Source organism: Nicotiana tomentosiformis, chromosome 8 (genome assembly GCF_000390325.3).
Source record: "Nicotiana tomentosiformis chromosome 8, ASM39032v3, whole genome shotgun sequence".
NCBI classification, from domain to species: Eukaryota; Viridiplantae; Streptophyta; class Magnoliopsida; order Solanales; family Solanaceae; genus Nicotiana; species Nicotiana tomentosiformis.
The window spans coordinates 13,361,953-13,434,041 of NC_090819.1; the positions used below are offsets into that span (position 1 = coordinate 13,361,953).

Consider the following 72,089-nt stretch of genomic DNA (forward strand, 5'->3'; position numbering starts at 1 on the left):
AAAGGCCCGTGAGCCGGAGTCAACAACCAAAAAGGGTCTTCTGGCCCGACCTGATGCTACCGACTCGTCTGGTTCCGGTTTCGAGTTCTCGGGAACTAAAGAAGAATCGGAAGGTGATGATGATAAAGGCCAAAATAATGATGGCCAAGGTATTGAGTCGGCGATGGATCCTCCCACTTCCCCTAGGGGTGCAGATGCTTCTCTTCCTCCAGGTTCAAGAGATTCAGTAGCTTAGTTTTTGTTTTGTTTTCTTTTGCAGTAGCTTAGTTTTTGTTTTCTTTTCTTTCTCATATTTTTGTACTTCTGCTGTTTGGCACGCTTATTGTGAATAGAAGCACTTTTTCGTTTAAGTATTTGCGCAAGTTTTGCTCCTTGTGTCCTTTTCATTTAAGTATTCTCGTAAGTTTTCTGTACCGAGATATGCGAGGCTTCAGGTGTATTTTTCCCCGATAATATTTGGATTCCGGGCATAGGTTCTTCCGAAATCAGCCATTTAATATGAGGGTTTCATAAGAGAGGGCCCTCTTATATTTACGGTGCTCTTGAAGAGGACGTCTCCTGTTCGTTACGGCACTAGCATTTGAAATACTTGTTTAACTTTCAAATGATAAAATCAATTCATCATTCAGACAAGAAACAAGATAGAAATAAAATGACCTTACTTTATTCCTTCCATTTTCAAAAGTTAATAAGCATTCATTGTGCTAAAACGAAATTGTCATTTCTTGTGGATAACTTATACAACTTGTTTCTACGGGGCTAGCAGCGCAGTCCCCGGTCCCGATGATACAACTATGTTTTCAGGTTTCATATTCCAGTCGATGTGGTAGTCATTGTTGTCGTATCCTCATATTATCCCCCCCAGTGATTGAATGCGAAGAATGCGAATTTAAACACTGGAAGTTTTACACCTTCGAGGATTCCACTAGTGAATTGCTAGATAATCTTCAGCTCGATAGAAAACTTCACTTCCCCTTAGGAATTTATGCTATCTAGCCAAAGATTATCTAACAGTCCCCCAGTGGCTTGTACTTGCGAATGGTCGGGTAATATTTGCTCGACAGCAAACTTTACTTCCCGGTGGGAACTTCGCTACCGAGCAAAAGACTATCTAACCGCTCCATAGTGATTCTTTGCTTGCGTGGCTTGTCATTTAAAGGTCTTATTTCTGCTGCTGAAGCTTCCTTCGTAGTATGCTTTCCGTTGATGCCTCGTTAAAAACCTTGCTAGAAAAACCTAATTGGGACACAAACTGGACGAAGGGAAAAAAAGTGCAGCACATACTTTCAGTATATGCGAGGTTCATCAGCAATAGTATCTCCTGAGGTATGCCACATTCCAGTTGCTCGACAATTTTTCTCCGTCTTGATTTTCCAAGTTGTATGACCCTTTCCCGGTGACAGTTAAAACCCAGTAGGGCCTTCCCAAGTCGGACCTAGCTTCCCTGCATTGAGCTCCCGGGTGTTCTGAATTACTTTCCTTAAAACCAATTCTCCTACATTGAAATAATGGAGGTTGGCTTTTCAATTATAATATCTTTCTATTCTCTGCTTTTAGGCTACCATCCTTATATGCGCCAAGTCCTTGCGTTCATCGAGCAGCTCCAAATTGACCAACATTGCTTCATTGTTCGCCCGAAAATATCTCAGGGTAGGCTCTCCTACTTTCACCGGGATCAGGGCTTCTACTCTGTACATAAGAGAGAAAGGAGTCTCCCCCGTGCTCGATTTGGCCGTTGTTCGGTACGACTATAGTACTTCTGGCAGCTCTTCAGGCCATTTACCTTTAGCTGCTTCCAATCTCTTTTTTGAGATTTTATATAAGCACCTTATTTGTTGATTCTGCTTGACCGTTTGCGCTCGGCTGATAAGGTGATGATGTGATCCTTTTGATTTTTAAGTCTTCAAGTAACTTTGTGATCTTTGCGCCTACAAATTGAGGCTCGTTGTCGCAGGCTATATCTTTTGGTATCCCAAATCTGCAAATTATATTCTCCCGTAATAAATCTACTACTTCACGTTCACCGATCTTCTGGTAAGGACCTGCTTCAACACACTTAGAAACATAGTCAATTAAAATAAAAACAAATCTTACCTTTCCGGGGACCGGTGGCAACAGTCCGACGATATCCATTCCTCGCTTCATGAACGGCCATGGTGACATAACTGAGTGTAGTGGCTCTGCCGATTGATGTACCAACGGTGCGTAGCATTGACATTTATCACATTTTTTAACATAAGCTTTGGCATCTTATTCCATCCGGGCCAGTAGAATCGTGCCCTAATTAATGTTAACACTAAGGAATCAGCGCCTCAGTGATTTTCGCAGATCCCTTGGTGGACTTCTCGCATAATATAATTAGCTTTGGAGGCCCCCAAACATCGGGCCAATGGGACTTGGAAAGATCTTCTGTATAATTGGCCTCCCTTGAAGCTGTATCGAGCTGCTTTAGTGCGCCCCGAGATGCCTTAAAATCTCCAGGCAATTTTCCATGCTCGAGATAGTTAATGACGTGTTTACCTTGTAATAGCTATCCGCGTCCAATACCGAATGCATAAGTTGTACAACCGTACCGGAGTCCAATCCCTTCATCTCTATGGATGATCCAAGATTGGCTAATGCATCTGCTTCCGCATTCTCTTCCCTCGGGATATGCGTAATTGACCATTCATGTAATCGAGCAAGCAGAGCCTGGACTTTCATTACGTATTGTTGTATGCATTCCTCTTTGGCTTCGAATATCCCGTAGACCTGATTTACTACCAATTGGGAGACACATTTGATTTCTATGACCTTGGAGTCCAGTCCCCGGGAGAATTCGAGCCCTACAATCAAAGCTTCATACTTTGCTTCATTGTTAGTCAGAGGAACAATTCTTATGGTCTGCCTTAGGGTTTCTTCCGAGGGCGTGGTTAACACTATGCCGAACTCGGACCCCTTCACATTGGAAGCTCTGTATGTGAACAAGGTCCAGACTTCTAATGTCGATTTTGACACCATTACTACTTCTTTAGTAGCCAAAGGTAAATGTCCCAGACTGAAATCGACCATAAAGTCGGCCAAAACTTGTGACTTAATAGCAGTCCTTGCTTTATATTCTATGTCAATTTCATTTATTTAGACGGCCCACTTGGCCAGCCTACCCGAGAGTTCAGGTTTATGAAGAATATTCCCCCATGGAAAAAGTGGTCACCACATCTATCGGGTGATATTGGAAATAAGGCCTTAGCTTTCGAACGGCGACTACGAGGGCTAAGGCCAATTTTTCTAGATGTGGGTAGCAAGTTTCTTCTCCCATAAAAATTTTACTTATATAATAAATAGAAGATTGCATACTTTTATCCTCGCAGACTAAAATAACACTTACTGCTACCTCCAAGACCGCTAAGTTGATCAGTAGTTGTTCACCTTTCTCACGTTTTGACAGTAACGGAGGACTTGACAAATACCTTTTCAAATTCTTCAAAGTTTGCTAACATTCCGGTGTCCATTCAAATTTATTCTTCTTTTTGAGAAGTGCAAAGAAATGATGGCATTTTTTCGAATATCGAAAAATGAATCTGCTCAAAGCGGTAAGTCTCCCCATCAGCCTTTGAACCTTTTTTACGCTTGATAGCTGGTCTGGGATGTCTTTGATGGCTTTAATTTAATCGGGGTTAATCTCGATCCCCCTTTACGACAAAAGGAATCCCAAGAACTTACCGGAGCTGAGCCAAATGCACACTTCTCGGGGTTAAGCTTCATAGTATGTTTCCTTAAGATGTGAAAGGTCTTTTGCATGTGTTTCAGATGGTCACCTACGTTCAAAGACTTAACCAGCATATCATGTATGTAAACTTTCATAGTTTTACCTATTTGTTTCTTAAATATTTTGTTTACGAGCCATTGATAAATGGCTCCGACGTTCTTTAGCCCGAAAGGCATCACATTGTAACAATATGTGCCAAAGTTCGTTATGAAAGAGGTATTTTCCCGATCCTCCGGGTTCATCTTGATTTTGTGGTACCCGGAATAAGCATCGAGAAAACTCATTAACTCGTGCTCGGCCGTTGCATCAATCATTTGATCAATGTTTGGCAATGGGAATGGGTCTTTTGGGCACGTCTTATTTAAATCCTTATAATCTACGCACATGCGAAACTTATTATTCCTCTTTGGAACTACTACTAAGTTAGCTAGCCAGTCATGATACTTTACCTCTCGGATTGAGCCAATATCAAACAAGCGAGTTACCTCTTCTTTGACGAATTTATTCCTAACCTCGACAATATGACGTTTTTCTGTCTAAATATGACGTTTTTCTGTCTTACGGGAGGGATGTTGGGATCCAGGCTTAGTTTGTGCACGGCCACTTCAGGGAGGGATACCTGTCCTATCCGCATGCGACCACGCAAAACAATCGACAATAAGTTTACGAAATTTAATAAATCCAAACCTGAGCTCAGGTTGTAGTCATGTCCCCAATTGGAACTATCTCTCCAAGAATATTTCAAACAATGCGATTTGTTCAAGTTCTTCAACCGTGAATTTTGTTGCGTTCGTTTCTTATGGTACCTGAAAATATCTTAGTACCTGATAGGACTCCGATGACTCCTTCCCCTGGTTGACTTCGCTCGGCTCGGGAGCAGGCGCATATTTCTGTAATTGTTGTGTCGTATTCTCCTTTCCTTTGCTACTAGAAACTGATATTGCATTCATCTCCCTTGTTGTCGGTTGGTCACCTCTTATTTGTTTAATTCCCTCGGGAGTTAGGAGTTTCAGCAACTGGTGATATATTGATGGCACAACCTCCATCTCGTGCAATCACAGTCTCCCAAGGATAATATTATAGCCCATATCTCCATCCACCACCTCAAAAAGGGTCATCTTCATCAACCCCTCGCATTCGTGGGCAGCAGGATCTCTCCTCGGGTTGTCACACTTGCTAGGTTGAACACGGCGAGGAGTTTTGTGGACGGAATAATGCTTCTAGTGAGCATGGCTTGCTCCAACATTCTCTATTGGATGATATTGGCCGAACTTCCTGGGTCCACCAGAACACGTTTAATTTTGAAATCTAAGACATTTAAATAGATTACCAACGCATCATTGTGCGACAACAGCAAGTCCATCTATGTCTTCCTCCGTGAAAGTAATGTCGTCCTCAGCGATATTTCGGAGTCTCTTGCTGGGGGTCACTTGCACCTTCATTTTTTTTGTCGCGGAGAATGTCACCCCATTAATCTTGTTCCCTGATGTTTGGCTATAATTTTGTATTTTTAGTGCATTACTTACATTGTATTTTGGGGCTTTAATGCTAAACTATACTATATTTGTACTTAATTGAGTCTATTTTATGTGTAGGTACGTTGAAGACGAAATTGGGAGCAAAGTAGATATTTTGTGTGTATTTTACACACTACAAGAATGGACCATGAACATTTATTGATTAGAAGCATTATGATGCTAGTTGGAGCAATGATTGGAGAGACAAGAATTGAAAGTGAAACGAAAGAAGAAAGAAAGAATTGAAAAGAAAGAAAGAAGAATTGAAAGTGGGACGAAACAATGAAAGTCGTGTCTTATATCCAAATGCTTCTAATCAAAGACAAAGCAAGAAAATGAAAAATGAAAAAAGCAGGCGACGCGAAATGTAATGCTCGCGATAGAGCATGCGACGCAAGCTTTCTAGATCGTGTTTGACAGTGCGACACGAGGCCTGTAGCGAAAGTGTTCCGGATTTTTAAAGCCTATTTTGTCTCCTATTTGGTTTTGCACTTGGTTATTTCGTTTAGGTCTCTTCCCTACACATATAAATAGTCATTAAAACATTATTTTTGGAGTTAGTTTGGAGACCGGAGGCAAGAACACCATGCTTGGAGGAGGCTTTCAACTAATGTTTCTTCTCTTCTTTTCCTTTAATCTCATAGTTTATTAGTTCTAGAGTTTTGGGTGCTACATGACCGTTGTAGTTTGAAGCTTGAAGTGTTCTTATTAGTTTATTTATTCAATCTTGTGCTTAATTATTTGATTGTTTGATCACCAATTGAATACTATCTATGAATCTAGGATTGAACTCGGGAGAGGGAATTTTAGATTACATATAAGATTGAGTAGAGCAAGATCTTAACTCTGAGGGGGGCGGATTTGTACAGTGTGCATTGAGGACATTGCACAATTTTAAGTATGGGGTGATGAGATTATCTGGGTGTTTTTCTGTGCTATCTTAGCTTAGTTGTAGTACTCGTTCTTAGTGTAAAAAACAAATCAAAATATTTTGGACTTCTCCCAACGATGGATCGCATTCGACAGGTGTCTTGAGGGATTTAAGTTGAAACAAAAAGGCAAAAAGATTTTCTTTTGTTAGGTAGTGTAGTAATTTCAGATTGGTTTTTCTTTGTGTCGCGGTTCTTTTCCAAGGGTTTTGTTTGAACCAGGTGTAGTTAGTTTTATTTTTTAGGAGTAGGAGCCATTGTGAGATGAATTGAATTGAAGTAATATCTCTTGATTTGCTTATGCCTTGAGAATAGTGAGTACTTTGGTTGTGACGCTTAGGCTCAGGTTTTTACTCTTGTATAAGTACCTTAAATCGTATGATCTTAACTTTGCTTAACTGCTTTGACTAGAGTATCTTGATGAGTCCAATCCTGAGTGAGTTATGTGCCATGTGTGTGTGAGATTTGTGTGTTATTCTGTGCATTGCATTTGATGTCTAGAACTTACCTCATGTGTTTGCAAAATGAAATAGTAGCGTTGTTCAGTTTGGAAGTGATATATGTATTTCTTTGTTGAGCCAGATATATATAGTTTACCTACCTAATTGTTATGTAATGTAGTTAACCCCTTTGAGCGTGTAATCCTGTTTCTTTGGCAATCACATTACAATCCTTACTCATTTGTTTGAATTAACCATCTATTTAAACTTTTTCACCTCTCATGAGCACTTGAATTGTTATGAACTTTGTAAAAGTTAAAGCGTGGGGTGGTTGGTTTGGCTTTTGAGTGGAACTAATGAAATAAAGAGAAAGGTGCACTTTTTTGAAAAAAATAATAAAAGCCACTTGAATTGAAAAAGAAAGAAAGAAAAAAAAATATGGTTGTATTGCTGTGAAAAATATTCCTTAATAGTGGTGACTCTTGATGTAATTATGCTTAAAGAAGTATGGAGTTAATATACATTGCTGTGAAGGTGGAGTTATAGTTCGATATAAGTGTGGGGTTTTAAATGTTAAAGTGTATGTATTAAAGTGCTTAGGGAGGTGTAGTCACTCTTATATCCAAATGTATCCTACCCGACCCACAACCTACATTACAACCAATTAAAGTCCTACTTGATCCTAGACTGAATGAGCTCGATTAGTAGAGTAGTATACTACGGGCAAGCCTATGGCGCATCTTTTGTGGCATATGAATGTTATTTCTGAGAGTGAGTGAATTCTTTCTATCTTGAGTTTTTAATTGTTCTTAAATTTTATTGTCTGTGGAACTAAACTCTTTTGTTGTGTGAGGGCACTTGATTCATGAAGGAAAGGTAATGTCATTGACCTCTATGTTAGAGTAAGTGAGTGAGTTGTGAATAATACATGGTACTTGCGAGTTAAATCTTTAGGTGAAGATGTTACACCCTTGTGCTTAGTCTATTTTAAAGATTCTTGGTATGATGAGTTAGGAGAATGGTTTAAAAAGGCAGTGTCTATATAAAGTGTAGTTTGATTTGCTCGAGGACGAGCAACTTTTAAGTGTGGGGTAGTGATGCTGGCTATAATTCCATATTTTTAGTGCATTACTTACCTTGCATTTTGGGGCTTTAATACTAAACTATACTATATTTGTGCTTAATTGAGTCTATTTTATGTGTAGGTACGTTGGAGACGAAATTGGTAGCAAAGTAGAAATTTTATGTATATTTTATACACTACAAGAATGGACCATGATCATTTATTGATTATAAGCATTATGATGCTATATGGAGCAATGATTGAAGAGACTAAAAAAAAAAAGAAACAAAGCAAGAATTGAAAGTGGAACGAAAGAAGAAAGAAAGAATTGAAAAGAAAGAAAGAAGAATTGAAAGTGGGACGAAGCAGTGAAAGTCGTGTCTTATATCCAAATGCTTCTAATCAAAGACAAAGCAACAGAATGGAAAATGAAAAAAGCAGGTGACGCGAGATGTAATGCTCGTGATAGAGCATGCAACGCCAGCTTTCTAGCTCGCGTTTGACGGTGCGACGCGAGACCTGTAATCAGGGTGTTTCGGATCTTTAAAGCCTATTTTGTCTGCTATTTGATTTTAAACTTGGTTATTTCGTTTAGATCTCTTCCGTACACATATAAATAGTCATTAAAATACCATTTTTGGAGTTAGTTTGGCGACCGGAGGCAAGAATACCACGCTTGGAGGAGGCTTTCAACTAGTTTTTCTTTTCTTATTTTCCTTTAATCTCATAGTTTATTACTTCTAGAGTTTTGGGTACTACATGAACGTTATAGTTTGAAGCTTGAATTGTTCTTATTAGTTTATCATATTGGTTTATTTATTCAATCTTGCGCTTAATTATTTGATTGTTTGATCACCAATTGAATACTATCTACGAATCTAGGATTTAACTCGGGAGAGAGAATTCTAGATTGCATATAAGGTTGAGTATAACAAGATCTTAACTCTGAGAGGGGGATTTGCGATTAGGATAGGAATATACCTAATCGCCTTGCTTGATTACTACACAGGAATTAGTAATGTGTTCTTTTTAATTCTAATTCCATAAGAATATAGGCGTTAGATTAGCTTGAATAGGCGAGTTATACTCCGGGAGAAGGCTGCGAGCAATATTAACCCTGTCAACCAATAAACTAGATAAATTAATTAAATAATTTAAGTGAAAAACTCAACGGGATTGTTAGCTAACCCACAGTTCTAGAATATTCACTCACATTGAATTCGTCTTTAAGCTTGTCGTTGTTTTCTTTAATCTCTTAATTTGTTACTCTAGATTAAATTTTAGTTAAATATTCATACTTTACGATTCGCTTGAATAGATTAATTGCTTGGTTTAATTTAGTTGATAGTTAATCACAAGTCCCCATGGGTACGATATCTGGACTTACAATCCTATATTACTTGTCAACCACGTTTACTTGCGTGTGCGTTTGGGAGCAACATTCCCCCCGGAAATCATGTTGATCGTCAAGCGCAGGGGATAATCTCCTGCTTTTGAAGGTTCTACATTATCACTATTGTGGCCGTAGTTATTTTAGCCCGGTCGCTTAAATATTCTGTTAGATGATCATATTTTGAGCAATGTCGTCACCTCCTCACGCAGACGCCGACAGTCCCTTGTCCGGTGACGGTTTGTCCCATAATATTCGCACCACAAATTAGGATCCCTTTGGCTGGGTCGGATCTCATTGGCTTCGGGACTCATGCCTCTTTGATGTTCCTTATAACCTACACCAGCTCCACCACGCTGACATTAAAGTTGTACTCAAAAAGCCTGGGATAGAAGGAATCTCGAGAACCCGATGTCTCTTTATCCTACAATGACCTATTAGTCCGGTCGCGATCGATTCTCTTATCGGTAGCGAATCTATCCGCCGACCGAAAACCTTTGTCGCATCATTTGGCCCATTCATAGGGAAAAAACCGACACCTTGAAGACTATCGATCTAAGTCGAAATCATCTCTTGACTTCTTTTTATTCTTCTCCCAGTCTCGAACCTTAGTTAATGTCGGAAAACCGAGCTGATCATCCTTAATTCTTATCATTGATTACCGGTTGTAAATATCTGCCTATGTTGTTGCCTGGAACTTGAGCAGACTTTCCTTCAATTTTCGGAAAGCATCGGAACTCCTCGGATTCAGGCCTTTAGTGAATGCTTCAGCTGCCCATTCTTCTAGTACAGCCGATAGCAACATCCTTTCCTTCTGGAATCTGGTTATGAACTCCCGCAATAATTCAGACTCTCTTTGTGAAACCCTGAATATGTCGACCTTTTAGGCTTATACCTTCTTGGCCATGGCATAGTCCTTAATGAAAGAATCGGTGAGCATCTCGAAGAAATCTTTGGAATGCTCAAGCAAGAGTGAATACCATATTAGGTCCCCCTTTGTGAGGGTCTCTCCGAATTTCTTCAATAAGACTAACTCAATCTCATGCTTAGCCAAATCATTCCCCTTCACTACCATTGTATATGTGGTGATATGCTCTCGAGGATCTGAAGTCCCATCATACTTCGGCATATCTGGCATTTTGAACCGTTTTGGGATCAACTCTGTTTTCGTGCTTGGTTTGAACGGCAGTTGGATGTACTTCTTCGAGCCTAGTCCTTTCAATACTGGTGGTGCACCCGGAATTTGACCCATTCTGGCGTTTATTTCTCTCATAAACCGCATGAGTTCGGTTTTAAAGGGATCATTTTTATTATTGTTGCCGGAACCACTACCGTTCCCCCCAGCCCTGTCAAAGCCGACTTCGCCCCTCGGGGTGTTGTTATCGACCCTTTGCGTTATTTGATTTGCGTGAACACCGGGAAAAATTGGACCTCGTCCATTCGCGTTGTTGGAAGCACCCAACAATGCCTGCTTTAATTCCATCATGACCCGATCGTATCGCGAGAGATGGCACATAATGGCCTTTTGTTGCTCCCTCAAGATCCATACTATTTCAACGACGTGCTCGTCTTCGGCATCATTAGGGGTTGCCTCTCGAACGTGTCATGGATATTGCCCGCCGTGAATCGGCGTGGCCTCGTTCCCCTCGTTTCGGATATTACTAATGGAATCTTTGTGTTGAGGCTGATTTCCTTGGGCCTCAATGTTGTGTGTGATGTTGACATTGTTATCTGCCATTTTTAATGATTTTTGCTAAGAACAAAGAATCAAACAAGTTAGTAATAGATGTAGGGATCAATTCAATTACACAACTGTCTAAGTCCCACGGTGGGCACCAAACTGTTTGCCCGTAAAATGGTACAGTTGAATTTATATATGGTTTATAAACAAGTTAATCGATTTGATCCTAAAATGACAACTGAATTAGACAAAAATGTACGACTTAGTGTTAAAATCGCTATAAGACTATAGAGATCTTGAGCCCGGGAACAGAGCTTCTGAAGGCAGTAAGAACTATATAAATAAGCAAGAAAGTAAAATGTTATTGAGCTTTGAACAAAGTGTAGTGTATGCTTGTCGGAAAATTCGTCTCCTTTACAATGATGGTAGAGCTCACGATTTATAGTTGCACCTAGGGAACAAGATCCTAGGATCAAACCCCTCTTTAATGACAATTATGAGGGCTATTGAAAAATGCATAACGGTAGGCAGTGAATGCCATATTTTTCGTAATGGAACATGCACTTAATGATATAGAATATTCTTCATTAAATGCTACCGGGTGGCAGGCATATATTTTGTCTTTATGAATATCATTTTCTCCGATAACAAGCGAGATCATTGCCTCCGAGCCGACTATCTTCTGTCTTCGGCTCCACGTGTCACTTTTCATGCGATCATTAAATATGAACATATTTTACCCTATACACTATTATTTCCTACCAACTCTCGAGACGGATCACCCTATTTCTTATTATTCCATTAGTAAAATATAAGCTGAGAAAGAAAAAGGAAAAAAGGTAAAATCAAAAGACAACTAAATATAGACCCTTGATGAGAATAAGCTCCAACGGGGGACCAAGCGACGAGTTGACCAAAAATCCACCTCTAATATATTTTTTGTAACTTTGAATATAACAGCCCTTAATTTATAAAATATCTTTATGATGATAGAAATTAATTTTAACCTGACAAATAATGATAACTAACTTGTTATAATAGGTCAAGCTACAATAATATAATATAAATAATTTACGTTTTGAAGATTTACATTTTAGATTGTAGATTTGCTTAAAAATTCAAAACTCAAACTCAAGTGCCGCTTAGTTGTTTGTCGTTTCACCTTCTCATTTCAATCAATGATTTGTTTAGGAACGTCCAAAAAGAAGAAGAAAAACTAGGACACGTCAAATGTTGAGAAAAAGAGAAAAATGTAAATTACTCATCTACTTTTGATCAAGAAAGAACAAATTATTTCTTGAAACCTAGTAGCTTACATATAGCCTTTGCCTTGCGTAAAGAAGCAGTTCACGGCTAATTACTAAAATTTTAAAGATATATTCTTTAAAATTTGATAGTCCTAAAAAGTGTACTTTTGTCTTTGCATACACTTTCTTCTCATAATTAGAATCATGTGATAGAGAAGAAAAGAACAATGGCTGAGTTTTATGGTTCAAATTCTAACAGCATTTTTTTGGGGAGAAAATTCGCAATTCTTGACTCATTTTCAAAGAAACTAGAGCCATACATTAAAACCTCTGTATGATGTGATTTTAATGGACTCAAATACAATGATTAACAAGTGATATGATGAGATCTCTTTGGTAATTTTCTAATAACGGTACAGCTATTACATCGAGTATATATTATTTCCTATTAGCATATATATCAAATATGTTTTTGTCTTATACTAAAATTTAAACACAAACCAAATATTGTAATCATAGTCGACTACCACATACAGAACTAGCACTTGTACAAGATAAGATGATTGCTAGATGTTATTATCAAGCAAAAATTGAGGAAACTAAATTAATTTTGAAGATTAATACAGAAAGTGCACATTAAAAAGTGGAGACAACATTTTCTTTTTCTTGACCATATATGTCAGTATGTCATTTTCTTATTTCTTTTAGGGGTGGGGTGGGGGTGGTGGAGGGACTAATGGTAGGCCGTAGGCAAAGTCATCGCAATTACACTGCTTGCTTTTCACATTATATATTCTATGTTCTTATCTTAATTACACTGCTTGCTTTTTTGTTGACAAAAGAGTAAACATCATTTCTTTCCAAGGTGGCGAGTTTCATTTTCTATTTTCAGAATTCAATTAAAAAAATTCTATATTTCCATTCTATCCTAGGCAAAGTCATCGCAATTACACTGCTTGCTTTTCACATTATATATTCTATGTTCTTATCTTAATTAGCATGTTTATCTTATATTCTTGTCGGGTAAGGGATAGAGCTAGAGTATTAGGCTTAGATTCAGACGAACTCAATAACTTTTGCTTAGATTTTATGTTTATATTAGCAATTTTATTAAATAAGTTAAATATTAAATTATGAACCTAGTAATTAAAACGAGCTAAGAATTTTATGACAGGTTCATAATATATAAACATAAAATTCTATCTTACAAATCATGATCACATCTTTGACATCAGTGGCGGAGCCACCTTATACGAAGGGGTGTCAAATGACACTCCTTCGCGGGAAAAATATACGGTGTAGCTAGGTAAAAAAATAAATTATATGTAAATATACTATGTATTGACTCCCTTTAATTTCCTGGTATATTTACTTTTATATATTTTGACACCCATCAACGAAAATTCTGGCTCCGTCACTATTTCACATTGCATTGCGACATCTCTTATATAGAAAACTTGTGATTTGCTTAGCTCAACGCAAGATTACTTCTTTCCTAGTAGTTTCTGTGCGCTTTAAATTACATCTTGAAGTCCAAAAGATTAGGAAAAAGAATTAATAGATCCTTTGATTTCGAAACATTGTGCTTAGTTTGATATGTTACAGCTTTTGCACCAGCCCCTTCCCTTTACACAGAAAAATTACAATCAGTATTTGGAAGTTAAATTCAAAAAGAAGATTTAATTCATATAAATAATTTCTAAACTATCAATGTATTTTAACTTGTTGTATTAGACAATCTGCTTTATTTTCTAGGTTACTAATGTCACTATTTATGATAATACTAGTGCATAGCAGTTAAACTCAAACATAAATTATATAAAAAGATTTTTTGTGCTGCAATTATTTTAACCCAAGAAAATGTCGGGAAGAAAATTCTAAATTAAACGCGCTCAAGTCTTACGTTATTGAAGCAAATTTAGCACGTATGTCATGCTTATAACTATTTTTTGCAACAACTTGCATTTTATATATTTATAATTATATGTGCAAAAATAATATAAGGTTTATGTGATAATACAGAAGACGGTAAAATTCGATGAATCAACTATGAAAGGAGGGTTGTGACGTATTGGCCGAAATTGGAGTGAAATTTTTCTACAGCATCGCATCATCGATCTAGAAATAATGACTCATATATATCCTTGGAGTCTTTTTTTTGGTTTGCACTCCGTGAATGGTACTAGCATTAGGGCCGGACTAAATTCGGATTCGTGCCAGAAAGTTCTACATTGTTGGGTAAATTACTCTCTAACAAAGATAACTTCATACTCAGATCAGTTTAAATTTAAGACCTCTGATTAAGAACGAAAGAGTACTTACCACTTTATCACGACCTTGTTGGTATATCCTTTGGTTTTTACAAGGCGTGTGGAAACACAATACGTCACTTTCTCTCTCAATTCCCATAAAATTTCTCTTAATATCATTTGGGAAATAGGAAAAAAAAGAGGAAAGCCCGTCATTGTCTTTTCCTTTTTTCTTTCAATTTTCTCTTCCTTTCAATTTTTCTTTTGGGTGGGTTTTTTTTTTTTTTTTTTGGGGGGGGGGGGAGGTACTTGGTCTTATGCTGTTTTATGCCTTGGTCGACATAAAACTAGTTTATGAAAGTTGGATGGTTTTGAGAACCATGTCTCATAAAAAATCTTCAGAAACTAGTCACTAATGGTAGTAGTAAATGAATTCAACGTATACACAGGATAAATGTTAGACCAAAGTCTAAATTTTTTTAAGTTATTGTAAATATTACATCACAATCTAATATTGTAATAATAAATTGAAAATTATATGAGCAAACATTAGACGCGAGTCTAACATTGTGGAAGGCATAATTTTCCAATGACAATATTTGCACAACTTTTAAAATGGAGAAAAAATCTAAACAATAGCCTAAAAAGGTAAAAATTTCACGTGGTGCGTTATTTGGTCGCCTCCATTTAACGTGAAAATAGCACGGGCTAGCCAGTTTTCGGACTGATAATTAAAAAATAACTAGCATTTATAAAGTCATTAAAAAATAACCAATATTTTGCTGCAACACGGAAAGTTCCAGCATAACATACTGGAGATTGGTGCACCTGTGTATGAACTTCCAGCATATTATGCTGGAACTCCAGCACACGAAAAGTTCCAGTATAATATACTAGAGATTGGAGCACATGTGTATGAACTTCCAGCATATTATGCTGGACCAATATATTACGCTGGAACTCTAGTATATTATGCTGGAACTCCAGTATATTATGTTGAAAGTTCACATGTAAAAAATTCGAACTCCAGTATATTATGCTGGAATATTTTTCGGATTTTGAACAGTGTTTTTGTTCAGATTTATCTTTACAGGAAAAGTGGCTAAAATTCGATTACTTTTGAAACTGTTGCTATTTTTCAATTACCACTCGAAAATCTGGCAATTTTTGAATTTCACCCCATTTAATTTATATCCATTTTTTTAAGAAAGGTTTAACTAGTACCCAAAGTATAGATAACTTCAGACATTTTTCTCCTCCTCTTTCTTCTTCTTCGTTGTTGTGAAAACAAATGTGACAGTGAATTTATATGGTGTTTGTGAGCAAGTTTTAAGGTGGTCTATGATGTTTTATAATTTTTTTTTCTTCTTCTTCTTCTTTGCCGTAAAAACAAAGGTAACAGTGAATTTACATGGTGTTTGCATTGTGAGAAAGTTTCAAGGTAGTTTATGATATTTTAGGGTTTCTTTTTCTTTTTTCTCTTAGTTGTAAAATGAGTTTGTTAGATTATTGTTATTTTGACAAATTGATGATTGGGGTTTGTTCTTTATGATATTTGAAAGTTATATTTCAAATTTGAGCTTATTTTGGAGTAGATTTGGGTGTTGAATCGTGTGTTTGATTGTTAAAATTCGAAAAATAATTTTTTATTTTTGGGTAATTTGCACTTCAGAAAAAAAAAATCTTAAGTGCATGCAAAAATTAACTGCACTTCAGACCAATTAAGTCTTAAATGCATGCAAATATTACCCGCACTTTAGACTAAAACAGTCTTAAGTGCATCTTAAATTTTCAACTTCAGACGCAAATTTTTCCAACTTCATGCCCGCTAAGTCTGAATTTGATCCTAAAGCGAGTAAACTTATAAAGTTTTGTGCAATATGGATATAACTTCAATGGTGACGCTAAAACTAGGTATATATGTAAATCCTCCCCCTAAAAAGGACATTTGCGTAAATTAACCGACAAAAAAAAAACTTAGGGCCCATTTTAAAGTCTATAAATACAAAACCAGAAAAATCAAACCGAACAAAATTATTCAAGCTCAACGTTTGGATTACATTCTTACAAATGGTAAATTCTTACACACTTTTTATAACATGAATGGCTAATCTAAAAGAATATTTTATTTTTGCTGGTATTATATTTTAAAGGTTTCTTTTGGGCTTTCTAAATTTTTGGAAACTTGGGCCTCACTAATATCAAAAGGACAAAAACTATTAATAGGAGGATTAGTGAATGGGCCTTCCAATAAACTTTTTGTCATCCATTTATAAGCAGCCTCTGTCAAGTGATAACCATCCCAATTAATATACTGGTTAGGATCCTCACAACTTGTGGCTGGATAATTGCCACATTGAGCAAACGGATTAAAATTATATGGACCTCCAGCTCCACAACATGTTACAAGTCCACCCTTCAAAAATCCTGCAATATACGCGTTAAAACTTAGTCGCTTTAGGTATTTACATCAAACAAATAGATATTTGACATACATTTGGACATAGTCTCTTACTTAATTATGGTGCAACATGAAGGTAGTATGTTAGCAATGTACCCATTTTGTCTTTTCTTTAAATACTATGATGTTTCCGACTAGTTCTACGACCGATTAGAATGCAATGATCGTGTAAGCAATTATTTGTATTAAAGGGCAGCCCAGTGCACGAACCATCCCGTATTCACGCAAAGTACAGGGAAGGGTCGCACTCTAAGGGGTGTGATGTAGGCAGCCTACCTTGATTCAAGTATCAGTCACTGATTCCACGGCTCGAATTCGTGACCTATAGGTCACACGGAGACAACTTTATCGTTTGCTCCGAGACTCCCCTTCTAAGAAAATATTTGTATTAAAGGGCAGTTCAGTGCACGAAACATCCCGTAATTCATGCAGAGTTCGGGGAAGGGCCGCATCCCAATGGGTGTGATGTAGGCAGCTTACCCTGTTGCAAGCATCAGTGGCTGATTTCACGACTCGAACACGTGACCTATAGGTCACACAGAGATAACTTTATCGTTGCTCCAAGACTCCCCTTCTAAGCAACTATTTGTATTAAAGGGCAGTCCAGTGCACGAAATATCCCGCAATTAATGTAGGGTTCAGGGAAACGCCGAACCCCGAGGGGTGTGATGTAGGCAGTCTTCCCTGATACAAGCATCAGTGACTGATTCCACGGCTCGAACCTGTGACATATAGGTCACACAGAGACAACTTTATCGTTGCTCCAAGACTCCCCTTCTAAGCAAATATATATAATGTCACCGAATATAAGTTAAATCCAAGTAAAATTACCGTATTTGCTAGGAGCGCGATAGAGTTGCATTGCAGCATTGTAATAATCAGCATAGATAATATTAACATGGGGATTGATCTCTCTAAGACGATGTAATTCCCTTTGAAGAAGTTGATTATGATGGGTAGCAAAGTGATTAGGCCAAATGAGACAACCCAATTCATCATAATCTTCTTCATTCCAGCTCTGGTAATATGTCAAATAAGATGAGGTACATCCAAGAGGTAACACACTTGGCACCATTATTGTTTTTGCCCCAAGCTCCACTAGTTCCTGCATTCAATATAATACGGGATTATTACACAGATAGCCAGCCAGTTAATTTCCTAACTGGAATAATATAAGACACTTGTTATATACACATATTAATTTTGTTATAAAGAATGAAGGCGATGGGAGATTGAGGTTGTTTTTTTTTTTGGGGAGAGAGGGGATGGATTTGAAATTGAATTCTTTAAGTAGGCACTTTCATCAAAGATAGAAGTTGATTGCTTTTTTGGCAGTAGTATGATTGCTTTAATAGTTGAAGTACTTTAAACATAAGTAATACTCCCTCTCCCTCTGTTTCAATTTTTACAGAGGTATTTTGAATCGGACGAAATTTAAGAAAAAGAAGAAGTCTTTTAAAATTTGTGGTTTTAAAAGTTTAAGAGTTAAAAACTTTGTGGGGTTATGATATTTGTGTGGTTATAAAAAATTTTCATTAAAGGTAAAATAGGTAAAATGAAGAGTTTAAAGTTGAATTATTTTCAAATTTAGAAATATGTCATTTATTTTGGAACAGACAAAAAAGGAAAGTACTTCATCTAATTTGAAACGGAGGGAGTACTTTGAAGTGAATTATAAGTAAATTTGAATAAAAGTTAATAGTAGTATATACCTATGAAATAAACTAAATCTACATATAAATTCTTTTTTCAAGAATCTGTACTTAAATGATAACTTTCTAATTTAAGAAGGCCTTAATGAATTAGAATAATTTCAAGGTCAAAATATTTGATTTTAACCATTAATATGTATTTGGTATGATTAAAAACATTTTGTGTAATGCCATTGCCAAAACTCATTCGGAAACACATAAACAGAACAAGCTATGGATCAAATGGATCCATACATATTATATAGGCTGTTGACTGTGGACAGGCTTACTAAATAGGGATATAAAAGAACTATGGGACAGAATTATGCTTTGGACGAGAAGACAGGTAGGCACACTACTAACTGGAACCAGCACATGGAATGGATAATCAAGAATGCCAAAGGAAAGACTCAAGCAGCTCAAATGTTTAAAATGGTCTATGTAATCGATGGTGAAGCAAAATTTTCATTAAGGAAATTTAAAAAATAAAAAAAAAGTAAACATACGATAAATCAAGAGAATTCAACAGCTACAAAGAATTGCAGGTTGTAAGTTTTGTATCCAAAAAAATGAATTATTTTCTCGAAATACATATTTCGGTGCTTTGTTTAAGAGTGAAAAGTATTTATGAAAGAATATTTATTCAAGATTGATTATAGTTTTAGCAAATTGGACAGAGTTGTAATGAAAACTTTGAATATTAAAGATTGATAAGAACATCTAAGTATTCAATATTGGAAAAGTAATATAAACTTAAAAGTTGACATATTAAAGAAAACGGTTATATACTGCCAATAATTGAATCTTTTTCCCTTGTTTGAGGAAAATATTTTCCTTAAAAAGTATTTTTTAATATCATACATCAGAAAAAAAAATTATCGTTTAAAAATATTTTTAGGAAAAATATATTTGTCAAGAGGATGAAGGAGCTAGACACTTACATGAGCACCAGAGACAATTGTGTGGACGACTGAAGGGATGATGGGTAGAATTTCATTTATATTTTTGCCTGAAAGAAGTGCATGTGTATAATCATTGCCTCCAAATTCCCCTAGAAGAAATAATGACCTCTCCAAAAATTTACTGCAACCTGTCCAAGAGAACCCAAAGTAGGTAAATTTTTGCAATTTCTTCAAATATAATCGGATAGTTTATCCACAACTCACTCCAAATTTTTCAACAGACTTGAAAATATTCTATTGGGTAGAAGTGAAAATGATTATAATGTGTCCAAAATGTCCCATATAAGAAGTTTTACGTATAAATAAAAAGAAAGAAAAACGAACTTTATGGTCCTGTCACGGCTCAAGGCAACTGTCTGCTTTAACTTGATTATCTGGTTGAAATTCAAAAATAGCCAGACTTATAAGCTAATTGAAAAATAATCATAATTTCAAAGGTAATCGAAATTTAGCCACTTTTCATGTAAAGATAAATTTGAACAAAAACACTGTTCAAAATCCGAAAAATATTCCAGCATAATATACTGGAGTTCGATTTTTTACATGTGAACTTCCAGCATAATATACTGGATTCCAGTATAATATACTGGAATTCCATTATAATATGCGGGAAGTTCATACACACCTCCAATCTCCAGTATATTATGCTGGAACTTTCCGTGTGCTGGAATTCTAGCATAATATGCTGGAAGTTCATACACAGGTGCATCAATCTCCAGTAAATTATGCTGGAACATTCCGTGTTGCAACAAAATAGCAGCTATAATTCAATAACTTTACAAACGCTGGCTATTTTTCAATTACCAGTCCAAAAACTGACTAGCCCGTGCTATTTTTACATTATTTTCGGTCACTTGGCTTTTGGATTTTACCGTTTGTTTTGGTGGGTTTTAATCTAAACGCCCCTCAACCTTATATGGTCACTATCTATCCTCGCCATTTTAATGTAAGTTTTGCCTTATCAAACTTTACAAGGAATTTCTTTTCGAGTTCAATCGTCTGTTAGTAGAATAAGTCAAAGATTATGTTAGTTGTTTTGATTTGTTTACCTAATATCTAGGAGATTTGGTTTCTGTTACCTAGAGTTTAGTAAGTAGTTCCAATCTTTATGCTTTTCTAGTTGCTGTAATTGCCTATAAAAAGGCTGATGGTGTTGGATAAATAAACCAAGCGAGCAGTAGCTCATTAGACATAATATAGCTTTTCTTGTTCTATGAAATTCTGTTTTTACTTTGTTCCAGCATCACCTCACTTATTTATTCCATTTTCTAACATCGTCAGCGATCTATAAATTATTAGGCTCACCTTTAAAAAAGCGAATAATAACTTCTTAGACCCCAATTAGTCCATAATAGGTCCAAAGAAAAACTCCAATGGAATCTTCCAGTTGTTTGTCTCTTTCCTACCAGGTTTGTCCCCACCCCAAACCCCACAATTATTATTGATAAAATATACTCCTCCGTTTCAAATTATATAAGATATTTTCTTTTTTAGTACGTTCCAAAATAAATAATATATTTTTATAATTGGAAATAATTTAACTTTAAACTCTTCATTTTATTCATTTTATTCTTAATGAGAAGCTTTTATAACCACACAAATGTCATGGTCCCACCAAACTTTTACCTCTCACGCTTTTAAGACCACAAGTTTCAAAAGTCTTTTTTTTTTCTTCTTAAACTCTGTGGCGAGTCAAACTATCTCATCTAAATTGAAACGTAAGGAGTACCTTTTCTTTAACTTGTTTACTATATTAAAAATACATTTTTATTTTTACTTGTCCATTGTGGACAGTTAAAGTGAACGAAGGACCAATAAAGGTTGTGGTGGAGTGACAAGTACTCCTTTAATCTTAACCAAAGGTTTCGGGTTCGAGCCCTGGTATGAAGTCGCCTTTGTTAGAGAGCGTTTTACCCAATGTGAGAATTTCCGACACGAATCCGAATTTAATAGGACCCAAATATAGATACCGTATACGGGATGAAAAACCCAAAAAAAAAGAAATTAACGAAGGGAGTAGGAAACAAGATAACGGAATGACATTCACCTGAAGGATTATGACATAAGTATGGAAGCATTTGTTTGAACCAATCCAATTGATCCCACATAGAAACATTAGTTACTTTGTCATAAATTCCTCTTTTTTCATAGAATTTTGCATCCATAGCTCGAGATCCAACCACTGCAAAGTTTATTCCAGATTGCATATTTCCTCCATCTCTAGCCTCCTTTGAAGGTGGTGGAAGTGGAAGTCCATAGTATTGTGCTGTTATATTAATTATCACAATATAAAGATTAAATAAATTGATATGACAAAATATTGTTCTGCATCGAGCGGAGCTAGAGGGGCGGAAGGGGCTTTATTCGAACCCGCTTCCCCGAAAACTATATAAGGCGAAAATTTATTTTACTTTTACCGTATATAAAGACACGCAATACTATTTCGCATATAAAGACATGCAATACTATTTCGAACCCGAGACTAACATATGCACAACACGTGTGTATGTTATGATGAAATTTTAGAGTGCAAAAGATGAATAATAGTGCTAAGTAGTAGTTGGACTTTCATCCATATATAACGAAAGAAGTTATTTTTACTCGGAAAACGTTTTTCTTTAAAAAGCATTTTCTGATAATCAAACACCAGTATATAATTTCTTACGAAAATGACTTATTCACTTACAAATCAAACATTACAAAATATTTTATTAATAAAAATAGAAGAATTAACCCAAATAGCCGCGCACTCAATTGCTTAAACTAAAAATAGTCGGTGGATGTATAATATATGCATAATTTATGTATTATATGTATATAATCAATGTATAATCTATACATATGGCTAGATTATACATATGTTTTAAATAGTTCGACCAACATAGTACCTAATTAATTAAGAAAGTTTTATACTCACCAATGAGATCAATGAGAAGACGGCCATCAGAGCAACGACCAGTGGGACGATTGAAGTAGGTTTTTCCATAGGGAGGAAAATACATGTGAGGTTTTCTACCAGGTGGATAGAGGTGAACTAAGTTTCCAGCATCAGTAAGAGAATCACCAAATCCAAAAATGGATTTGTAACAATTACTTGTAGCAATTTTAGCAGAAGCAAAGAAAATACATGTAAAAAAGTAAATAATTATCAGTTGAGAAGAAGAAGAAGACGACGAAGAAGCCATTGGAACTTTTGGAAAAGCCAAAGGGACACAGCCAATATTCTCAAATTGCATGTGTTTAAATACTCGTAGACTTTGATGCTCAAAACATTATTAAATTTACCAACTTTGGTCCCATTGTTTTTTTAAAAGGTTTTTTAATCATTGATCTATGGTGTTTTCTTTTTTTCTTTTTTTACTTTATTTCTGGTTAAAAGTTTTCTTGGAAGTATATTACGTACATATCTAGAAAGAGTATTCTAAAGTTAAATTTCTCCTAAATACATGAACGTGACATTTACTATTTTTGGAACAAACAAAAAAGAAAAATATAACACGTAAATAGGGAAAGAGGGAGCATACGTCTTAATAAGAGTATTTTGGAGATCACAAAAGATATTAGGAATAAAATTATAAAAGACATAGTCAAATGAAAAGTAATTATAAGCTGTAACACATAAGTTTTGAATCCCCTTATATAAATTTCTAACTCTGCTTCGGACTGTTTGTACACATAATGAGTACAAAATGTTTATTTTATAGCTTCTAAAGTTTCAGAATATTAATTCAGACAGATCAAACTGGTCTTATATAGGAGAATAAATGTCCTTTTTCAACTTTCAAGAGAGGTTAGCCACCTGTGGTTATAAAAGATAATAAATTCTAGAGATGACAATTGGGAGGGGCGGGACACGGAAAGATCTAAATAGGGTGGCAGAGGCGGATCCAAGATTTCAAGAAAATGAGTGCACTATTATGAAGATACAAATTTAGAATTTATATTTGACGAGTTTTACTTTAGTATCTACCATGTACCCACTACACTTTTGAAATTATAGGTTCAAAATTATATTCTTTTTAAATTTTTAGTGATTTTCACGTATATATTTATAATCCGTACCGAAAACAAGACCGTACAGAGTGGGATTGGAACCACCAATTTTACTCGTAGAGGTGCACTCAATAATTATTGCACCATAGGAGTCTTTGAGCATGGGTTCACGCACATATAATTAAGTAATTTTTAAAAAATATAACATTATTATACCTGGTTCAGGGAGAGGAGTATGGATTCACGTGAACCCATACCCTAAGACTTAGATACGCCCCTGTAGGGCGGGGCAGGACAGGGCGGGAAAAAATATTTTTTTTGAAAAACATTAATGGGTTAGAGCAGGGCAGGGCAAGGTATGGAGCAAATAGGTTTTCTCCTTCATTCTCTTTATACATTTCAGATTTGTAAAAGATTTATAAATTTATAACAGAAGCGGTGAATGTTGAAATTGTATACGGTCAAAATAGATTTCGGCCTTCCTACGTTCGATCGAGTTCGAGTGGCAAAAAACCGGAGTAGGATTTTGGGAGTGAACTCCGAAGACAGTGCAAATGAGCCTCGAGTCCGAAGACTGCTCGGGGAGTCGGCTCGATAATCTTATCGAGCCCGTGACCAAATCGATCCGCAAGGCATTGCTTCGAGGTCGGAAATGCGCCACGCCCATCCCGAAGGTCGAACTCAAGCCAAGACCGAAGGGCCGACCCAGTAACGAGTTCGAGCCAGCATCAAGCTCACAGACAAGAGCCGTTACAACCGCACCAAGAGAGAGAATCTTGGCGGGAATCGAGAAAGAGACAAATTATCATGGGTCCTCCACTATATGCTTTATTTTATTATTTTATTATAAATAAAGTAATGACCCTCTATTATAAAAGGGGGGATCCTTGTAATCTATGAAGACACTGAATAGATTGGAACAAAAGATCTTTTCTCATATACATAGATATCTCCCTGTGCTTGTTTTTCTTCATCTTACTCATTATTTCTGTTCATCATTACCATTCTTATAGTCAAAATACTCGTATTGCTATCTTTGTATTAAAGGGTATCCCGTATCCTTAGAACCATATATAAATTTAACGTTATCTGATTTTTTGGGTAAACAGTTTGGCGCCCACCGTGGGGCTAAGGATAACAGTGATTGTTTGATATAAATCTGCAGTGCACACTAGTTTACAACTTCAAATCAGCAATGGCTTTACCTATCGACCACGAAGTCGTCCTTCAAGATGAAACCAACAACTTGGCACCCAGGGCCGGAAGGCCACTTGACGATGGCACTGAGGCTCGAATCGAAGTACCCGAAATTTGAGCCGAAATACCATTGAATGTCAATTCACAAATAGCTCTGGAGGCGAATCAGCGTTCCGAACACGGAAAAAAGCATTCAGGACGGTACTCGATCCGTAGCCCGAGACACCCATAATGCGGGAGAAATCAAAGCCAAATCATATACAAAGCAGGTCGGATTCCAATCCGCTTCGAGAAATCACCCCCAGAACGGAGCCCGTCATAGTGAAATCAAACGAGCAAGAATCGGGGACCACTCCCGAAATTACTAAATTGCTCGAGGAACTCATAAAACGAGTCGAAGCCAACGACAAGAGAGTGAAAACATACAATGACAGGGTTTATCAAATCCCGGGGGATCCACCAATGATAAAAGGGCTTGATTCAAAAAAATTCATACAAAAAACTTTTCCCTCGAGTGCGGCCCCAAAATCAATCCCCAAAAAATTTCGTATGCCCGAAATTCCCAAATATAACGGTACGATAGATCCTAGCGAACATGTCACCTCTTATACATGTGCCATCAAAGGTAATGATTTGGAGAACGATGAGATCGAATCCGTGTTGTTGAAAAAGTTCGGGGAGACCCTCTCGAAGGGAGCAATAATCTAGTATCACAATTTACTACCAAATTCCATCGATTCTTTTGCCATGTTAGCATATTCGTTCGTAAAGGCACATGCTGGTGCCATAAAGGTTGCAACAAGGAAATCAGACCTCTTCAAAGTAAAGCAAAAGGGTAATGAAATGCTGAGGGAATTCGTATTCCGATTTCAAATGGAACGCATGGAATTGCCACCAGTCACAGAAGATTGGGTCGTACAAGCTTTCACCTAAGGGTTGAACGAGCTAAGTTCGACAGCATCACGTCGGCTGAAACAAAATTTGATCGAGTATCCAGCAATAACTTGGGCAGATATACACAACCGATATCAATCGAAAATTAGGGTCGAGGATGACGAGTTGGGAGCTCTGTATGGACCCGTGCATCAGAACAGGACAGCTACTAAAAACCAAAGGGAGATCGATAGAGAACAATGGTCGAACAGAAACTGATATCAATCGTACGTCGCAGATCGGTTGAATAACGGTTCAGCACGCAATACAGTTCGGAACCATCGAAGGATTGATCGAGGGCAAAATTCTCGGGGACTTATGAGCAAGGGCGGCTTTGATAAATATGTTGATCCTATAGAAGCACCTCGGTTATCAGAGTATAACTTCAGCGTTGGTGCATCCGCCATCTTGTCGGCTATCGAACGCATCAAAGACACTAAATGGCCTCGACCCATGCAGACCGATTCTGCCCATAGGAATCCCAATCAAATGTGCGAATATCATGGCACCCATGGCCACAGAACGGAAGATTGCATGCAACTAAGAGAGGAAGTAGCCCGCTTATTTAACAAAGGGCACCTACATGAATTTCTGAGTGATAGAGCGAAGAACCATTTTAAAAAAAGGTATTTCGGCAAGCAAAACGAGCAAGAAGAATCCCAGCACATCATTCACATGATCATCAGCGGCGTCGATACCTCTCACGGACCAGTGCTTAAACGCACTAAAACATCGATTGTGAGGGAAAAGCGATCTCGGACTCAAGATTACGCACCCATAGGGATTTTTTCCTTCGATGATGAAGATGCAGAAGGAGTCATCCAACCTCATAACGATGCACTGGTAATATTCGTACTCATGAATAAAACTAAAATTAAGCGTGTGTTAATTGATCCAGGTAGCTCGGCCAACATCATCAGATTGAAGGTCGTAGAATAGCTCGTCATGCAGGACCAGATCGTACCCGCAACTCTGGTTCTAAACGGATTCAATATGGCATGTGAAACCACCAAAGGCGAGATAATCCTACCAATAAACGTGGTCGGAACCATCCAAGAAACAAAATTTCACGTGATCAAAGGTGATATGAGATATAACGCCCTTTTCGGAAGGCCATGGATCCACAACATGAGAGTTGTACCTTCGACCCTGCACCAGGTCCTCAAATTCCCAACATCGAGAGGTGTCAAAATAGTGTACGGAGAACAACCGGCCGCAAAAGAAATGTTAGTCATCGAGGAAGCGAAATCAATGTCCTCGTCTTCGCCGATAAAAGGATCGGGCTCAGAAGGAGAATGGAACACCAAATAGCAATCACAGATATCGGCTTGGACCCAACCAGATAACTAGAAGATTGAAGAAGATGATGATCAAAGGGTCCCTCGATCTTTTATGATTTTCGATGACTCCGACGCCACCAAATCAACAATTGAGGAACTAGAGCAAGTCACACTAATCGAGCACTGGCCCGAGCGAAAGATATACTTGTGAATGGGGTTGAGCCCCGAACTCAGGAAGAAACTTGTTCAATTTCTTATCGATAACATTGATTGTTTTGCCTGGTCCCATTTAGATATAACAGGGATCCCACCGGACATAACGATGCATCGGCTAAGCTTGGACCCTAGGTTTAGACTGGTGAAGCAAAAGAGAAGAGCCAAGTCCGAGGGAAAGCACGCATTCATAAAGGACGAGGTAACCAAACTTCTCAAGATAGGGTCCATTCGGGAGGTGAAATATCCCGAATGGTTATCCAATGTAGTTGTAGTGCCTAAAAAAGGAAACAAACTTAGAATGTGTGTGGACTATAAGGATTTGAACAAAGCATGCCTCAAAGATTCCTTTCCGCTGCCCAATATCGATCACATAATCGATGCCACGGCCGGCCATGAGATCCTCACTTTTCTTGATGCTTATTTCGGGTATAATCAAATCCAGATGAACCCGGAGGACCAGGAAAAAACTTCATTTGTCACCAAATATGGAACATATTGTTATAATGTGATGCCCTTCGGGCTAAAAAATGCAGGAGTTACTTACCAATACCTAGTAAATAAAATATTCGAAGAACAAATAGGTAAATCAATGGAAGTTTATATTAATGACATGTTAGTTAAGTCCCTACGCGCAGAGGACCATTTGACCCATTTGCAGGAAACGTTCGAGATTTTGAGGAAATACAACATGAAGCTCAACCCAGAAAAAAATGATTTCGGGGTCGATTCGGGCAAGTTCCTCGGCTTCATGGTGTCGAATCGGGGAATCGAGATTAACCCCGATAAAATCAAGGCCATCGAAGACATCATCATCATGGACAATGTGAAAGCTGTACAAAGGCTAACGGGACGGACAACCTTAGGCTGATTCATTTCGAGATCATCATATCGAGGTCACAAATTTTTCTCTCTACTCAAAAAGAAGAACGATTTCGCTTGGACCCCGGAATGCCAACAAGCATTAGAGGAACTAGAACGATATCTATCGAGCCCACTACTACTTCACACTCCAAAAACAGACAAAAAACTTTGCTTGTACTTGGCAGTATCGAAAATCGTCGTAAGTGGCGTCCTAGTTCGAGAAGAGCAAGGTGCGCAATTTCCCATTTATTATATAAGTCGGGCCTTAGGAGAAGCGAAAAATAGAAATCCGTGCCTAGAAAAATTGGCACTTGCACTAATAAGCGCTTCTAGAAAGTTAAGACCATACTTTTAATGTCATCCTATATGCCTATTAACCACTTACCCACTTTGTAATATTTTGCACAAGCCCGAGCTATCAGACTGATTGACCAAATGGGCCTTCGAACTCAGTGGGTACGATATCGAATATCAACCCCGTACGGCCATCAAGTCTCATAATTTAGCAGACTTCGTGGCCGATTTCACTCCAACCCTCGTACCCGAAGTCGAAAAAGAACTTCTATTGAAATCGGGTACATCATCGGGGGTATGGATCCTTTTTACGGGTGGGGCTTCGAACGTGAAGGGGTCCGGGCTAGGCATAGTTTTGAAACCACCCACGGGTAACACTATTAGGGAATCTATTAAAACTACCAGGTTGACTACCAATGAGGCCGAGTATGAAGCCATGATTGCAGGTCTCGAGCTAGCTAAAAACTTGGGAGCAGAAGTTATTGAAGCCAATTGTGACTCTTTGTTGGTGGTGAGTCAAGTTAACAAAACCTTCAAAGTTCGAAAAGGTAGAATGCAAAGGTATTTAGACAAACTGCTTGTCACTTTGCACCATTTCAACAATGGACTTTATGGCATGTTCCACGAGAACAAAATAATGAGGCCAATGCACTTGCAAATTTGGGATCGTCGGTCGAGGTAGATGACTTGAGCTCGGGGACTGTCGTTCAACTTTCAAGATCGGTAATCGAAGAAGGTCACGCCGAGATAAATTCTACAAGCTTAACCTGGGATTGGAGAAATAAGTATATTGAATACTTAAAGAGCGGAAAACTCCCATCGTACCCTAAAGATTCTAGGTCCTTATGGACTAAAGCTGCTCGATTCACGTTGGCTTCGAATGGAACGCTATATCGAAGGACATTCAATGGACCGTTGGCAGTATGCTTGGGTCTGGGAGATACCGATTACATCCTATGGGAAGTGCACGAGGGCATTTGTGGGAATCACTCCGGTGCCGATACATTAGTTCGAAAAATAATCAGAGCATGGTATTATTGGATCGATATGGGCAAAGATGCGAAGGAATTTGTTCGTAAATGTCACAAATGTCAAAGGTTTGTGCCAATGATCCATCAACCCGGAGAGCAACATCACTCAGTCCTATCCCCGTGGCCGTTCAGGAAATGGGGAATGGATATCGTCGGCCCTATGCCATCGACCCCAGGTAAAGCCAAATTCATTTTATTTATGACTGACTATTTTTCTAAATGGGTTCAAGCGCAGGCGTTCGAGAAAATAAGAGAGAAAGAAGTTATAGACTTTATTTGGGATCATATCGTATGCCGATTCGGGATACCCGCCGAAATAGTATGTGACAATGGGAAACAATTTGTTGGCAGCAAAGTAACAAAATTCTTCGAAGATCACAAAATAAGAAGGATACTATCAACACCATACTACCCCAGTGGGAACGGACATGCCGACTCAACGAACAAAACTATCATTCAAAACCTAAAGAAGAGGTTGAACGACACTAAAGGAAAATGGAGAGAAATCATGCCCGAAGTCCTTTGGGCATATCGGACAACGTCAAAATCCAATACGGGGGCCACCCTATTCCCCCTAGTATATGGGTCTGAAGAATTGATACCAGTCGAAGTCGATGAACCTAGTACCAGATTTCGATTCACGATGGAAGAATCAAATAACGAGGCTATGAATACCAACCTTGAATTATCGGACGAAATACGAGAAGCTGCTCTCGTCCAATTGGCCGCCCAAAAGTAGCGAATCGAAAGACATTATAATCGAAGAACCAAGCTCTACCATTACACCATCAATACCCAAAATCCGAACGAAGGAAAACTAGGACCAAATTGGGAAGGACCATATCAGGTTCTCGAGAATGTCAGAAAGGGATCGTATAGGCTCGGCATTATAAACGGCAAACAGCTATCAAGCAGTTGGAATGTGTCACATCAAAAACGATACTACTGCTAAGGTACGACCCTTCCATATTTATTTACATTTCAAAACTGACTCCTGTAGAAGTCCAAACAAGAGCTAAGATGGATCATTCGCTTGAAAGCATTCGTTGCACTCTTTTTCCCTTAGACCGGTTTTATCCCAAATGGGTTTTTCGGTAAGGTTTTTAATGAGGCAACCAACGATCGTGGTGCACTTACAACAGTATCTGAGGCCTTTATACAATCGACCTCGAATACTGGGGGGCATTAGCCCTCAAATATATCAAGTTCTGATGCAAGAAAGTTATTTCGAAACAACGGGGTTCCAGTAGGAAAAGTTGTAAGAGCCAAAATGGTCAAAACGAACCATGCTCATGTAGTTGGCCCGAACCCAGACGCGAAATATCAACACATGTATAATGACTTGCAAAGAAAGTCCTCTTCTTTACCGATATCTTATATCTAAGAAAAATTCCTCTATTTGGAAATTTATTATGCAATCAGAATTAAGATAAACTCGATCACTAAGCTTACGGGCTACTTTTATTACGAGTTCGAGCAAGTACTCACTCGACCATTATGCCTACGGGCTAAATTACTTCGAGTTCGAATCAATAACTCGACAACAAAGCCTACGGTCTACCTTTATTTCGAGTTCGAGTAGGCACTCACTCGACCATTATGCCTACGGGCTATATTACTTCGAGTTCGAATCATTCACTCGACGACAAAGCCTACGAGCTACTTTTATTTCGAGTTCGAGCAAGAACTCACTCTACCATTACGCCTACGGCCTACATTACTTCGAGTTCAAATCATTCACTCGACGACTAAGCCTACTGGCTACTTTTATTTCGAGTTCGAGCAAGCACTCACCCGACCATTATGCCTACGGGCTATATTATTTCGAGTTAGAATCATTCACTCAAAGACCAAGCCTACAGGCTACTTTTATTTCGAGTTCGAGCAAGCACTCCCTCGACCATTATGCCTACAGGATACATTACTTCGAGTTCGAATCATTCACTCGACGACTAAGCCTACAGGCTACTTTTTCGAGTTCGAGCAAGCACTCACTCGATCATTACGCCTATGGGCTATATTACTTCGAGTTCGAATCATTCACTCGACAACTAAGCCTATGGGCTACTTTTATTTCGCGTTCGAGCAAGCACTCACTCGACCATTACGCCTACGGGCTATATTACTTCGAGTTCGAATCATTCACTAAACGAATAATAAGCCTACAGGCTACTTTCATTTCGAATTCGAGCGAGCACTCACTCGACCATTACTCCTACGGGCTATATTTTTTCGAGTTCGAATCATTGACTCAACTAGTAAGCCTAAAGGCTACGTCACTGCAAGTCTGAAAAAACAATCAACTATGGAGACTACGAAGTCCAAATTTGATTAAATTATTAAGATCCTTGTGAAAATATTTGCAAGGCACGTATAAAGTCTTCACGAAATAGAAGCAAGTCGGCCAAGTTGTCTATATACAAAATTATCTACATGATTGATTACAAACATAAAAAATTAAGAACTAAGCTTCCTGGTCATCCTCATGGGCGTTTGCTTCTCTGTTAGGCTCTTCCCCATCCTCGGATCCGCTCTTGCTACCGTCATCATCATTATCATCATCGTTATCAGAAGCCAAGGCTTCAGCTTCAGCTTCGAGCTATTTAGCCTTTTTTATCTCTTCAGTAAGGTCGAAACCTCGAGCGTGTATATCCTCGAGGGTCTCCCTCCGAGACCTACATTTAGCAAGTTCGGCAACCTAATGTGCTCGAGTGTCGGTAGTATCCGCTGCCTCTCATGCCTCCATCTGAGAAGCCTCGGCATCAGCCCGATACACGCCAATGGACTTATTCTCCATGACTTTAGACGACTCAATCTCCGCCTTAGCCTCAGCGAGTCGTGCTTCAAGCTCCTTGATCCTCTTAGCCTGAGTCGAACCCTTTTTCTTGACGTTTCGAAGCTGAACATCGGTCGATAATAATTTGGTCAAAATGGTTTCTTTTTCCACAGCCAGGCGGTCGATAGTCTCCTTCCACCGATTACATTCAGCTTTGATTTGATCAACTTCTTCCTGAAGTAACCCGATCTTTTCAACCTTTTACTGCAGCTGAGACAACGAAGGGTTAACTTTCACAGTTGAGTCAAACCCATACTTTAACAGAACGAGGCTCACCTGCTTATCGAGTTCGGCCTCTTCTTCACGAACCTTAGCTAAATCCGCTTGGAGGTCCTTTATAGCCTCGTCCTTTTGGATGCAAAGAAGCCTCAGGGCGTCTCTCTCCCCCGAGACCTTCTGAAGCTCGACCTCACACCGGCTAAGGTCGACTCGAAACCTACTAATGGCCTGCACAGTAGGGAAAGAACACAAGTCAAGTTTGGAAAAGAACAAAGAAACCAAGTATAGTAAAATCATTACCCGAGTAATGAAATGTTGGGCCTCTTCTAGTAGAAGAGAAGAGTCACCAATATCGGAAGCATCATCGACTCCAGTAAAGCAATTCCGAAAAGGGTCCCCTACACCAGAGCCTCCGCCCATATCGGGGGTCTTTAATTTCTGAGCTTCCTTTAACGCCTCCTCAGAAAAGGTTGGAAAGGAAGGCGAATAACCCACTGTCATAGCCCCGAGTGAATCACTCGGGGCGCTCTGATCAAGACTCGGGATTCCAGGACCGACCCCGACCGGTACAGCCGCCATCGGCTCAGGAGCTCTGGTGACCTCTATAGCTTTCGCAGATCGGATTACCAAAGCCGAGGCATCGTCTTCTTCTTCTTCTTCTTCTTCTTCATCTCTCAGTCGTTGGACCGAGTCAATTGGAAGAGCAATTGCCTTTATCCTCACCCTTCGAGTTTTGGTCTTGGGATCCTCTGACCGAGAGGCAGCTTTCCGCTTCTTATCTTTCCCCGCTTTCGGGACCGGGGACTTGGTTCCTTCTTCACTGCTCGAAGGCCTCAAAGCGGAATCCTTGGTTACACCTGGATGAAAGGAAATCGGTAACGGATCGTGCACAAAGTACACTTCGAAGGAAACGAGAAGTAAAACCTTACCATGATTCTTGGCCTCCCATCTACCTTTTGTGAAATCACGCCAAGCGTGTTCGGCATAAGAAGAAGTCGAGGCTAACTTCCGAACCCAATCCTCAAGGTCGGATACCGTTTGTGGAATCCAAGGGGCAGCTGTATATTGGAGAAAGACATCAGAAAAAATTGGGAAAAGATACGAAAAGCAACGTCTTATGAGAACCACTTACGGTCGAAATTCCATTCCTCGGGGAACGACATATTCTCTTCCGGAATAAGGTCACGGGTCCTCACCCGAATATAACGGCTCATCCAACCCCGATCCTTGTATTCGTCGATGCTCGACATCAAAGCCATCGATGCCCGATGATGAAGTCTGATTAGTGCTAAGATTTGAGGCCGATACAATCGTATGAGGTGATTCAGGAAAAAATCCAACCCCCCGGCTTTGATGGAGAAGAAGCGAAGTAGGATTACTATACGCCATAGAGAGGGATGAATTTGACCAAGGGTGACCTGATATCTTTTGCAAAAATAAATGATCACCGGGTCGACGGGACCCAACATGAAGGGATAAGTGTAAACACTTAAAAACCCCTCCACATGGGTGATGACACTCTCTTCAGGGGATGGAATTTGCAACATAACCTCGGAACCCCAGTTGCAGTCTTTCCTAACGACCTCGAGATGACCCTCCATTATAGAGCACATGTACATCGACACGTGCTCGCATCGACCCGGAACAGATGAAGGATTCTAAACCTTAAAACCGATCTTCAGAGTAGACGGGCCGGGAACATAGTCATGGATGGACAGCTCCACCGGCGCCTTGTCGCCGGACGACCGTGAAGAAGAAGCTTTCTCCTTCTGAGGTACAGTTTTCGAAGTTTTGGCCATTGATATGAGAGAAAAAAAGGCAAAGGAAGGTGAAAAATTGACGGCACCAAAACTCTGGTGTAGATGGCTCTGCAAGCAACGAAATGGAGAGAAACGATAAGAGAATTTGGAAGAGTGAAGGCTTAAAGGTGGTAAATGTTAAATGGAAGGGTTATTTATAGGCTCGCATCATAACGGTTCAATATCAGAAGTGGCTGACCACCATCTGACAAGCATTAAATGCCTTGAAAGACTAAATCGATGGGACAGCTATCACATACGTCATAATCGATCCCTATTAAAAAGTTAACTTATAACCCGATCGAACCGTCTAAAATCATATCGATTCTTACCGCATCCTTCATGAGAATTGAGGGGACTATCTGTATATGGTCAAAATAGATTTCAGCCTTCCTATGCTCAATCGAGTTCGAGTGGCAAGAAATCGAAGTAGAATTTTGGGAGTGAGATCTGAAGACAGTACAAATGAGCCTCGAGTCCGAAAACTGCTCGAGGAGTCGGCTCGATAATCTTATCGAGCCCGTGACCAAATCGATCCGCAAGGCATTGCTTCGAGGCCGAAAATGCGCTACGCCCATCCCGAAGGTCGAACTCAAGCCAAGACCGAAGGGCCGACCCAGTAACGAGTTCGAGCCAGCATCGAGCTCATAGACAAGAGCCGTTAAAACCGCACCAAAAGAGAAAATCTTGGCGGGAATCGAGGAATAGACAAATCATCATGGGTCCTCCACTATATAATTTATTTTATTATTTTATTATAAATAAAGTAATGACCCTCTATTATAAAAGGAGGGGATCCTTGTAAGCTATGAAGACACTATATAGATTGGAACAAAAGATCTTTTCTCATATACAAAGATATCTCCTTGTGCTTGTTTTACTTCATCTTACTCATTCTTTCTGTTCATCATTCCCATTTTTATAGTCAAAATACTTGTATTACTATTTTTGTATTAAAGGGTATCACATATTCTTAGAACCATACATAAATTTAATGTTATCTGATTTTTTGGGTAAACAGAAATATAATAGAAGGAGATGCAATCTCAATCCGAATCTTAATCAGCAAAAGCAATGTGTAGTATTTTTTAGTGCAGTTTGTGAAAAAGATAAGATAATTAAAAAACTACGTCCAGTTGCAACCACTAAAAATATCATAGTTTCCTAAACTAGAATTATTTTTTGCAGGTGCTAATATGGGTAGTAGATCGGGTTGGATTGGGTCATTCCTATTTTAAGGGAAAAAAAATATAAAAATGACCGGTCGGCCGAAACTAATTATATTCTCTAGACAAAAAATATATATATAATATATATATATATATATATATATATATATATATATATATATATATATATATATATATATATATATATATATATATATATATATATATATATATATATATATATATATAACACGCATACACACGCGCGCTATTATAATTTGGAGCGGTTAAAAATAAATATTTCTCCTATTTTAATTGGATTATTATTTATTAGACTGAAAATTAAAAAAAAACGTGAAATAAAAAAATACTATCGAAAATCAAATACTTATACTGACACGTCAATTTTAAATAAATAAAAAATAAAGAGAAAAAAATTGAAAGAGAATCTAAATGGGGCAGGGTGGGGCAAGACTTAATAGGGCGGGGCAGGATAAATATTTGGAAAAAGGCTAACGGGGCAAGGCAGAGCGGGTCAAAATATTAGTGGGTCAAAGTTTGCCTTGCCCCGCCCTGCCCCAATTGCCATCTCTAATAAACTGACTGAAACTCTATTTAATGATAAAATATAATTCTCTCCAGCAGAAAGAATCATCTCCGGGGTTTTCGTTTAGTATTTGTTTATCCTAAAAAGCGGATAACAATTAAATTTAGAAGTGATTTTAATGATACATGGATTTATTCAATACAAATGGTATAGATTGCTAGAATAAACAGATAAGAGATGTAATAAATTATTAAACCGCTTGAAAATAAGGGGAGGATGATTCTGGGCTCAAGGGCAACCTCAATGAGGTATCCATCTTCGATCCCGGGCTTATACTAATGAAACATTGATCAACAAACGTAAGAGCTTTGAATAACAGAAAAATAATAGTATATTGCCTTGGTATACATGTTACAATGTACTCAATGAATAATCAGACCCCCTTTATATAGTAGGGGAGTCCTACTCTAGGTATAATTTCATAAAAGGTAAAAAATCTTTCGTTTAACTAATCACCGGATTTCCGCCGGTACGTGCCGAGATCCACGTTGAGATACCTAGCCAGTCACGGATATCACGACCTCCTATCAATCATATTCGGTCGCCCGATAATGCTTTTTGAAGTCTTTTAAGATTTGGACCGATACCAGGATCACGGTCCTGATATTCTCGAGGGCCGGCGTTGCGCCCCCAGAACCTCTCTCGATGAGTCCCTTACCTTGGTTCTTGATCTTTGTCATCACGTCCATTACTTGATTTATTTTATCAAAAATTAGACCGTCTCATGGGTCCGGTTTCACCCGTATACAGATAGTCCCCTCGTTTCTCGGAGAGTAAGTTTTACGAAAATGACGAGGAACAACATGGGTTCTTCGATCTCTTCTCCAACACGATGCGACATAAAATGACAAAGAAATCGAAATGTCCCGTCAGCCGTGTCATAATGACCCCCAACGCGGCAGGCCACTCCTGGATGCGAAATGGCGTGAAGCCCCTAAACATTCCCCTTCTTTCGTTCATTCTTTACTTTTGACCAAGCTTCAACCTTCGATCCTTCAAGATATCACTGTCTTCCTTCATTCTTCAATATTCTTACCTTCGTTCTTCAAATTGCAACCTTTCTTTTACCCCTCACTTAAGCCAGTGGGCTTGATTTCTTTAGCAATTTCTCACCCTTCATCTTCGCATTCTCCTTCATATCTTCAAACCTTTTTATCTAGATAAGAATGGCAAAGACTTCCAAGACCGTTCCCCAGAAAGATGCTCTTTCTTCTACGCAGCCGACCACTGAGGTCGAGGACCGCCCCAGATGTGGTCATCCTCGAGAGGTCTGCTCTGGGCGTGGACACTGATGAACCGGTAGCCAAAACCCCCTTGAAAATGTTCGTCCTCGGGGGGTGTTCGGTTAATGATGACTTCAAGGTTGAAAAGCCCTCTTCATTCAAGGCCAATGCGAGGCGGTGTCACGGTACATCTGCTCAATTACTGAGATCGTTCTTCCTTCAGTTCGAAAGGACTGCGGCTGGGCGGATAAGGATGTAGTGATTCCCGGGCCTGATAACAACATCACTACCCATGTTGAGGGATATCTGAGTGTTTACACTTATCCCTTTACATTGGGCCCGATGGACCCGATCATCTTGGACTTTTGCAGGAGATGCGATGTATGTCTCGGCCAAATCTACCCATCGCTGTGAAGGATCATGATCCTCCTCCGATTCTTTGTGAACAAAATCGATTCATGTACCGCCTGAAAGTTACTGTCGAATACGTGAAGTGGTAGTTCCGAAGAGAGGCTTTCGAGGAAGTTCATGCTCGGGGTTTCGACCTTTCAGCTGAGATCAAAAATGCCAAGAGGCTCGAGGTCAAGGCCAAGAAGTTGGCAGATCCCGAGGACAAGGAAGGCTCGTAGGGTTTCGGCGAATTCGAGGGCGGAGAAGACTCTGATGGTCCCGATGACGAGGCGGGCTCCGGCCAGGATCAGGCTTAGGTGCCTTGTAGATTTTCTTTGTATTCTTGTATGTTTTGTTGAGGCTGTTTGGCATTTGTAAAGATCTTTATATATATGTACAAGGCTTTTGTTTTTTCCTTTTGGCAATTTTCAAGTTTGTTTCTTTTGGCTTTTTCTTTATGATTGCAAAGATTTCAAATACCTTAGCATGTAGTAATAAGGTCTTGTTCGGATGTTCGAACAAGGCTTTTTCTCGATGTAATTTTGCTTATAACTCGTGGGGTCTTGGTATGACCGAAAGCTTTCCCCAAAGTGCTTACTTAGAAGGTTTTAGATTATAATTTTGACGATGGTAGCCTTTGAAGCGGTTTGGAATTTTTGAAGGCCTTATTTTTTGGTTGCGGGATTCAGGCGTCTCCGAACCGTTTCTAGGATGGTCGTAGCTTTTTAAGTTTGGGTATTTCCCAATAGGATTATTACCCCGAGCTTCGATACCCCGACCGGGCTTATCCAGGATGACTGTCCCCGAGTGGGGGTGGTCGTAGCCTTTAAAGTTCAGGCATTGCCTAATAGGTGTTTTGCCCCCGGGTTTCGACAGCCCGAGCCATCCGAGATTACCTTGGACGACAGTCCCTAAGTGGAGGTGATCTCTTGGATCAGGGTAGAGGTGGCCCTTGGGATCGATGTCCTTAAGGAACAAAATGTAATAGTTGTAGGAGATAAAATATGTATCTACAAGGTAGAAACTTTCTTTCATTTTTGTGCACAACATACAAGATTGCAAATGTGTAGAAACTTCGTGTTATGGCTTAAGTGGTCTATGTGGGCACGGTTTATTTGACTGTTTGGCCCTTAAAATAAATCCTATCCATCGAGCCTAGACTGTTTGAGCATAAAGTTTCTTTCCTTGCTAAATTATTATCCGAGAGTGATGGCCCCAGTATTCGAGGCCGATCGTAGAGAGGGCTCGGATATTATTGATGTGACCCTCGACTTCGATTCATAGCCGGTCTTCAATTCCAAATTAGCACGATAAACTATTGCCTCATTAAAAACCTTGCCGGAAAATCCATTTGGGACAAAATCGGATCAAGGGAAAAAAAGTGCAATGCATGCTTTCAGGCCTAATAACTACACCATTCTTTGGCCGTTGCCTGCAAGTGTTAGTTCAATTCGTAATATATGTAAAGAAAAGAATGAGTGGGGTCGTACCTTAGCAGTAGTACTGTTTTAAGTGGGTCACGTTCTAGTTATTCGGTAGTCTTCACTGTTCCCTGCTTCGAGTTTGTATGATCCTTTGCTGGTGATCTCGATAACTCGATACGGACCTTCCTAATTCTGTCCCAGCTTACCTTCGTTCGGGATTTGGGTGTTTAGTGTCACTTTTCTTAACACCAAGTCCCCGATATTAAAGTGTCGGAGGTTGGATTTCCATTTGTAATACCTTTTGATCCGTTGTTTTTGGGCAGCCAACCAGACGAGGGCGACCTCGCGCCTTTCATCCAACAGTTCCTGGCTCGTGCTCATGGCCTCATCGTTTGACTCTTTGGTTGCATATCGGAACCTGAGACTTTGTTCTCCTACTTCGACTGGTATTAGCGCTTCGGCACCGTAGACCAACAAGAACGGAGTGGCCCTAGTATTAGATTTTGAGGTCGTAAGATATGCCCACGGGACTTCGGGCAAAATGTCTTTCCATTTTCCTTTTGCGTCAGTCAACCTCTTATTAAGATTTTAGAATATGGCTTTGTTCGTAAATTCCACATACCCATTCCTACTAGGGTGATAGGGTGTCGATAGGATCCTTTTGATCTTATGGTCCTCGAAAGATTTACTCACTTTACTGCCGATGAACTGCTTCCCATTGTCGCACACGATCTCGACCGACATTCCGAATCGGCATATTATGTGGTCCCAAATGAAGTCAATAACTTATTTCTCATTGACTTTCTCGAATGCCTGGGCTTTCACCCATTTAGAAAAATAGTCTGTCATAAATAATATAAATTGAGCCTTACCAGGTGCCCATGACAGGGGACCAATGATGTCCATTCCCCATTTCATGAATGGCCAGGGTGACAGGACCGAATGTAGTAGATCCCCGAGCTGATGAATCATCGGTGCATGCCTCTGGCATCCGTCGCATTTTCGTACAAACTACTTTGTGTCTTTCTCCATGTCGATCCAATAGTAGCCGACTCTGATTATCTTACGAACCAATGATTTAGCACCCGAATGGTTACCGAGGTGCCTTTGTGAACTTCCCTCAAAACATATTTGGTATCTCCTGGTGCCAGACATATGGGGAGCGGGCCATAAAACGTTCTCCTGAATAGGGTGTTATCTTCGGACAAGCTAAAACCAATCGCCTTGGTGCACAGGGCTCTAGATTCTTTAAGATCCAAGGGCAGTTTTCCGGTATTCAAGTAATCTATATACTTGTTTCTCCAGTCCCAGGTTAAGCTTTTAGAGTTTATCTTAGCGTGGCCTTCTTCCACTATCAATTTCACGAGTTTTATGACCGTTCCCGAGTTAAATTCATCATCATCAACCAACGATCCTAAGTTGGTAAGAGCATCGACTGCGTTGTTTTAATCCTGAGGTACATGTTGCAAAGTCCATTCCTCGAACCGATGTAACATCACTTGTAGTTTATCAAGGTACCTTCGCATTCGTTCTTCTTTGACTCTCAACATTCCATTGAATTTGTTCACCACAAGGAGGGAATCACACTTAACTTCAATCAGCTCGGCCCCCAGGCTTTTAGCCAGTTCGAGACCTACAATCATGGCCTCATACTCGGCCTCGTTGTTAATTAATTTTACAGTTCTAATAGATTGCCTAACTACATTACCCGCCGGTGGCTTCAACGCGATGCCAAGTCCGGACTCTTTTGCGTTCGAGGCACTGTCCGTAAAGAGGGTTCATATTCTAGAGGAGGTCCACGAGTTCAACAGCAATTCCTTCTCGACCTCGGGTATTAGGACCGACGTTAATTCGGCAACGAAGTCCGCCAAAATTTGAGATTTGATGGCGGTTCGGGGTCGATATTCGATATCATACCCGCTGATTTCCACTGCCCATTTGGCCAATCGTCCCGAGAGATCGGGCTTATACATTATGTTCCTCAACGGGTAAGTAGTCACGACACATATGGGATGGCATTGAAAATATGATTTTAACTTCCTAGAGGCGCTTAGCAAGGCGATCGCCAATTCTTTCAGGTGAGGATACCTAGTTTCGACCTCGCCTAGAGTCCTACTTAAATAGTAGATAGGAAATTGCGTACCTTCTTGTTCCCGGACTAGGACTCCACTTACCTCTATCTCAGATACCGTTGAGTAGAGGTACAGTTGTTCATATGCCTTCGGAGTATGAAGCAAATGCGGGCTTGAAAGGTACCGCTTGAGTTCTTCCAAGGCTTGTTGACACTCTGAGGTCCATGAGAAATTATTCTTCTTTCAATAATGAGAAGAACCGATGGCTATTGTCGGATGACCTTGAAATGAATCGGCCCAAAGCGGTTATGCGCCCAGTTAACCTTTGAACGGTCTTGACATTGTCCACCACGGTAATGCCCTCTATGGTGTTGATTTTATCGGGATTGATCTCGATTCCCCGGTTAGACACCATGAATCCGAGAAATCTCCCAGACCCGACTCCAAATGCGCATTTCTCCGAGTTCAGCTTCATGTTATATTTCTTTAATATGTTGAAGGTTTCCTACAAATATTTCAAATGGTCCTCTGCTCGTAGGGACTTAACTAACATATCGTCAATGTAAACCTCCATTGATTTTCCTATTTGCTCTTCGAACATCCGATTTACTAGGTGTTGGTAAGTGGCACCTGTATTTTTTGGCTCGAATGGCATTACGTTATAGCAGTAGGTTCCGTACTTAGTGATGAAGGACATTATTTTCCTGGTTTACCCGGGTCCACCTGAATTTGGTTGTACCCCGAATAGGCATCGAGAAAGCTGAGGATCTCGGGGTCGGTCGGTGCATCGATCATGTGATCAATGTTGGGCAGAGGGAAAGAGCCCTTGGGGAATGCCTTATTCAAGTATTTATAGTCTACACACATTCTTAATTTATTCACCTTTTTAGGGACTACCACTATGTTTGCTAACCACTCCGGGTACTTAACCTCCCGAATGGACCCTATTTTAAAGAGTTTAGATACCTCGTCTTTGATGAATATATACTTGACTGCGGACTGAGGCCTCATTTTCTATCTGATCGAGTGGAACTTCTGATCCAGGCTCAGCTTGTGAGTATTTATTTCCGGTGGGATCCTTATATTGAGGTGGGACCAAGCGAAATAATCTATATAGCTATAAGGAATTTAATGAGTTTTTTCCTAAGCTCGAGATTTAACCTCGTGCCCAGGTATACCTTACGATCGGCCAGAGGCTCGATCAATATGGCTTGCTCCAGTTCTTTGACTGTTGATTTGGTGGCGTCGGAATCAGCAGGGACTTTGAAAGACCCGAAAACTCCGTAGTCGTCGTCCTCACCCGTCTCGCACTTCTCCAATTCGGTCGGGGCTGGTGTTGGTGATTGCTATTTGGTTCCTTCCTTGTTGACGAACTCAGATCCTTTGGTGTTGGAAGTGCGGATATCGGGACCACCTCGTCGACAACAAATATCTTCTTTGCGGCCGGTTGTTCTCCATAAATTGTTTTAATCCCTCCCGGCGTTGGGAATTTCAATACATGGTGCAATGTCGAGGGCACTACCCTTATGTTGTGAATCCACGGCCTCCCGAACAGAGCATTGTATCTCATATCTCCTTCGATCATGTAGAACATTGTTTCCTGAATAGTTCCGATGGTGTTCACCGGTAGTGTTATTTCCCCTTTGATGGTCTCACATGCCATGTTGAATCCATTTAAAACTCGGACTGCAGGCAAACTTTTGTCTTGTAGACCCAGCTGGTCTATGACTCTCGATCTGATTAAATTGGCCGAGCTACCTGGATAAATTAACACACGCTTAACTCGAGATTTATTTATGAGCATAGATATTACCAGTGCATCATTATGTGGTTGCACGATGCTTTCCGCATCCTCTTCGTTGAAAGATAAGGTTCCTTATGGCACGTAATCTCGAGTCCATTTTTCCCTCGTGATAGATACTTTGGTGTGCTTTAACATCGGCCCTTGGGGGACGTCGACCCCACTAATGATCGTGTTAATGACGTGATGAGGTTCCTCCTACTCGATCTGCTTATTATAGTCCCTATTCCTGAAATGGTTTTTGGATCGATCAGTGAGGAACTCTCGGAGATGTCCGTTGTTGAATAACCGGGCCACTTTCTCTCTCAGTTGTTGGCAATCTTCAATTCTGTGGCCGTGAGTGCCATGGTATTTACATATTAGGTTGGGGTCCCTTTGGGCTGGATCAGACTGTAAAGGTCGAGTCCACTTGGTGTCTTTGGTGCGTCCGATGGTAGATACGATGGCAGCAACATCGACGTTGAAGTTGCACTCCGATAACTTTGGCGCTTCCTTAGGCCCTGCCTGTCGAAACCGCTTCTGCTCATGTCCCCGATTATTTTGACCTCGATCGCTTCTCCTTTCACTTCTCACATGGTTTCTTATGGACCCATTATCTCTTCGGTCTCCATTGTATGGTTGATATCGGTCCCTATTTGATCTTGGTTCACGATCAATGTCTCTTTTGGATCTGTCAATAGTTCTGACGGGATAAACCCTGGAAGGGGCCACACGCTGATCATCTTCGACCCTAATTTTTGATTGATACCGGTTATGTAAGTCGGCCCAAGTTACAGCAGGATATTCTATAAGATTTTGCTTCATTTGTTGTGAAGCCAATGAGCTTCGAGTATTGAGTCCTTTGGTGAAGGCCTGAATGACCCAATCATCCACGACCGGAGGCAAGACCATTCGTTCCATTTGAAACTAGCACACGAATTCCCTGAGCATCTCATTAGCTCACTGTTTCACTTTGAAAAGGTTTGACTTCCTCGTCTCGACCTTGATGGCCCTGGCGTGTGCTTTCATGAAGGAGTCGGTAAGCATAGCAAATGAGTCAATAGAATTATGGGATAAGTTGTGATACCATATCATAGCTCCCTTTGACAAAGTTTCCCCAAATATTTTCAGCAGAACGGACTCGATCTCATCATCCTCCAAGTCATTCCCTTTGATGGTGCATATGTAGGAGGTCACGTGCTCATTTAGGTCAGTTGTTCCATTGTACTTAGGAATCTCGGGCATGCGGAACTTCTTTGGGATTGTCTTCGGAGTTGCGCTCGGAGGAAAAGGTTTTTGAACAAACTTCTTCTAATCTAGGTCCTTCAATATCGGTGGTGCTCCTAGGATTTGGTTGACCTTGGAATTGTAGGTTTTCACCTTTTTGTCATTGGCTTTGATTTCCTTTTTTCTCGATTCTACCCGTTTTGTCAGTTCCTCAAGCATTTTTATGATCTCAAGGTTAGTCCCGGGTTCAGCTTCACTCGGCCTCTCCGTGACTGGTTCGTTTGTGCGAGTGATTTCTCGAAATGGCTCGGGCTCAACTCTGCTGGGGGCGCAACTTTGGTTCGGCAGTTGGGCTATCGCCGCCTGTTGAGCTTGTAGAATTTCGAAGATCATTCCCAAGTTGATCCCATTTTCTTCACCGCCGTGTGTATTTTGGGCTACCGACCAGACTCCCCCACAGACGCTGTTCTCAGGATCGGTATGCAAATTTGCATTGATGGCCACATATGAGTTGGCGTCGATCGAATACGTGGACGGAACTCTATTGGGATCGACAGGAGGCACCTCGTTACTGGGTACCATATTGTTGTTCTCACTATGGTGACCGGACTCATCATCCACGTTTAGAGGGGCATATTGGGAGTTCAACATTCTAAACTTTTACCTGAAATTAAAGACACTTCAAAGAACAAGTTTAAAATATGGTGTGTTATGAAATTTTTTGTCAAATTACCACTATTATCCTTAGCCCCACGGTGAGCGCCAAACTGTTTACCCTAAAAAACGGATAACAATTAAATTTGTAAGTGGTTTTAAGGACACATGGATTTATTCAATACAAACGATATAGATTGCTAGAATAAACAGAGAAGAGATATAATAAATTATCAAACCGCTTGAAAATAAGGAGGGATGATTCTGGACTCGAGGACAACCTCAATGAGGTATCCGTCTTCGATCTCGGGCTTATAATAATGAAATACTGATCAACAAACGTAAGAGCTTTGAATAACAAAAAAATAATAGTATATTGCCTTGGTATGCGTGTTACAATTTCCTCAAGAATAATCAGACCTACCTTTATATAGTAAGAGAGTCTGACTCTAGGTACAGTTTCACAAAAGGTAAAAAAAAGTCTTCCGTTTAACTAATCACCGGATTTCCGTCGGTACGTACCGAGATCCACGCCGAGATACCCGGCCGGTCATGGATCCACGCTGAAGGCCAAAATGATGAAGGCCAAGGTATTGAGTCGGCGACGAATCCTCCCTCTTCCCCTAGGGGTACATATGCTTCTCTTCCTCCAGGTTCCGGAGATGCAGTACATTAATTTTGTTTAAGTATTTGCGCAAGTTTTGCTCTTTGCATCCTTTTCGTTTAAGTATTCTCGTAAGTTTTTCGCGCTGAGATATACGAGGCTTCGCGTATATTTTTATCCGATAGTATTCGGATTCGGGCATAGGTTCTTCCGAAATCAACCCTTTAACGTGAGGGTTTCATAAAAGAGGGACCTCTTATGTTTACGGTGCTCTTGAAGAGGACGTCTCTTGTTCGTTACGGCACTAGCATTTGAAGTACTTCTTTAAATTTCAAATGATAAAATCAATTCATCATTCAAACAAGAAACAAGATAGAAATAAAATGACTTTACTTTATTCCTTCCATTTTCAAAAGTTAATAAGCATTCATTGTGTTAAAAAGAAATTGCCATTTCTTGTGGCTAACTTATACAACTTGTTTCTACGGAGCTAGCCGCGCAGTCCCCGGTCCTGATGAAACAACTATTTTTCGGGTTTTGGTATTCCAGTCGATATGGCAGTCATTGTTGCCATATCCTTATATTATTCCCCCCCCCCCCCCCCGTGTTCGAATGTGGAGAATGCGAATTTGAATACTGGAAGTTTTACACCTTCGAGGATTCCACAAGTGAATTGCTAGATAATCTTCAGTTCGATAGAAAACTTTACTTCCCCTTAGAAATTTATGCTATCGGGCCAAAGATTATCTAACAGTTCCCAAGAGTCTTGCACTTGCGAATGGTCGGGTGATCTTTTCTCGACAACAAACTTTACTTCCCGGTGGGAACTTCACTACCGAGCAAAAGATTATCTAACCGCTCCGTAGTGATTCTTCGCTTACGTGCCTTGTCACTTAAAGGTCTTATTTATGTTGTTGAAGCTTCCTTCATAGTATGATTTCCGTTGTTGCCTCGTTAAAAACATTGCTAGAAAAACTCAATTGGGACAAAAACTGGATGAAGGGAAAAAGAGTGCAGAACATACTTTCAGTATATGCGAGGTTCATCAGCAATAGTATTTCTTGAGGTGTGCCACATTCCAGTTGCTCGGCAACTTTTCTCTGTCTTGATTTTCCAAGTCGTATGACCCTTTCCCGGTGATAGTTGAAACTCAGTAGGGGCCTTCCCAAGTCAGACCTAGCTTCCCTCCATTGAGCTCCCGGGTGTTCTGAGTTACTTTCCTTAAAACCAAGTCTCCTACTTTAAAATAATGGAGGTTGTCTCTTCAATTGTAATATCTTTCTATTCTCTGCTTTTGGGGTACCATCCTTATATGCACCAAGTCCCTGCGTTCATCCAGCAACCCCAAATTGACCAACATTGCTTTATTGTTTGCCCGAAAATATCTCACGGTAGGCTCTCCAACTTCCACCGGGATCAGTTCTTCTGCTCTGTACATAAGAGAGAAAGGAGTCTCCCCCATGCTCGATTTAGCCGTTGTTCGGTACGCCCATAGTACTCCTGGTAGCTCTTCAGGCCATTTACCTTTAGCTGCTTCCAAACGCCCATAGTACGCCCATAGTACTCTTGCACTCAGATGATAAGGTGATGATGTGATCCTTTTGATTTTTAACTCTTCATGTAACTTTGTGATCTTTGCGCCTACAAATTGAGGCCCGTTGTTGCATGCTATCTCTTTTAGTATCCCAAATCTGCAAATTATATTCTCCCACAAGAAATATACCATTTCACATTCACCGATCTTCTGGTAAGGACCTACTTCAACCCACTTAGAAACATAGTTAGTTAAAATAAAAGGAAATCTTACCTTTAAGGGGACCGGTGGCAGCGGTCCGACGATATCCATTCCTCACTTCATGAATGTTCATGGTGACAAAACTGAGTGTAGTGGCTCTACCGATTGATGTACCAACGGTGCGTAGTATTGACATTTATCACATTTTTGAACATAAGCTTTGGCGTCTTATTCTATCCGGGGCCTATAGTATCGTGCCCTAATTAATGTTAACAATAAGGAATCTGCGCCTAAGTGATTTTCGCAGATCCCTTCGTGGACTTCTCGAATAACATAATTAGCTTCGGAGGCTCCCAAACATCGGGCCAACGGACCTTGTAAAGATCTTCTGTATAATTGACCTCTCTTGAATCTGTATCGAGCTGCTTTAGTGTGCAACGCCCGAGATGCCTTAGGATCTTCAGGAAATTTTTCGTGCTCGAGATAGTTAATGATCTCGTTTCTCCAGTCCCAGACCAAATTGGTCGTGTTTACCTCGTAATAGTTATCCGCGTCCAATACCGAATGCATAAGTTGTACGACCATACCGGAGTCCGATCCCTTCATCTCTGCAGACGATCCAAGATTGGCTAATACATCTTCTTCCGCATTCTCTTCCCTCGGGATATACGTAATTGACCATTCAAAGAACCGAGCGAGCAGAGCCTGGACTTTCATTACATATTATTGCATGCATTTCTCTTTGGCTTCAAATATCTCGTAGACCTGATTTACTACGAATTAGGAGACGCTTTTGATTTCTATGACCTTAGAGCCCGGTCCCCAGGACAATTCAAGCCCTACAATCAAAGCTTCATACTATGCTTCATTGTTAGTCAGAGGAACAGTTCGTATGGCCTGCCTTAGGGTTTCTCCGGAGGGCGTGGTTAATAGCATGCCGAACCCGGACCCCTTCACATTGATAACTCCATCTGTGAACAACGTCCAAACTTCTGATGTTGACTCTGACACCATTACTTCTCTTTAGTAGCCAAAGGTAAATGTCCCGGACTGAAATCGGCGACAAAGTCGGCCAGAACTTGTGACTTAATCGCAGTCCTTGGTTTATATTCTATGTTAATTTTGCTTATTTCGATGACCCGTTTGTCCAGCTTACCCGGGAGTTCAAGTTTATGAAGAATATTTCGCAGGGGAAAAGTGGTCACCATATCTATCAGGTGACATTGGAAATAAGGCCTTAGCTTTCGAGCGGCGACTACGAGGGCTAAGGCCAATTTTTCCATATGTGGGTAGCGAGTTTCTGCTCCCGTAAAAATTTTACTTACATAATAAATAGAAGATTGTGTACCTTCATCCTCGCGGACTAAAGCAACACTTACCGCTACCTCCGCGACTGCTAAGTTGATAAGTAGTTGTTCGCCTTCCTCCGGTTTTGACAGTAACGGAAGACTTGACAAATACCTTTTAAGATTTTTCAAAGTCTGTTGACATTCGGGTGTCCATTCAAAGTTATTCTTCTTTTTGAGAAGTGCAAAGAAATGATGGAATTTTTTCGAGGACCGGAAAATGAATCTGCTCAAAGCGGTAAGTCTCCTCGTCAGCCTTTGAACCTCTTTTACACTTGATAGCTGGTCTGGGATATCTTCGATGGCTTTATTGTAATCGGGGTTAACCTCTATCCCCCTTTGTGACAAAAAGAATTCCAATAACTTACCGGTGCTGACCCTGAATGCACACTTCTCGGGGTTAAGCTTCATGGTGTGTTTCCTTAAGATGTCAAAGGTCTCTTGTAGGTGTTTCAGATGGTCACCTGCGTTCAAACACTTAACCAGCATATCATCTATGTAAACTTACATAGTTTTACCTGTTTGTTTCTCAAATATTATGTTTACGAGTCATTGATAAGTGGCTCCGTCTTTAGCCCGAAAGGCATCACATTGTAACAATATGTTCCAAAGTTCATTATGACCGTTCAAGAGTTGTATGACCGTTCCCGAGTTAAATTCATCATCATCAACCAACGATCCTAAGTTGGTAAGAGCATCGACTGCGTTGTTTTAATCCTGAGGTACATGTTGCAAAGTCCATTCCTCGAACCGATGTAACGTCACTTGTAGTTTATCAAGGTACCTTCACATTCGTTCTTCTTTGACTCTCAACGTTCCATTGAATTTGTTCACCACAAGGAGGGAATCGCACTTAGCTTCAATCACCTCGGCCCCCAGGCTTTTAGCCAGTTCAAGACCTACAATCATGGCCTCATACTCGGCCTCGTTGTTAATTAATTTTACAGTTCTAATAGATTGCCTAACTACATTACCCGCCGGTGGCTTCAACGCGATGCCAAGTCCGGACCCTTTTGCGTTCGAGGCACTATCCATAAATAGGGTTCATATTCTGGAAGAGGTCCACGAGTTCAACAACAATTCCTTCTCGACCTCGGGTATTAGGACCGGCGTGAATTCAGCAACGAAGTACGCCAAAATTTGAGATTTGATGGCGGTTCGGGGTCGATATTCGATATCGTACCCGCTGATTTCCACTGCCCATTTGGCCAATCGTCCCGAGAGATCGGCTTATATATTATGTTCCTCAATGGGTAAGTAGTCACGACACATATGGGATTGCATTGAAAATACGGTTTTAACTTCCTAGAGGTGCTTAGCAAGGAGATCGCCAATTGTTTCAGGTGAGGATACCTAGTTTCGACCTCGCCTAGAGTCCTGCTAACATAGTAGATAGGAAATTGCATACCTTCCTTTTCCCGGACTAGGACTCCACTTACCGCTATCTCAGATACCTCTAAGTACAGGTACAATTATTCATCTGCCTTCGGAGTATGAAGCAAAGGCGGGTTTGAAAGGTACCACTTGAGTTCTTCCAAGGCTTGTTAACACTCCGTGGTCCATGGGAAATTATTCTTCTTTCAATAACCAGAAGAACCGATGGCTATTGTCGGAGGACCTTGAAATGAATCAGCCCAAAGAGGCTATGCGCCCGGTTAACCTTTGAACGGTCTTGACATTGTCCACCACGGTAATGCCCTCTATGGCATTGATTTTATCGGGATTGATCTCGATTCCCTGGTTAGACACCATGAATCCGAGAAATCACCCAGAACCGACTCTAAATGCGCAATTTCTCCGAGTTCAACTTCATTTTGTATTTCTTTAATATGTTGAAGGTTTTCTACAAATATTTCAAATGGTCCTCTGCTCGTAGGGACTTAACTAACATATCCTCAATGTAAACCTCCATTGATTTTCTTATTTGCTCTTCGAACATCCGATTTACTAGGTGTTGGTAAGTGGCACCTGTATTTTTTAGCTCGAATGGCATTACGTTATAGCAGTAGGTTTCGTACTTAGTGATGAAGGACATTTGTTTCCTGGTCGCCCGGGTCCATTTGAATTTGGTTGTACCCGGAATAGGCATCGAGAAAGCTAAGGATCTCGTGGCTGGTCGTCGCATCGATCATGCAATCGATGATGAGCAGAGGGAAAGAGTCCTTGGGTCATGCCTTATTCAAGTGTTTATAGTCTACAGATATTCTTAATTTATTCCCCTTTTAGGGACTACCACTACGTTTGCTAACCACTCCGGGTACTTAACCTCCCGAATGGACCCTATTTTAAAGAGTTTAGATACCTCGTCTTTGATGAATATATGCTTGAATTCGGACCGATGCCTCATTTTCTATCTGATCGAGTGGAACTTCTGATCCAGGTTCAGCTTGTGAGTATTTATTTCTGGTGGAATCCTTATGTTGAGGTGGGACCAAGCGAAACAATCTATATAGCTATAAGGAATTTAATGAGTTTTTTCCTAAGCTTAAGATTTAACCTCGTGCCCAGGTATACCTTACGATCGGGCAGTTGCTCGATCAATATGACTTGCTCCAGTTCTTGATCGTTGATTTGGTGGCGTCAGAATCAGCGAGGACTATGAAAGACCTGGGAACTCCGTAGTCGTCGTTCTCACCCATCCCGTACTTCTCCGATTCGGTCAGGGCTGGTGTTGGTGATTGCTATTTGGTTCCTTCCTTGTTGACCGAACTCAGATCCTTTGTTGTTGAAAGTGTGGATATCGGGACCACATCGTCGATCGCAAACATATCCTTTACGGCCGGTTGTTCTCCGTAAATTGTTTTAATCCCTCCTGGCGTTGGGAATTTCAACACCTGGTACAATATCGAGGGCATTACCCTCATGTTGTGAATCCACGGCCTCCCGAACAGAGCATTGTATCTCATATCTCCTTCGATCATGTAGAACATTATTTCTTGAATGGTTCCGGCGATGTTCACCGGTAGTGTTATTTCCCCTTTGGTGGTCTCACATGCCATGTTGAATCCATTTAAAACTCGGACTGCAGGCACAATTTTGTCTTGTAGACCCAGCTGCTCTATGTCTCTCGATCTGATTAAATTGGCCGAGCTACCTGGATAAATTAACACACGCTTAACTCGAGATTTATTTATGAGCATAGATATTACCAGTGCATCATTATGTGGTTGCACGATACTTTCCGCATCCTCGTCGTTGAAACATAAGGTTTCGTCTGGCACGTAATCGCGAGTCTATTTTTCCCTCGTGAGGGATACTTTGGTGTGCTTTAACATCGGCCCCTGGGGGACATCGACCCCACCGATGATCGTGTTAATGACGTGCTGAGGTTCCTCCTACTCGATCTGCTTATTATAGTCCCTAAATGGTTTTTGGCTCGGAATAGTCCCTTGGAATTGTAGGTTTTCACCTTTTTGTCATTAGATTTGATTTTTTTTTCCCGATTCTACCCGTTTTGTCAGTTCCTCGAGCATTTTTATGATCTCGAGGTTAGTCCCGGGTTCAGCTTCACTCGGCCTCTCCGTGACTGGTTCGTTTCTGCGAGTGATTTCCCGGAATGGCTTGGGCTCAACTCTGCTGGGGGCGCGACTTTGGTTCTGCAGCTGGGCTATCGCCGCCTGTTGAGCTTGTAGCATTTCGAAGATCATTCGCAAGTTGATCCATCTCCTTCACCGCCGTGTGTATTTTGGGCTATCGATCGGACTCCCCCACAGACGCTGTTCTCAGGACCGGTAGGCAAATTTGCATTGATGGACACATGTGAGTTGGCATCGATTTGATCCGCGGCCAAAACTCCATTGGGATCGATATGAGGCACTCGTTACTCGGTACCATATTGTTGTTCTCACTATGGTGATCAGACTCATCATCCACGTTTAGAGGGGCATATTGGGAGTTCGACATTCTAAATTTTTACCTGAAATTAAAGACATTTCAAAGAACAAGTGTAAAATAGGGTGTGTTATGGTATTTTGTATCAAATTACTACTATTATCCTTAGCCCCACGGTGGGCGCCAAACTGTTTACCCTAAAAAATGGATAACAATTAAATTTGTATGTGGTTTTAAGGATACATGGATTTATTCAATACAAATGGTATAGATTGCTAGAATAAACAGAGAAGAGATGTAATAAATTATCAAACCGCTTGAAAATAAGGGGGGATGATTCTGGACTCGAGGGCAACCTTAATGAGGTATCCGTCTTCGATCCCGGGCTTATAATAATGAAACACTGATCAACAAACGTAAGAGCTTTGAATAACAAAAAAATAATAGTATATTGCCTTGGTATGCGTGTTATAATGTCCTCAATGAATAATTAGACCCCCTTTATATAGTAAGGGAGTCCGACTCTAGGTACAATTCCACAAAAGGTAAAAAAAAATTGTGTTTAACTAATCACCGGATTTACGCCGGTACGTGCCGAGATCCACACCGAGATACCCAGCCGGTCACGAATATCACGGCCTCTTGTCAATCATATTCGGTCGGCCGATAATGCTCTCTAAAGTCTTTTAAGATTTGGACCGACACCGGGATCACGGTCCCGATATTCTCGAGGGCGGGTCACGCCCCCGAAACCTGTCTCAATGAGTCCCTTACCTCGATTCCAGCTTCTTGTCATCACGTCCCTTACTCGATTTAGTTTACGGCAAAGGGCCAAATATACCCCTCTACTTTCGAAAAATGGTCTAAGAATACCCCTCGTTATACTATTGGGTTATCTATAGCCCTGCAATCATACTTTGGGTTCAAATATACCCCTGATTTAAACGGAGGGACACGTACCATCATCCTATTGGTCAATTCTAAATATCTCCTAATTAATTAAAAAGACTCATTACCCATACCCGAAAAATAATTTATTTTGTTTGTAAAAACTGAAAAAAACTGAAATTATTTTTACTAAAAATTGAAAAAAATGAAAATATTTTTTTTTTTCAGTTTTTACAAAAAAACTGCTTTAGAAAAACCTAAAAAAAATTTCTAAACAATATTTTTGTAAAAACTGGAAAAAAAAAACAGAAAATCAATTTTCTAAAGCAATTATTTTTTAAAAAAAAACTGAAAAAAACTGAATTTGTTTTTACTAAAAACTGAAGTAAAAAAAAAATTTCCAGTTTTTACAAAAAAAACTGCTTTAAAAAAAGCTTTAAAATATTTTCTAAAATAATATTTTTGTAAAAACCAAAAAAAAACTAAAAAGTAATTTTCTAAAGCAATATTTTTGTAAAAACTGAAAAAATAAATATTTTCTTTTTTTTTCAGTTTTTAGTTAAAAATATTTTAGTTTTTTCCAGTTTTTAGTTGCTTTAGAAAATTATTTTTCAGTTTTTGTTTCCTAGTTTTTACAAAAATATGGTTTTACAAAATATTTTGCAATTTTTTAAAAGCAGTTTTTTTGTAAAAACTGGAAAAAAATTATTTTTATTTTTTTCAGTTTTTAGTAAAAAAAATATTTTTAGTTTTTTCTAGTTTTAACAAAAAAAATATATTTTTCGAATATGGGTAATGAGTCATTTTAATTAATTAGGAGATATTTAGAATTGACCAACATGACGATGACACGTGTCCCTCCATTTAAATGAGGGATATATTTGAACCCAAAGTATGACTGCAAGGGTATAGATAACCCAATTGTATAACGAGGGGTATTCTTAGACTATTTTCGAAAGTAAATGGATATATTTGACCCTTTGCCGTTTATTTTATCAGAAATCGGGCCGTCTCATGGGTCCGATTTCACCCGTGTACAGTATCCTTTACAGCAAAAGCAAGTTGCTTAATTTAATTGATTAATCTCCTGTAATTATCACGACTACAGGTAAACTCTTCTGGATTGTCAAAGATTAAAAGAAAATGTTAATCTTTCTTAATATTATAATGTTGAAATATTTTTTTATGAATGACGGTTGGTTCCTCGTTTCATATCTGACAGCATCTAACTATCCAACCTAGAGACAAGTTCTTAAATCTTAATTGTCTTTAAGACACATGTGAATTGCTACCTTCTTAATTATTTTAATGAGAAAAATATATATATGTTACTAATGGAAATGAAGAAAATGAAATCTTTTCACATGCTTATAAAATAAATGTATAATACAGTAATCCATGTTCGATTGGACGTATTAGCTAGGTAGGCACAATCTTGTCATGTTATGGTTATTCTTTATTTTAACTCCTTTTTTCCTTGGTATTAAAAGATGAAATAGAGATTTAAAACTCAAATAAGTTGACTTTGGTCAACATTTTAGCTAACGGACCCGAATTAGTATTTTGACAATTTCGTAGGTCCGTATCGTGATTTGGGGCTCGGGCGTATGCCCGAAATTTAATTTAGAGGTCTCTATCTCAAGTTATGGCCATTTAACAAAAACTAGAAATTTAAAGACAAAAGATTTCTAAAGTTTGACCACAGATTTGACTTTTTGATATCGGGGTCGGAATCCGATTTTGGAAATTTGAATAGGTCTGTTATGTCATTTATGACTTATGTGCAAAATTTGAGGTCAATCGAACCTGATTTGATAGGTTTCGGCATCAAATGTAGAAGTTGAAAATTCTTAAATTCCTTAAGCTTGAATTAGAGTATGACTCCTGGTTTTAGCGTTGTTTGATGTGATTTGAGGTCTCGACTAATTTTGTATGATGTTTTAGGACTTGTTGGTGTATTTGGTTGAGGTCCCGGGGGCCTCGGGTGGATTCCGGATGGTTAACAGATCAAAATTTGGACTTAGAAAATCTGAAATTTTGGCCTTCTAGTGTAATCGCACCTGCGGATTTTACACCGCAGATGCGGGCTCGCAGAAGCGTGCCATGCCTTGCAGAAGCAGAAACCGCAGATGTGGTCAAGTGTCAGCAGAAGCGGAAACCACAGATGCGGTCAAGTGTCCACGGATGCGAAAAACAGAACCCATAAAATTGGAAGTTAACCATTTTTACTCATTTTTTAGATTTGAGTCTTGAATTTAAGCGATCCTAACGGGATTTTTTACGACTTTGAATTGGGTAAGTATTCTATAACCAAGAGTGATTATATTTCATAAATTTGTGTCTATATTCATCATTTATTTCGGATTTAGAAGAAAGAAATTGGAATTTTTGTAAAACTTTCCAAAACCAAATATTTAAGATTTGAAGGTCCATTTGACATTGAAATTTGATAATATTTGTATGGTTGGATTCGTATCGGAATGGATGTTTGGATTTCGTAAGTTTTTTAGAGATTCGAGATGTGGGCTCCACTGTTAATTTTTTAGATGAATTTAGGATTTTAATCCGAAAAATTAATAAATTCATATGGAATTAATTCCTACGATATGTATTGAGTATATTGAATTGTTTATGACTAGACTTGAGGGAATACAACCCTTGAATTATTTGTTATATGAAATTCATGTGAACGACGTATAGACAAGGTGACGAGTGTCTATACATTGTCAAATTAATTATTTGCATAATTATTTAAAAATCATAAATTATTTGTAAGACATGAATTAATTGCCATAATGATTTTTTCTTTCATATTACTTGTTAAATATTAATTCCTGAATTCATGCAATAATTGTTACATGATTATTTAATTTATGTGTCTTAATTGCTACTTGACATTTAGCATATTAAACATGAAATTGTCTATTTTCTCCTTGATTTCCACAATTAATTGCTACTTATCATTACTTATTTCTGAAATAATTTATAAATATTGTGTGCCTTGTTGCCTAATAATTTCTTACTGAATGTGGTATTTATGGGAGTATTTATTTTTTTTATATTTAAAAGTTGTTAAATTATATTCTTGGAGCGGGTTGCACGCCGCAACGGAAATGAAAAGAAATATATTGGGGGATCGGGTTGCACGCCGCAATAGATTATATTTTATGTTTATATTGTTGGAGCGGGTTGAACATTGCAACGAAAATATATTGAAGAATTATATTGTTGGAGCGGGTTGCACGCCGCAACGAAAATTGATTGAAATAATAATTGGTTATGACTGCCGAGTTGGCTTCAACTGTTGAAATGAGTTACTTGTTTTATTTCTATTATTGTTGTTATTACTATTATTGCATACAAGTTAATGTAAGTGACCTGCCTTAGCCTCGTCACTAATTCATCGAGGTTAGGCTCAGCACTTACAGAGTACATGGGATCGGTTGTACTCATACTACACTCTGCACTTCTTGTGCAGATTTTGGAGTTGGTCCCAGCGGCGTACCATAGACTTGCTCGGATTCAGCTACCCAAAGGAGACTTGAGGTATAACTGCTCAGCGTCCGCAGTTCTGAAGTCCCCTTCTACTTTATTTTAGCTGTGTAATTTTTTCAAACAGCTTAATTTTATTCAGACCCTTGTTTGTATTATTTTAGAAGCTCGTGCACTCTTGACACCAGTTCTGGGATGGTATTCAGATATCACTATTATTATAGATTATTCATTTTATTTCAGATTTTGTTTATGCATTTATTCTTTTGTTACTAATAAATTTAAAATTATTTTAAAATGGCTAATAGTATTCTAACGTTGGCTTGCCTAGCAAGTGAGATATTAGGCGCCATCATGGTCCCGAATGTGGGAATTTCGGATTGTGATAAGCTGGTATCAGAGTACTAGATTACTTAGTTCTCACGAGTCACGAGCAAGCATAGTAGAGTCTGAAGGATCGGTGCGGAGATGTCTGTACTTATCTTTTAGGGGCTATAAATTTTAGGAACAATATCAGTTCTTTCTTATTTTGTCGTGCGATTTTATTCTATCATCGATGATTGAATCATTCTATTCTTATTCTCTCGCATATGGTGAGAACACGTAATACATCTACCGATGGACATGGATCAGAGCCCACAGTGGCAACTATGACCAGGGGTAGAGGCCGAGGCAGAGGCAGAGCTCAAGCTAGAGCTCGAGCAACCGCACCTATTGTAGAACCTCAGATGGATCTTCAGGAGGAGGTTCCAGTTCAGGCCCCGGAAGGATTCATAGCTACTCTAGTACTTAAGGACACCCTAGTCCATTTGGTGAGTCTTATAGAGGGCGTGACCCTGAATGGTACAATTCCAGTGGCACCAGCCGTCTCATAGGCTAGGGGAGGAAAACATACTCCCACTACTCCCGCTCCAGAGCAGATGGCTCCCAGTATCAGGCTCCAGCAACCCCGCCAGTTGGGATAGTTCAGCCAGTTGTTGCGGCACAGGCCGGTGATAGGCCCGCCATGTCTTCTGAGGACTTATTGAGACTAGATAAGTTTACTAAGCTCTTTACAATTCACTTCAGTGGTACACCTTCTGAGGACCCACAGGATTATCTTGACCGCTGCCATGAGGTATTGCGAAATATGGGTATAGTTGAGACCAATTGGGTCGATTTTGCTGTATTTCAGATGACATGTTCCCCCAAGAGGAGGTGGAGAGATTATACGTTGACCAGACTAGTTGGATAGCCAGCAACCTGGGAGAAGTTCTCACGACTATTTCTAGAGAAGTTCCCCCCTATAACATTGAGAGAGGATTTTTGCAGGCAATTTGAGCGTCTACAGTAGGGCAATATGACTGTTACTCAGTACGGAACCCATTTTGTGGATTTAACCCGTCATGCTCTCCTTTTACTACCTACTGAGGGAGAGAGAGTGAGGATGTTTATTGATGGACTCACTCACCCTATCAGGCTTCAGATGGCCAAGGAGACCATAAGTGAGATTTTCTTTCAGGCGACTGCTAATGTTGCTAGGAGGATCGAGATAGTTCTTGCACAGGAGATAGGGCAGGGGTCTAATAAAAGGCCTCGTCAGTTCGGTGGGTTCAGTGGTGCCTCGTCTGCAGGCAGGGGTAATTTTAGTAGGGGTCATCCGCCCACACCGTTTCATTTAGCACTTCAGGCATCTCATGATGCTTTAAGGAGTCACGCTCCTATTATGCCTTACTTTGGGAAGCTAATATTTAGCGCACATTCAGCTCCTATCAGCACACCACCACTCCAGAGTCACGATAACGGTTATCCGGCCCGTTCGGGTCAACTTTATCTTCAGCAGCCATGACAGCAGGATAGGTGTTATGAGTGTGGTAACATTGGTCACATCAGGAGGTATTGCCCTAGGTTGTCGAGCAACAGATCTCGACAGGATTCTCGTGCCATCATACCAGCACCGGCTGCTTCACCTCGTGCTCAGCCAGCTAGAGGTTGGGGTCTGGCAGCTAAAGGTGGAGGTCAGTCTATTAAAGGTGGATGTTAGGCCGTTAAATGTGGAGGCCAGCCAGTTAGAGGTCGTCCCAGGGATGCGATTCAGAGTGGTGGGGCCCAGCCCCAATTTTATACTTCTCCAGTTGGGCCAGAGGCCGAGTCATCTAATGCTATGATCACGGGTATTATTCCAGTTTGACATAGAGATGCTTCAGTTCTATTTGATCCAGGATCTATTTATTCCTATGTGTCTTCCTATTTTGCTACATATCTAGTTGTACCTCGTTATTCTTTGAGTGCTTCTGTGTGCGTATCTACACCGGTGGGAGACTATGTTGTGGAAGATCATGTCTATCGTTTGGGTGTGGTTACTATTGGGAGTCTTGAGACTAGCGTGGATCTTCTACTTCTTGACATGGTAGATTTTGATGTCATCTTGGGTATGGATTGATTGTCACCTTATCATGCTATATTGAATTGTCATGCCAAAACGGTGACCCTACCCATGTCGAGGTTACCTCAAGTAGAGTGGAAGGGGACTCTTGGCCATTTCACCAGCAGGGTTATCACTTATGTGAAGGCCTGATGTATGGTCGAGAAGGGTAGTCTAGCTTATTTGGCTCATAATCGTGATTCTAGTGCGGATATTCCTGCTATGGATTCAGTTCCAGTTGTCTGTGAGTTTCCACATGTATTTCCTATAGATTTGTCGGGGATGCCACCCGACAGAGATATTGACTTCTGTATTGATTTGGCTCCGGGCACCCATCCCATTTCTATTTCACCATACTGTATGGCCCCGCCGGAGTTGAAGGAATTAAAAGAACAATTACTAGAATTGCTTGATAAGGGCTTCATTAGACCTAGTGTCTCGCCCTGGGGTGCGGCCGTGTTGTTTGTAAAGAAGAAAGATAGGTCGATAAGAAATGTTTATAGATTATCAGCAGTTGAACAAGGTCACTATCAAGAACAAGTATCTGTTGCCAAAAATTTATGACTTATTCGATCACCTTCAGGGTGCCAAGGTGTTTTCAAAGATTGACTTGAGGTCTGGTTACCATCCGTTGAAGATTAGAGAATCTGATGTCCCTAAGACAGCTTTTCGGACTCGGTTTGGACATTACGAATTCCTAGTGATGTCATTCGGGCTGACAAATGCCCCAGCAGCATTTATGGGTTTAATGAATCGGGTGTTCAATCATATTTGGACTCTTTTGTGGTTGTGTTCATTGATGATATCTTGATTTACTCCAGTAGTCGAGAGGAGCATGAGCAGCATCTTCGGATTGTGCTTCATACTTTGAAGAATAATCAGTTATATGCTAAATTTTCAAAATATGAATTTTGGTTAGGCTAAGTTGCCTTTTTGGGGCATGTTGTATCTGCTGAAGGCATAAACGTGGATCCTAAGAAGATTGAGGCAGTTCAGAATTGGCCTAGACCTACTTCAGCTACAGAGATCCGGAGCTTTCTAGGATTGGTAGGTTATTATCGCTGATTTGAGGATAAGTTTTCATCTATAGCATCTCCATTGACCAAATTGACCCAGAAGGGTGACCCATTTAGATGGTCAGATGAGTATGAGTTGAGCTTTTAGAAGCTCAAGACCGCTTCGACTACAACGCCAGTATTGGTATTACCCACAGGTTCAGGATCTTATACGGCGTATTATGATGCATCTCGTGTTGGGCTTGGTGCAGTATTGATGCAAGATGGCAGGGTGATTGCATATGCGTCACGGCAATTGAAAGTTCACGAGAAGAATTATTCTGTTCATGACTTAGAATTGGCAGCCATTGTTCATGCGCTGAAGATTTGGAGGCATTACCTTTACAGTGTCTCGTGTGAGGTATTTACTGATCATCGTAGCCTTCGGTATTTGGTCAGACAAAAAGATCTCAATTTGAGGCAGACAAGATGGTTGGAGTTGTTAAAAGACTATGATATCACCATTTTGTATCACCTCGGAAAGGCTTATGTGGTGGCCAATGCTTTGAGTAGAAAGGCTGTGAGTATGGGCAGCCTTGCTTATATTCCGGTTGGTGAGAGACCGTTAGCTGCAGATGTCCAGACTTTGGCTAATCAGTTCGTGAGGTTAGATATTTCAGAATCCAGTCGGGTTCTAGCTTGCACAGTCGTTCAGTCTTCTTTATATGAGCGTATCAGAGAGCGACAATATGATGATCCTCATTTGCTTGTCCTTAAGGATACGGTACGGCGCGATGATGCCAAACTGGTTGCTGTGGGGGAAGATGGAGTTCTATGAATGCAGGGTCATATTTGTGTGCCTAATGTGGATGGGCTTCGTGAATTAATTCTTGAGGAGGCACATAGTTCCAGGTATTCTATTCATCCAGGTGCCGCCAAAATGTATCAAGATTTACGGCAACATTATTAGTGGAGGAGAATGAAGAAGGATATAGTTGCATATGTATCACGGTGTCTAAACTGTCAACAAGTCAAGTACGAGCATTAGAGACCTGGTGGTTTGCTTCAGAAGTTAGAAATTCTTGAGTGGAAGTGAGAGCGTACCACTATGGATTTTGTTATTGGGCTACCACGGACTCAGAGAAAGTTCGACGCAGTATGGGTCATTGTGGACATGTTGACAAAGTCAGCACATTTCATTCCAGTGACAGTTACCTATTCTTCAAAGCAATTAGCTGAAATTTACATTCGTGAGATTGTCAGCCTTCACGGTGTGCCCGTATCTATTATTTCAGATTGAGGTACGCAGTTTACCTCGCACTTCTGAAGGGTTGTACAACATGAGTTAGGCACGCGGGTTGAGTTGAGTACAATATTTCATCTACAGACAGGCGGACAGTTAGAGCGCACTATACAGATATTGGAAGATATGCTTCGCGCTAGTGTTATAGACTTTGGAGGTTCTTGGGATCAATTTTTGCCACTTGCGGAGTTTGCCTAATACGGAAGGCAATGTCATTCGCCAGTTGGCTAGTTTGAACCGGGAGAGTCTCGATTGTTGGGTACCGATTTGGTACAAGATGCCTTGGATAAGGACAAAATTATTCAGGATCGACATCGCACAACTCAGTCTAGGCAAAAGAGTTATGCTGACCGTAAAGTTCGTGATGTTGCCTTCATGGTTGGAGAAAGAGTATTGCTCCGGGTTTCACCTATGAAAGGTTTAATGAGGTTCGGAAAGAAGGGCAAGTTGAGCCCTAGGTATATAGGACCCTTCGAAATTCTTGAAAGGGTGGGCGAAGTAGCCTACAAGCTTGCATTACTACCTAGTTTATCAGCTGTTCATCAGGTGTTCCATGTGTCTATGCTCCGAAAATATCATGGTGATCCGTCCCATGTGTTAGATTTTAGCTCAGTCCAATTGGACAAGGATTTGACTTATGAAGAGGAGCCGGTAGCTATTCTAGCCCGACAAGTCCGGCAGTTGAGGTCTAAGAGTTATCCTTCAGTTCGGGTACAATGGAGAAGTCAATCAATTGAGACAACTACCTGGGAGTCCGAGTCGGACATGTAGAGTAAATATCCACACCTTTTCACCAGCTCAGGTACTTTTCTAATTCCATTCGAGGAGGAACATTTGTTTTAGAGGTGGAGAATGTGATGACTCAAAAGGTCATCTTTAAATTTAATAATTATTTCTATATTCTGAGACCTCAAATAGCACTATTCATCATTTCTCGACTTGCGTGCATGGTCCGTATAATTTTTCAGAAAGTTTTTATGTGAAAAAAATAATTAAAAGATGAAATAGAGCTTTAAAACACAATTAAGTTGACTTTGGTCAATATATTTAGCAAACGGACCCGGATCAGTATTTTGAAAGTTCCTGTAGGCCCGTATCGTGATTTGGGACTTGGCATATGCCCGAAATTTAATTTGGAGGTCCCTAGCTCAAGTTATGGCCATTTAACGGAAACTAGAAATTTAAAGACTAAAAATTTTTAAAGTTTGACCACAAATTTGACTTTTTGATATCGGGGTCGGAATCCGATTCTGAAAATTTAAATAGGTCTATTATGTCATTTATGACTTGTGTTCAAAATTTGAGGTCAATCGAACTGATTTGATAGGTTTCGGCATCGAATGTAGAAGTTGAAAATTCTTAAGTTCCTTAAGCTTGAATTAGAGTATGATTTATGGTTTTAGCATTGTTTGATGTGATTTGAGGTCTCAACTAAGTTCGTATGATATTTTAGGACTTGTTGGGGTATTTGGTTGAGGTCTCGGGGGCCTCGGGTGGATTCCGGATGGTTAACGGATCAAAATTTGGACTTAAAGGAAAATCTGAAATTTTGGCCTTCTGATGTAATCGCACCTGCGGATTTTAGACCGCAGATGTGGGCTCGCAGAAGCGACCATGCCTCGCAGATGCGGTCAAGTGTCCGCAGAAGGGAATATCGTAGATGCGGACAAGTGTCCGCAGATGAGAAAATGCCTAGACATAACCCATAAAATCGGAAGTTAACCATTTTTACTCATTTTTGAGTTTTGAGTCTCGGATTTAAGCGATTCCAAAGGTATTTTTCACGACTTTGAATTGGGTAAGTGTTATATAACCAAGAGTGATTATATTTCATAAATTCATATCTATATTCATCATTTATTTCGGACTTAGATGGAAGAAACTGGAATTTTTGTACTACTTTTCAAAAACAAAAATTTAAGATTTGAAGGTCCATTTGACATCGACATTTGATAATTTTTGTATGGTTGGACTCGTATCAGAATGAGTGTTCGAATTCCATACGTTTTTCCGAGATTCGAAACGTGGGCCCCACTGTTGATTTTTGAGATAAATTTTAGATTTTAATCCGAAAAATTAGTAAATTCATATGGAATTAATTCCTTCGATATGTATTGAGTATATTGAATTGTTTATGACTAGATTTGAGGATTTCGGACATGAATTTGCAAGGTAAAGGTTTATTGGAATCTTAAATTTGGTTGCAAAGCGAGGTAAGTGTCCTGGTTAACCTTGACTTGAGGGAATAGAACCTTTGAATTATTTGTTATATGAAATTCATGTGAACGTCATATAGACGAGGTGACGAGTGTCTATACATCGTCAAATTAATTATTTGCATAATTATTTAAAAATTATAAATTATTTTTAAGACACGAATTAATTGCCATAATAATTATTTCTCTCATATTTCTTGTTAAATATTAATTCTTGAATTCATGCAATAATTGTTACATGCTTATTTGATTTATGTGTCTTAATTGCTACTTGACATTTAGCATATTAAAAATAAAATTGCCTATTTTTTTCCTCGATTTTCACAATTAATTGCTACTTGTCATTATTTGTTTCCTAAATAATTTATAAATGTTGTGTGCCTTCTGCCTAATAATTTTTTTACTGAATGTGGTATTTATGGGAGTACTTTTTATTTATTTATTTAAAAGTTGTTAAATTATATTGTTGGAACAGGTTGCACGCCGCAACGAAAATGAAAAGAAATATATTAGGGGATCGAGTTGCACGCCGCAACGAAAATTTATTGAAGAATTATATTGTTGGAACGGGTTGCACGCTGCAACCAAAATTGATTGAAATAATAATTGGTTATGGCTCCTGAGTTAGTTTCAACTGTTGAAATGAGTTACTTGTTTTATTTTTATTATTGTTGTTATTACTATTATTGCGTACATGTTAATGTAAGTGACCTGCCTTAGCCTCGTCACTAATTCGTCGAGGTTAGGCTCAGCACTTACAGAGTAGACAGGGTCAGTTGTACTCATACTACACTTTGCAGTTCTTGTGCAGATTTTAGAATTGGTCCCAGCGGCGTACCATAGACTTGCTCGGATTCAGCCACCCAGAGGACACTTGAGGTATAACTGCTCAGCGTCCGTAGTTCTGAAGTCCCCTTCTACTTTATTTTAGTTGTGTGCTTTCTTTCAGACAGCTTAAGTTTATTCAGACCCTTATTTGTATTATTCTAGAAGCTCGTGCACTTGTTACACCAGTTCTGGGATAGTATTCAGATATCGCTATTATTATAGATTATTCACTTTATTTCAGATTTTGTTTACACATTTATTTTTTTGTTATTAATTAATTTAAAATTATTTAAAAATGGCTAATATTATTCTAACATTGGCTTGTCTAGCAAGTGAGATGTTAGGTGTCATCACGATTCCGAAGGTGAGAATTTCGGGTCGTGACAAGTGTCAAGGCCACTAACTTGCTGATTCCCCTCATTCGACAAGTGTCAAGGCCACTAACTTGCTGATTCCCCTCATTCTTTATCTATCTACTAGCTTGTTGTATCAGTCATGTTATAACATCGTTATTTTTTAATTCATTACTTTCCTTAGTTTCAACTAGGGTTGCACATAATATCAACCGTATTGAGAAAACCAACCGAATCTTAAACTTTGGTTTATTCGATTTCGATTTTTTAGCTTATTCGGTCGGTTTGTGATTTATGTTTTCTATAATTTCGGTATTCTGTTCGGTGCTCAGTTTTACAACTTTGGTTTTCGGTTAAACCGAAGTTTTCTATCATTTGGTTAAATTATGCTTCTAGACGATTGTCTACGTCTCTACGAGATAGTTATATTATAAGTAATATTTGTCAAATTAATTTATATTTTCTAGATCAACTAAATAATTTGGCTAATCGTATTATAAGTATAGCGTTTTCGAGTTTTATTTCACTAAAATATGAAATTAGTCATATTGTTTAGTAGAAAAAGTCCAATTTAAAAGCTCAATACGACAAGACCAAACCGACCGAATTGAACCGAAAATCGACCGAACCAAAAAACTGAAGAAATCGAAAAAAAAATTGGTCCGATTATTGGTGCACCAAATAGAAAACCGAAAACCGAACAAATTGAACCGAACTTTATGAAAACTGAACCGAATTGGCCGACGCCCACTTCTACTTTCAACTGTCAATGTGTGAAGATCAATGTTATCCCTTAAATAGATTTAATCAACTACTTTTATTATAAATTATAACAATAATAAATTTAGTGTAATTTCAAAAATGGAGTATGAGGAGGGTAGTAAAGTAAAGATATTATTTCGGATAGACCCTAGCTTGACAAACTACTTTTTTATTCATCTTTTTTAAGTAAAAGGAAGGTTCTTGGAATCATAGGCGGATATATATATATATATATATATATATATATATAGAGCAAAAATGATTATACAACTAATTTGCACTAAAACCCTTTAGATGTCATTGGATGATCAATTAGCACAAATTTCCTTATCCAGACTGTTGACCTGGCCGGGTTTGATCCCTGATCCAATATTTTTTTAAAAAAATATTTTTAAGTTTTTGCATTTTACCATTTTCTAGTTCAGTAGTCATCTTGTGTATTGGTTTAACATAAATCTGTTAATTAAATAATTAATAATTAATAATTCTCTTGTGGCATTAAAGTTTTGGGTCTGTCTCCGCTTGGAATACATATAATACAAGAAAAATGGACGTAAAAACTAAGTTGTACCATTGCATGGTCTCGATATTCAAGAGGGTTCCAACCTGTAAATACAGTATAACCTATTATTTCAAATATATAATATAAAAGTGGACCATGTGGATATCCTTTTCGATTACGTGTATGCCTAGCTGGCTTAACAAGTGGGAAATAATTATTAGGAAGTGACTATTTTTTTAATAAAAAAAAGTCTTTTTGCCATGGTGCCTTGGCGTGTAGTCAATTAATTTGTCGAATAGGAGAAAAATCGAAAGCATATTTATATATAGCAGATCATACTATTCAATAGGAACTCAAATCTCATGAGTATCCAAAGTTGGACAAGTCAATATCATGCTTTTTTGCTTCTTCATTTATCATAGGCAATATATCCCGTATTAATTTCAAATGTCATTAAAGTATAAAATGCCAAAATTATTCTGTACTCAATTATTTTATATAAAGCTATCTGACTTGATTAAACATATTGCTCGTTGTAGAAGCTTTTCCCATTCAGTTTAGTATCATATATAAGTTAATATAAACGAGAACCAATTTTATACTTGCTAAAAAGTTTTTATCTGTTTTATTTGAGTGAGAATTTTAGAATAAAACAGCATACCTTAAAGTTGAATGTAACCATAATGGGAACCAACAACTTTGTGGTAGAATTGTAAGTACTTTTTTATCATTAATCAAAAGTCACGGATTTGAGTCCTGAATAAAGAATCGTCTTTATTAGGGAACACTTTTTCTCAATGTAGGACTTTTCGACTCAATTATAAATTTGATCGAGCCCCAATGCGAGTACTAAACATAAAATAAAAAAGGCTATAAGCGAACGCAATCGAAGAAAACAAGAATTTAAAAGAAGATATGAAACAACCCAATTTAGGGTGGGGGTCGAGGGGTGAGGTGAGGGTGGGAGCAGACAATCAACGTGAAATATCACTTATGAAACTTATTTTCCTGATTTTTAAGGAACTTGTATTCCTACAAAAAATATTTTTCAAAATATTTTAGAAAAAAAAATTAAAAATTGAATTTTTTCCCTCCATACTAAAGCACCCTATAAGTCCTCTAATTAGATGTCACGGCTTAACAGTTTTATTTCAGTTTAGTGATATAAAATAAGAAGATAAAAACTGGAACCATATGATAAAATGATTATTTATATGGATAGCAAGGTTCGCGAGCCAATTAAAAAAGAAGTTTCAAGAGCCAATTGAATTGTAGAAGAACTTGATCATCAGAGGGGCAAATGACCACTGCATTTTGTTTTCCCTTTATTAGCTTTTATTTTATTATTTAAAAAATAAGTGTGAGTGATCAGTTAATTATTTTATTAAAAAGGGAAATGATTTAAATTCGGTCCTCTACTATTCAAAATTGCCCTCAATTAGACTTTTCATATAATCTTATCTCTACTGTTAGGAAGAAGTCTTAGGCCTCATTTATTTGCACTTAATAGAGGTATGAATCTTAATTATTCAGATTTCAGACATTAAGTACGTTTGTTTTCAAAGTCTAAATCTTAATTATTCAGATGTTAATCGTTAAGTGTGTTTGTTTTTTTACTTCACAACCACTTAATGAGTCTGAATAGGTCTGTATCATTTAGATCTATAACAGAGACTTAATTTTATTAAGATGCTATCATCCATATTCATTATTAACTGCCACCACCGCCTACCATTATCAACTACCATCATGCCACCCACCACCACCATCATCCTCAATCATAACCACCACCATTGTCGACTACCACCACCCACCAGCCCCACCACTTCCACCACCATCATTAACGACAACCAACACTCATCCACCTCAACTACCACAACTAACCACCCCATCATCATCAACAACTATAGTTGGCACTGTCCATCATTATAAACTACCACCACCTACCACCCACCACCATCTTCCTCAATCACAACTGCCACCACCACCATCACCCACCATGATTAAATATCATCACCCACCACCATCCGCCATGATTAAATATCATCACCCACCACCATCATCCTCAATCATCACTAGCTACTACCCTAAACTACCACCAACCACCGCTTTTGGTCGGTATTCACAAGTACTACCGTTAGCCATCACCACCAGCAACTATCATATTTTAAAAAGCTATATATTTTGGTGATGTAATATTAGATTAATTAGTATTTTATTTGAATTTTATGTTTATTAATTTTTAAATAAACGTAATTTTTATACATTCAGATGTTAAAAATCAAACAGTCTTAATCATTTAATATTCAGATCTTAATACACATTTTGATATTCAGATGAGTATTCAGATTCGGATATCTTAATCTTAATACACATTTTGATATTTAGACGTTTATTCAGATTCAGACGTTTATTCAGATTCAGACGTCTTAATCTAAAAAAGATAAATAAGGCCTTAATCTTGTTCGCTGAAGGGGGAGGCCACTAAAGTAATGGCTTTAGACCCCCTAATTTTTGAGGCCCCTCTTTTAATTACTAACAAGAAGTAGAAAAAGTTTTATTGGTAAAAATATTAAATATTTCTGATTAAGCTATCTATTATCTCAAAATAAGAGATGATGAAGAGCATTGCATAATTTTTTCATTCTTTCTACTGTATTACCTTTCTATTATTTTATAGAATTTGAAATTTGTTATTTTTTTAGTTTTACTTGACAGGCGTATATAGTCTTTTTAATTATTTAACTAATTCAAACATATCAACTAGAATATATGAACCAGGTTATTTTGAAACTCAAAAAAATAAAAATAAAGAAGAAGAATTGAAACTTTAATAAAATCTCAAAAAAGAACTCTTGATAATTTTTAACAACCAATATAAAAACTAAATAAGGAAATATGAAAAAGTATTTTAATTAGATGAACAAATCACTAATCTAGTTGAGTTAGATGATAAATATATGAAAGTCTTTTAAAAAACTATACTTCTTAAATATGAAAAATCTTTGAGAGGCATGTTAACGAAATTTGGCCTTAGGTCACCAATGTTATCAAGTTGCCCCTGGTCCTTGACCCCAAATGGACCTCAAGCCTGAGGTAGTTACAAATCATAAATAAAATTGCGGGCGAAATTTGAATCATTTTTTTCGAATTATTTGGATACGTGAAGTCTACCTATTTATCGTTCGAGCTTTGTTGATGGCAATAAGACGATTTAATAATGACAAGAATATAAATGGATCATCTTAATAATATCATAAAATTGCACAATTTCAAAAAGTACGTGAGCAAATTTGAACTTTTTTCCCTTAAAAGAAAAAATCATATGACTTTTATGCTTTCCCAAACATAGTTTGTGGCAAAAGTCTTATTACCTATAATCTGTCCTTTTAGATCTTAATGACAGTCCGGTTTCCTGCATATGAATCATGTGTAATGAAATCTGAGTCAAGACTCAAGACACTGAAATAAAGATGCAAGAGAAGACTTCACATTTCTTTTCATCAAATTACAACGACAAACATATGTTTCATTGAAAAATAACGAAATCTTTACGTACACGGTATCTCTTCTTATTACAGTTACAGATATATTTCTCAAAAATCGAAGTTTGTGATTAATGGAGAAACAAAATAATTATTTTTTCAATAAAATACCAAAATAAATGATTGATTCGTTCCATGCTAGAAATATAGTGTAATAATCCGAAATATTTTTATATATTTATTTATTGTGAGGTTGGATAATTAATATTTTTTTATAGCTATTAAGTGAAATACTAAAGTAGTAAAAGAGTGTATTAAATAAGTGTATTAAACGTATTTTTATATATAATATGTTTAATCAAGTCAGATAGCTTTACATACCTTAAAGTTGAATGTATTCGCTTATTATTTATATGATTGATCGAGCCCCAATGCGAGTACTAAACATAAGATAAAAAAGACTATAAGCGAACGCAATCGGAAAAAACAAGAATTTAATAGAAGATATGAAACAACCCAATTTAGGGTAGGGTGGGGGTCGAGGGGTGAGGTGAGGGTGGGAGCAGACAATCAACGTGAAATATCACTTATGAAACTTATTTTTCTGATTTTTAAGGAACTTGTATTCCTACAAAAAATATTTTTCAAAATATTTTGGAAAAAAAATAATTAAAAATTGAATTTTTTCCCTCCATACTAAAGCACCCAATAAGTCCTCTAATTAGATGTCACGGCTTAACAGTTGTATTTCAGTTTAGTGATATAAAATAAGATGATAAAAACTGGAACCATATGATAAAATGATTATTTATATGGATAGCAAGGTTCGCGAGCCAATTAAAAAAGAAGTTTCAAGAGCCAATTGAATTGTAGAAGAACTTGATCATCAGAGGGGCAAATGACCACTGCATTTTGTTTTCCCTTTATTAGCTTTTATTTTATTATTTAAAAAATAAGTGTGAGTGATCAGTTAATTATTTTATTAAAAAGGGAAATGATTTAAATTCTGTCCTGTACTATTCAAAATTGCCCTCAATTAGACTTTTGATAAAATCTTATCTCTACCGTTAGGAAGAAGTCTTAATCTTGTCCTTGACACTTGACAGTGCCCGCTGAAGCGCGAGGCTACTAAAGTAATGGTTTTAGGCCCCCTAATTTTTGATGAAAATTTTACCACATATAACAAAGCTATACACCCTATTTATTATCAATCAAAATTATTTTAAAATATTATTTTTTATAACTATCTTTTATATTTTATAACTACAAAAAAAAAATTATCCAACCTCACAATTTAATACACTCTTTTACTACTTTAGTATTTCACTTAATAGCTACAAAATTTTTTTTTATCCAACCTCACAATTAATAAACATATAAAACTATTTCGGGTTATTACACTATATTTCTAGTATGGAACGAACCAATCATTTATTTTGATATTTTATTGAAAAAATAATGATTTTGTTTCTCCATTAATCAAAAACTTCGATTTTTGAGAAATATATCTGTAACTGTAATAAGAAGAGATACCGTGTACGTAAAGATTTCGTTATTTTTCAATGAAACATATGTTTGTCGTTGTAATTTGATAAAGAGAAATGTGAAGTCTTCTCTTGCATCTTTATTTCAGTGTCTTGAGTCTTGACTCAGATTTCATTACACATGATTCATATGCAGGAAACCGGATTGTAATTAAGATCTAAAAGGACAGATTATAGGTAATAAGACTTTTGCCACAAACTATGTTTAGGAAAGCATACAAGTCATATGATTTTTTCTTTTAAGGGAAAAAAGGTTCAAATTTGCTCATGTACTTTTTGAAATTGTGCAATTTTATGATTTTTTTAAGATAATCCATTTATATTTTTGTCGTTACTAAATCGTCTCATTACCATCCGCAAAGCTCGAACGATAAATAGGTAGACTTCACGTATCCAAATAATTCGAAAAAAAGGATTCAAATTTACCCCGCAATTTTAGTTATGATTTGTAATTACCTCAGGCTGGAGATCCATTAGGGGTCAAGGACCAGGGCAACTCGATAACATTGGTGACCTAGGGCCAAATTTCGTTAACATGCCTCTCAAGGATTATTCATATTTAAGAAGTATAGTTTGTTAAGACTTTCATATATTTATCATCCAACTCAACTAGATTAGTGATTTATTCATCTAATTAAAATACTTTTTCATATTTTCTTATTTAGTTTTATATTAACTCAACTAAAAACCACTATTGTTTAGTGGCTATTAACTTTCTATAGCTATCATATGCATAATTACTTCCTATAGCTACTATTCAGTTGTTATGGTAGTGTATTCACGTTGTTATATTCATGAATACAACATCAAAATGCGCCTAAAAACCAGAGCAGTCCAATTATACGCATATGTATTCACATGTATTTGCGCCATGTATTCATGAATACAGTAACGACAATCACCTTAAAAATAGGTCTGTCCAACTGTCTAATAACGAAAATAATATCAATTAGCGTGATACAGTCCTAATATAACTCAACAAAATCAATTCTAACATGTCTCATTATGAACCCAATTAATTAGAATGATTTTTTAGTTATATATAACTGTTGTATTTAACTTTTGTATTTAGTGTGTTTTAATATTTCTTTTACTGTTGCATTCATTAGATTCAATGTTTGTACTTACTGTATTCGCTATTTTATATTCAGTGTATTCAAATGTATTTGTATTATCAGTATTTTAGTTATTCCTAATACATGTTATTATTGTTGTATT

At 38.6% G+C, this 72,089-nt stretch overlaps 1 protein-coding gene across 1 annotated transcript; it reads right to left on the reverse strand.

Annotated features, from left to right (window-relative positions):
- Nucleotides 1-16,281: 16,281 nt before the first annotated feature.
- Nucleotides 16,282-22,591, reverse strand: LOC104101369 (GDSL esterase/lipase At1g28580-like). The gene is made up of 5 exons (XM_009608806.4): nucleotides 22,296-22,591; nucleotides 21,426-21,644; nucleotides 19,358-19,506; nucleotides 17,557-17,830; nucleotides 16,282-16,691 (listed from the first exon to the last, which is right to left on the reverse strand). Exons 1-5 carry the CDS (start codon nucleotides 22,561-22,563, stop codon nucleotides 16,405-16,407), a joined length of 1,197 nt encoding a protein of 398 aa, XP_009607101.1. The 5' UTR covers nucleotides 22,564-22,591; the 3' UTR covers nucleotides 16,282-16,404.
- Between the last annotated feature and the right edge of the window lie 49,498 nt (nucleotides 22,592-72,089).

Coding starts and splice junctions, on each gene's coding strand:
- LOC104101369 (XM_009608806.4), bottom strand. CDS start 22,563: ATGGCTTCTTCGTCGTCTTCTTCTTCTTCTCAACTGATAATTATTTAC. Junction 19,507..21,425: donor CTTATGTCATAATCCTTCAG/GTGAATGTCATT, acceptor TCTCTTGGACAG/GTTGCAGTAAATTTTTGGAG. Junction 17,831..19,357: donor CAATTGTCTCTGGTGCTCAT/GTAAGTGTCTAG, acceptor TATTGAATGCAG/GAACTAGTGGAGCTTGGGGC.